Source organism: Castanea sativa, chromosome 2, assembly GCF_040712315.1.
Source record: "Castanea sativa cultivar Marrone di Chiusa Pesio chromosome 2, ASM4071231v1".
NCBI lineage: Eukaryota > Viridiplantae > Streptophyta > Magnoliopsida > Fagales > Fagaceae > Castanea > Castanea sativa.
In genome coordinates, this window is record NC_134014.1 from 41,505,453 (window position 1) to 41,577,541 (window position 72,089).

Consider the following 72,089-nt stretch of genomic DNA (forward strand, 5'->3'; position numbering starts at 1 on the left):
TTTATATTTTAAATAACTTTACACACTTTTTTATACACTTTTTTACACACACGTATTTTAAATAATTACAAAAATCTCATCTCAAACTGCTTTATCAAACCTCTTAAAATAACTTAAATTTCCAGCTGGAAACCAGAGTGCATACACCTGTCAGAATGTAATAACAAGAATTGGTGCCACTTACGGCATTCACATTAATTTGTTATTACAACCTTTCCCACCGTCCCCCCTTCGTGATTCTTATGATCTCTTTTTTAAATTTTTTTGGTTGCAAAACCCGTGAAGAGAAAAGCTGTTATATCTTCTTGGACCGGTGTGATCACTGACTGAGCACCAGAGATTGCTTTTTCTGGCATGCACAATCATAAACCATATCTGGTGTCACTTGTACTTGCTTTTGCCACTTCATTTATTAAATTTATCCATGTTTGGACTTTTTGTCATCTTTCACTTGCCATGATATAGTTTGTAATTGGATTATATGAGCGTGTATTATATACTCCCTACTATATTTAATCTAGCTATATCAAAGATATTGAAGATGAGTTTTAATTGTGATTTTCTTTTTTCGCAATAATTAATGTTCTATTATTGTTTTATTGTTATACATTTAAGCTTTATAAAGTATTGGTATTAGAACAATGTGTGTTAGTAGAATACTTTTACGATCCCATTATACATCACTTCTTTCTTTTATAAAGCAATAAAAAAAAAAATTGTTGTTAGTAGAATATTCCGATAGAACGCACTGGATTTTTATTCCTAAATAAAGTCTTTCACCTAAAATAGATATTCACTCTTATCATTTTATTGATGTAGAACCCTAACGCTAATACATTTGCAGTGTATAAAGTAATTCTAAGACCACAATTTTTTGCGACACAACTATGATATAACATGCAATGAGTAGTTGCATATTACAATTAGAAACATTAGAATTGTAACAAAGTTATGACACAAGAAGTTATGACCTTAGAATTAGACTAGTATATATGCATTACACGTGCACTAAATACCCAAAATGGTAGTAGTAGAAAGTCACAATCGCAAAACCGAGTATGGTACAAAAATCCAAACTGGGACCGCCTAATACAAGGGGAAAGAAATCAAGAGGTGCTTATAGCAATATACCAAAATAAGTCTATTACATCAAATGTTAATAAAACAAAATTAGTATATCAGTATTATACACAATATTACATCTACAAGTTAAAATTTGTTGTAATAGTAACTTAAGAGTGGTATATTATTGCATTAACAATAATCAATTGCAATAACTTATAATTATCAGTTACAATATAAGCTTTAATACCTTATGGCATTAGAGAAATTTAATGCAATAACTTAAAATGACGAAATTTTTGCAATAATTTGATACAAATTATTTATGCAATCTATTACAACAAAAATTTCAAAGTGATATTTTATTGCAACAAAGATATCATATTTGATATTAATTATTTTACAATTTATTGCAACAACAAACATGAAGCAAAGATATCATTGCAATAACTTGATATTAATTATTTTATAACCTATTGTAATGACAAACATGAAGTAATTATTTATTTTTATCAATTATTTACAATCTATTACAATAAGATTTGTAAAATTATAGCTTTTATTACAAGATATTTGAAGCATTAAATTGTTTATTGTAATAACATATATACATCATTGCATCAAAGTTGTCTTTAAAATATCTAGAATTTATTGTAACGAAATTAATAATTAATGTTCTATTACTGTTTTATTCTTAAACATTTACGCTCTATAAACCATCGGTATTAGAACAATATGAGTTAGTAGAATACTCATATGATCCCATTATACATAACTTCTTTCTTTTATAAAGTAATAGAAAACAATACTTTATTTTATAGAGTAATAGAAAACAATACTGTAGTTAGTAGAACACTCGATGGGACGCATTGGATTCTTATTCCAAAAAAAGTCTTTCACCTAAAAGAGATATTCAGTCCTATTGTTTTATTGATGTAAAACCTTCATACTAATACATTCATACTATAGAGTAATTTTAAGACTACAATCTTTTGTAACACAACTCTCTGAAGTAGCATAGAGTAAATAACTGCGTATCACAATTAATAACATTAGAGTTGTGACATAAAAGCTATGGTCTTAGAATTAGAGCATCATATATGCATTACGACACCAGTAGGAAGTCACAATTGCAGGACCTCTTTGTATGGTACAAAAATACCAGTAGGAAGTCACAATCGCAGGACCTCTTTGTATGGTACAAAAATCCAAATCAAGACCACCTAATACGAGGGGAAAGAAAACGAGAGGTGCTTATAGCGGAAAAGACGAGGAAGAAAGGGAAAAAAAAAAACCCCACTCACTCCACTTGAAAATGCAAAACCCAGCGCACAGCAAAAAACAAGTAGTCTCCCATCAAAATTTTCAATCGGATAAAAAGTAGCCGAAGGAATCCCCCAACACCACCGAGGTTCATTCACAAAAGTATCCCATTATTATATTTATTATTTTCGTTGTAGTTCTGTAAATGTATATGTTTAATTAAGGGACAAATTTACCCAGTCCCCTAAGTCAAAATCAAAAATTGTGATTCTCTCATCCACTACCTCCTTACCCTTAATTAGAAAGATATTATAAGAACCCGATAAATCAAATAGGATAAGGTAAGGTCCCTCACAGCATATCAGCATATAATCCAGGACAAATAAAACACGTCCTGGCCAAAAAGTTCCGTTGAAAAGATTTTCTACATGCACAGGATATTCCCAAAGAAAGACACATGATTTCTCATCCCCATTAGAGAACCCTTCTTTTAGATTTTTAGAATAACTAAAAGCAAAGGCTCAAAAGATATACCAACGCAACCCCACATGAAATTAAGCCTGCGTTTTGATCGAAGAGGATCTAAAAAGCCACATCCATTTACAAAAAAAAAAAAAAAAAAAAAAGCTCTTACCGTGAAGGCTAGGCATGAACCCAAAAAAAAAAAAAAAATCCTGAATATTCCCTTATTTACAACAAAAACCCATACCTTCTTCATTCTCTCTTTTTCCATCCCTTAATCCTTACCCTACAAAAAACAAACCCCCTTTTTTTTTTTGGTAGTGTTTTTGTTTTTGTTTTTTTCTCCTAGCTCACTATTTTCTGTGCTATTGGTTTTGTTTTAACTAGGATTAGATTTAGACCTCTCTGGGGTCGACAAAAATGGACAATCCAGGTGGAGATTTGGTCCAGTCACCGACAGAGCCGTCACTATAGTCCTCCCCAAGCCTCTTGATACACCATAAATCCTCATCACACGATAGCCATTTCCAGTGAGGTATTCCAGATTTTAACGGTTCACGATTCGAGACCTCCGTGGCCACCACACCACACCCAAGTTCTTTAGCCAGGTTGTGAGCGTGTGCGCACAGCACTGTCACCATTTTCCCTGCGCTTCGGCCTTCACCCCCAAGCCCATACAAAAAATGACCCCCAAACGGCCTAAACAGCTCCGGCACCGACGGTAGCTTCAAAAACGGCAACGCCCTGTCCACGATCCGTGTCGTTTTGGCAAGAGCACGCGCCGCCAGCGACGCGCCTCGTACTTCCAGCGTAAACACCTCCTTACAGTTCCAAACACTGACCACCGCCCACGACTCAGGCGGGTCGGACAGAAACCGATCCGACCCGGGCCACGTGTCCGCGCTGTAACTCCCACGTGGCACGGCCAGAAACGTACCGAGACTCAGCCTGTTGTTGAGCACCGAGTCAATGTCGCGCGGGAAAAACTCGGTGGTGGAGAATCGCTTCCGGTAGAGTGACTCGGCGTCGGAGGGACTGAGTCTCATAACGGTGACTTTGTCAGAGAGCCCGAGTCGGTGAGCGAACACAGGGTTGACGAGGATCGAAGGTGTACGGAACTTGGAGTAGCCGCATTTGTCGGTGAACAACTTAACCGAAGCTAGGTTGTCATTTTCGGTAGCCATGTACGAATATTCAGCGCCATTTTCTCCAAACCACTTCTCCATTTGACGCACCAGCTTTAACCCTATTCCCATTCTCCTAAACCACGCACAAACACAAACACAAACACAAACACAAACAAAACATAAAAACAAATCAGTTGAAATTATTTAATGAATCCCATTATTATATTCCCATAACGAAATATAAATATATTTTAACACCCAATAATTGGAGGGGCATGTTTTTTTTCTTTCAATAAAGGTGGTTATGACTTTATGATAGTAGAACTAGTGGGTCAATTTCCATGGACCCATTTTTGTAAAAATCTAAGTAGTTTTTATTTATTTATTTTTTTTTTAAGTTGAAATTTTTACCGGTGAGAGGGAGAGACTCGAAGGCCTAAGATGTAGGCAAGTTTGGTGTAAACAGGTACGGGTTTGATAAGTTCATTGGTGTTGTTGTTGGTGTTGATTTTTCCATTTCTGGAGAGCTTTTTGCCACATGTAACGGTTTTGATGCAACCTCTTATTAACCCGACTATCTCTTTCTCTTTGGCCGTCTCAGCTACCTGTTTCAAATACAAAGATAAATACTCAGTATAAAGTGATATTTATTTTCTTTCTTTCTATGTTTTCGGGTTAAGGAAAACCCGAAAAGCAACAAGCTTTTACGGTTATGTATGTTTTATATATATATATATATATATATATATATTTGTCTTCTGAAAAGTTTTTTCTTTTTTTTTTTGGAGGAGAAAAGGACAAAGAGAGTTTTGGGACATAAAGAGGAGTAAATGTGTATTTAGTATTTACCAGCATGAGGAAAGCAGGAGAGTGGCGGACCCGGGAAATAGGGTCACCATGGAGGTCGGTGAAGAGTGAGATCTTGCCACTGTTTCCCACTTCACATCTCCTTTCTAAATCTTCGACTTCTAAAAGGTCTTTCTTCAGGTCCAACTCTCTCACAACTATCACACCCTCTGCTTCCATAATATCTCTCTCTTTCTTTTTCTCTCTCTCTCTCTTTATATTTATGGAACAGTAGAAGTGGCACAACTAACTAAGCAAAGCGAAGCAAAGCAAACCCCACAAGGAAAAAGAAAGCAGAAATTTAAAGAGAGGAGAGACTGTATCGAAACCTTTGTTGTAGGGTGATTGAGCTATATGAGTAAGCAAAAAGCACGAAGAGAAGGGTAAGTTTATATAGGCGAAAGTAGGATGGGGTAAAGGAAGTTATGGGAGAAAGGGGAGGGTTAAAAATCGCAGCTTTTTCAAGGCTAACTAGCTATAATACCTTGAATTAACGTGTCTGATAAGCAAGCAAAGACAAAAATAAACGAGGCCACAGCTCATAAAAATTTTCAGTAACTCTTAAATACCTGATTTGGTTGCTCTTATACCCAAAAACATAAAAAAAAAGAACAGTATGGGGCCGTTAGAGCCTAGGTAGTGAGTATTTAGTTCATCATTGCAGAGCTACAATTGTTCTGCAACGGGTGCCTTTAAATACCTGATTTTTGGGCTTCTCTAAACACCAGAATCCTCCTCCACTTTACTTTTTCCTCACTTTTTTTTTCTCTCTTTATTTATTTCAGTGCTTTTTTGTGTCTCTATCTTTTCCTCATATCTGTCTAACTTTCCGTTTTCTCTCTCTCTCTCTCTCTCTAACAATGATAACAAATTGATAGAAAATAAATAATATAATACATATATGAAATAATCATCATAAAGAAAAGGGCAAAAAATTAAAAAAAAAAAAGAAAAAAAAAAGGGAAAGAAGAGGAAATGGCGGCTATGGCTGCGCAGACTTGTGGTGGGTGTTAGGCTCTTTGGTTTTAATCATTTTAGTTCTACGGATGAAGGCGTTGCCATCATGACCCCATTTATAATCATTACCTTTTATTACACTCTCTGCTCATCATCCCCACACATGATGACCCATTATTATGATCATCATAAACATGCATAGTGCCATGTGGCATCTTCTTCTTTTTTCCATCCATTGCCTTTTCTATCCCACGAGACGAGAATCATGTGCTTTCACTTTTTGCATAAGTATGTCATGTGGTTGAATCTATGGGCTTACATGTAAATCTTTACATGACTCACCATGCACGAAAATTACTGAGGTAAGGTTAACGGATAAAGTTAAAAAAAAAAAGTAAAAATATTCTATTATTTAGATTACCATTACCAATTCTATTTTAGAAAATGATATGTCCATAACATTTTTACAACAAATTATAAGTAGCAGGTTGTTACTAATTGTTATTATTGAGGTAAAAAAGTAATCTTAGTGTTAGGTTTAAGTTTGAACCAGTAACAACTAACCACCTATGATTTGTTGTGAAAATATTGTAAAAATATTGTAGATGTAGCACCTCTCTTCTATTTTTGCCTTAATGGAAAATAGAATAGTAACGTGGCGAAACCAAAACCATCGGTTTCTGAGAGCAATCTCCCTGAACTTTTGGCCGTTGATTTTCATTGCTGACAACTTATGTACAGCAAAAGCCGGTTTCTCACTTTAGTACAAGTATAACGCACAACATAACAACAAATTACACAAATTTTGCCATGATTTAAGCAAATTATACAAGTTATAACACTAAGTATAACAACACCACAAAAATGGTCTCCTCACATCTTTTTTCAAGTTTAGAAGCACCAGTATTAGAGGTATAAATACCCATAGTTACTATTTTAAGAAGCAACAAGCCGAAATCCAGCAACATTTGCAGGTGGGTCTCTTCTTGTTTTTTTACCAAGCTCACAAGGATGTAAAAAATATATATTATTTTAATGAGGAAAGAGAAATGGAAGAAAAAAGAGAGAAATCGAGTTTTTTATATTATTTATTGGTATAGTTTATATTTTTTTATTGAGTTAGATGTAAAAATAGAAACTGTGATGCTGTTTGTAAAATGAAATAGTAAAATAAATAAAGTAGGTTTTGAGAATATAAAATAGACACTTTTTTGCATCCCAAGTACTAGTGCTCTAAACTAATTGGACTTATCCGCTTTGGGGAGCCAGTCCCTCACGGTTTCATTTCAGGCGACATGGGAACGTACGGATCTTCACCCTCTGGGGGCTTTACACCGCAGTCCCACATCGGCAAGAAATCCCTCCCACTCATGGTCCAATTAGTAGTGGTACACTCATGGTCGCTCCAGAAGCTTATAAACCATGAGTGAGAGGGATTTCTTGCCGATGTGGGACTGCGGTGTAAAGCCCCCAGAGGGTGAAGATCCGTACGTTCCCATGTCGCCTGAAATGAAACTGTGAGGGACTGGCTCCCCAAGGCAGATAAGTCCGATTAGTGTCTTCACACTAGTGCTCTAACCCATAGTTATCAAAACCATATTGGAGGCTGACCGGCTGAAGATTTGGTTTATTGTTTAATTCATTGAATTTTAGGCTTATTAATTATATTTTTCATTATTTGTTTGGATGAAATCTATTCCTCCAGATATTTGTTCGGTTGATTTAGCTGGTTTTTCAATTGAGTAATAAAATTCTTGGATGACTTTTTATATTAAAAAAGGTAAATTAATAAATTATAACAAAAAAAAATTACATCATATGACAAAGTTAGAGAATATTATTAAAAAAAAAGCACATCATTTACATAGATCATCCAATAACCAAGTTATATAGTCCAAAAGTCTTGAAACAACATATTTCATAGAAGTTCAAAATAAATTTTTTTGCTTAATCATTAAACCTTAAAGCATAACAAAATTATTTAAATCTCCAAATACAATAGTTTACACAACGCTGCCCTACCATTCTTGATGGGCATCCTAACTAGTGGGTATCCCATATCAATGTTTTTCGAATCTATGTGCCGCCCCCATCCCCCCCCACCCCCCCCCCCCCCCCCCACAAACAAAAAAAGAAGAAGAATCTACACCCTATATAAAATAATTAACCCATATGTAGATATATTAACTCCTGCTGGTAAAAACATGACACAAATCCTTATATTTTTAGCCACTTGATGAGTGCAAAAACCTTATTGGTTGAGCATGAAACAATTATAAAAATTTTCGCAATTGATTAGTGTAAATAAATTGCTGCGCGCATTGAATCAAATAGTGCATTTGATCTCTAAGACCGAGAAAACTCCAGTGTCCTCACAGAATCATACAATAGTCATGTGATTTCAAAATTTTCAATCCTTGTCAAGGGTTCTACTTTCTAGTTGAGCCCCACAAACATTGAGATTAGAAAGGCAAAAGTGTGTGTATTTTCTTTAAGTTAACGTTAGCTGCAGTGTGAATAAGCAAATATTCTTGAATTTAGATTCGTTAAAATTATTAAGATAAAATACTATATAAAATCTTGAATCCTATTTCCTTCATTGTAAAATGATATTTTTTTTCTTAATAGATGAGTAAAATGTTAAAAATATCACATAGGATGATAGGAGTTACTTTAAAAAAACACTGAGCTCTAGTATCATACTCTAATATCATGCATGATAGAGGATCCACATCATGCATGCATGATGGCATGCCATCATAGCGTGCTGAAATTGCCACCATTAATTACTTAGCATAGCTCTGAGAGTTTTTTTTAGTCGAAGGCAAAATAGGGCTTTGATAATGATTGGAATGTCAAGGAACTGTAGACCTCACCATTAATGGGTTTTATAATAAACAATTAATTATTCAATCATTTTCTCATAAATTTTGGTATAAGTAACTGCATTAGAATATGAGTAGGGGAATAAGAACCGTTTGACATATCTTCCTATAATATTGTTTTTATGAAAATGACCTAATCTTATTGACCATATTTAAAACAAATACTGCTCCGGAAGGAAGGTGAAAAGAAAAAACAGGGCCATAAGGTGACGACCAAAAATATATATAATACTTCCTAAGTTTGGCCGGGAGAGAATATTTAATTTTTATAATATGTATGTATGACTTGATCTCCATACGCTAAAAAAGTGGCGCTTACCTAAAAACATATAAGACGTAGTGTGTAACTTCTTTATTTTTTTTTTAAAATTGTATATATATAAGAGATGAAATGAATGTGTATGTGTAACACTGAGCAAGTGTATAATCTATATTTTTACAAGTTCATTGTAGACTTTACAAATAAACAAACAAACAAATATATATATATATATATATATATATATATATATTTGATAAACAGGATAAAATTTTAACCTATGATAACGTTTGCTCCAAGATGATTGTGCGCATTGATTTGACATGTTTGTGATGATAGTGATTACTATTAAATTTATTTGCCCTCAACAACACTTTATTATTAGCATAAAAACAATTTATTAACAATGTTATTAAGGGATTTGACAAACAATTGAATAGGTTCACTTTTCAATTTAAAAAGAACAAGAAAAAAAAGCTCAGTTTTGATATAAAAAATAAAAAAACTATACCAGTTCAAAATCAAATTGGTTTTATTGTATATTCAGTTTTCCTAGATTTAACATATGTATGTGAAAACACAAAAATATAAAAATATAATTTCAAGAGTATTTGCAATTGAAAGAAATTAAATTTAAATTAGTTTTAAAAAAAAAAAAAATTTGGTCCTATACTAAAACCAATTAAAATCTGTATATTATTTTCAACTAAAAAAGTTCTAAAACATGCCAAATACTGTGGGAGACAATTTATATTAGCGGATGGTGTTCTGTTGTGTTGAGGTAAGATTATTCGAAACATAACCCTAATTCAACTCATTTAATAATCATGTCAAAACTTCTCATTCTTAACTCAACATTTATAACCACCGCGCATCCTTGGCGCGATGGTCATTCTACAAGTTTAAGTGTTTGTGGGGTGTGAAGGGTAAAAGTCAGGGTTTAAGTCTTCAAGAGAGAGTTTTACATACATATAAACTTAAATTAGGCTAGAATAAAATTTCTATCTTGTTTATATATATATATATATATAAAATAAATAAATAACTCAACTCATTTATTAAGCAGGTTGACCGATACACCTATTTCAACCCGTTTAATGGACAATCTAAGAAAAATAAAATGAATTTTTTTTATTTCTTGTTAATTTAATGTTTAGATATTTTAGAGTTTTAATTAAGAATTTATCAATATAACTATTAAAATTCTTTTAATTACTCCATTATTTTAGAATTTATATTTATATTTATATTAAATAAAAATGACATATATTTATATGAATCGTGTCATATTCACGGGTTATGTCATTCATTGCCATTCCTACCAAATACCTTTAGTATTTAGTGGTGCAAAACAACGGTGATGTTGTAAAAGGATTAAGTGGTTTACTTTCCTTCCTAATTTCTTCTTTTTCTTATTGCAATTTTATATAATTTGTAGTATTTTATTCTTCCAAAAAAACAAAGTCTTTTTCAAATTAAAAAGTGCTCATTCGCAGCACCCTAGCATAAGAAGTGGGATATTCCTTGGAGGTAAATCACTAAACTATCTCAGTCATATTATAAGTTTTCCAACAATATAATTGTTGAAAATTTTAAAAAAACTTTTTTGAAAACTACTCATCAAAAAGTTTACAACAATATCAATATGGGGATTTGTTTTTCGTAAGTAACGTAACATACCTGGTGGATACTTGGATGGGTTTAGGTTTAGGACATAAAATTACCCACCATTTTTTTTTCGTTGAACTGATTAGAAATTTATTTTAATCTATCCTAAAGTGCTAATTGTAGTGAAAACCCGAGACTCCCCCTCAGCCCCAAATTCTAAAGCTTGGGGAGGTACTATATACTTTATAAGATGATTGTGTCATATAAATTATAAAGTAAAAGTAAACGTTGTAAAAGGCAAGCGTGCCAATGTCCCAAAATTAAAGCATTATCATAGTCAGTAAAATACACGTATTATAAAATTAAATTTTTTTTTTTAGAGAAAAGATTTTTCCATTAGTTTGGACGGCTGTCAAAGCTTGAACCAAAAATATTTTAGAATTCAAAAATGAGAAATATATAATAAGATTAAGACCAAGCACATTATGAAAAATAAAACTAATATCAACTTGTGTTAATAAAAAAATATAAAATAACTGTTCCTCAGTACTTTTCAAAGAGTCTTTTGGCTAAAAATTGCAAAAAACGAAGTTTATTATTGTTATAGGTACTGTTCAAAGTTATTTGGCAAAATGAGGAGAGAGACTGAATTTCGGCAACTGCATTGCCGAAATTGCAAGAAAAAGTAGAATGTGTCAGGAGAGAGAGAAAATTGAATTTCGGTAATGACATTACCGAAATTCTTGTCCTGCCCTGCTACCCGTGAAGTGCCCAAAATACTGAAATGGAAAACCAATTGTGGCAATGGCATTGCCGAAAATGGGAGGAAAAAAAAAAAAAAAAATTGTGGCAACCAAGTTGCCGAAAATGGAGGGAAAAAAAAAAAAGATGCTATGTCCACAATATTTTTCACAATAAATTACAGGTGGTTAGTTGTTATTGGTTCAAATTTGAACCTAACACTAAGATAACTTTTTTGCTCCAATAATAACAATAAGTAACAACTTGTCATTTATGATTTGTTGTAAAAATATTGTGAAAATGTTGTGAACGTATCATTTCAAAAAAAATCGTGGAGCCGAAATAGAAGGAAAAGAAAAGAAAAAAAAAAAGTGGCAATGTGGCAATGCCATTGCTGAAATAGAGGGAAAAAAAAATTTCCCTCTATTTCGGCAATGCCATTGCCACATTGCCACTTTTTTTTTTTTTTCTTTTCCTTTTATTTCGACACCACAATTTTTTTTAGAAATGATACATTCACAACATTTTCACAATATTTTTACAACAAATCATAAATGACAAGTTGTTACTTATTGTTATTATTGGAGCAAAAAAGTTATCTTAGTGTTAGGTTCAAATTTGAACCAATAACAACTAACCACATGTAATTTGTTGTGAAAAATGTTGTGGATGTAGAATTTTTTTCCCCCTCCATTTTCGGCAACTTGGTTGCCACAAAATTTTTTTTTTTTCCTCCCATTTTCGGCAATGCCATTGCCACAATTGGTTTTTCATTTTAGCATTTTGGGCACTTCACGGGCAGGCTCGCAAGTAAGGGCAGGACAAGAATTTCGGTAATCTCATTACCGAAATTCAATTTTCCTCTCTCCCCTGACACATTCTACTTTTTCTTGCAATTTCGGCAATACCGTTGCCGAAATTCAATCTCTCTCCTCATTTTGCTAAATAACTTTGAACAGTACCTATAACAATAATAAACTCCATTTTTTACAATTTTAGCCAAAAGACTCACTTTTCAAACCTATCATTTATTTAAATAGAATTCAACATTCTTTTATATCCTTAACAAGCATTTGACGCAGTTCACAAAGGAAGTTTTTTTTTTTTGTGTGGAGAATCAACATCAATCACTTATATTAAGAAGTTGCAGAATCTAAAATAACAAGCTGCTCTATGTCAAATGGAACATGCTCCATCCATACTAATAAAGGAAAAGAAACAATAGCTCTTTTAACCAAAGCATAGGCTACACAATTACCCTACCGCCTAGTATGAGAGAAAGAATAGGTTCTAAGCGAACTCACAATAGACAAAGTGTCTTTGATAATCTGACCAATAGACGGGTGGCCCCAATCCGCTTTCTGCAATGCCCTGCACACCACCTCCGAGTTCCCCTCAAATTCAGACAAAGAAATACTCAGTTCAACAGTAAATTTCATAGCCCTTCTTGCAGCTAAGGCTTCTAATATCTCCACTTATCTCGGGTAAGTGATTTTTTCAGCAAGGGCCGCAATTACCTCCCCCTTAGTATCTCGAACTACGACTCCGATACCTGCCTTCCCCGACTCACTAAACACAGCCCCATCATAATTTGTTTTGTACAACTCACCCAAAGGAGGTCTCCATTTCACACTGCCCATGGAAGGTTTTGGTGTGGTCATCGGAAGCTTCGACTGAAATTCCAAGAGATGCAATTTCGCTGCTTGAAATATTTTTTTAGACGCCAACCCCTTCTCATTCAATCTCAACCAGTTTCGGTGATTCCAAATAAACCAAGCCACAACTGCAAACAGCTCGAGATTGCCTGTCCGCTGCCCAACCAAGCCAACTAGCTCCTGCACATCTTGGATTAGAGGGTGCTCTGTTTGAATCCAGCTGAAACAGGGGTTCCAAATATGGTAAAGCAACTCACAACTCCAAATGGCATGCAATGTATTTTCCTGTGCCGAGAGGCAAGCACTGCATTTGACATCATCTAGTATCTTCCTCCTCTTCAAATTTTTCTTAGTTGGCAAAGCATTTGAACAGGCTCGCTATAGGAATAATTTTATTTTATTTGGAATGCGTAGTTTCCAGATACGTCTCCAAAAAATATCCTGCTTCAAACTATCCGAACTTGATGCATCACTAGCATTTTCTTCCTCATAAAGAAGCTTGTAACCTGTTTTGACTGAGTACTCACCACTATTACAAGCCGGCCATATTAAACAATCATTCTGGACTGTCCAACACAATGGGATGGTGTTTATACGGTCAGCCTCAAAACTCAAGAAATGTTGTTGTAACATGTTCTAATTCCAGGTCCTTGTGTTCGAGTTGATGAGAGTAGCAACTTGGGCACCTTCCAATGCATGCACATGTGGAGATACCACTTTGGCAGAACCCCTCCCACGCAGCCAATTTTCATTATAAATATTTATGCTTTTACCATCCCCTATCCTCCATCTCATACCCATCAAAATCACCTTCCTGGCTTTGAAGACACTTTGCCAGGCATATGACCCTCCCGCTACTTGAGCTTCAAAAATCGACCCCCTTGGAAAATATTTGGCTTTGAAAACCTGGGAAAATAGGGAATTTTGGTCCCTTAGAAGTCTCCAAACATGTTTTGCCAACATTGCATCGTTAAATTTTCCCAAGTCTTTGAAACTCATCCCACCTTTGGACTTAGGCTTGCATAGAACCTCCCATTTTTTCCAATGAATTTTCCTTTGCTCCCCCTTTTGGCCCCAAAAGAATTTCCGGATTAACGCTTCAATTTCACCACAAAGGATATTAGGTAATTTGAAACAACTCATTGCAAAAGTGGGAATTGCTTGCACCACCACTTTGAGCAAAATCTCTCTACCCGCTTGGGACAAAAGCTTCTCTTTCCACCCTTGGAGTTTGCTCCATACTCTTTCTTTTATATAGTTGAGGCCTTCTTTCTTTTTCCTTCCCACCACTGCTGGTAAGCCAAGGTATTTTTCATATTCTTTTACCTCAGGTACCTCCAAATAATTGGAAATTTGGGTCTTAGAGTCTTCTCTTACAGCTTTACTGAAGAAAATGGTTGTCTTCTTCCAGTTTAGCTTTTGACCTGATGCTTTCTCATACAATGATAGAATATTTTGAATAACCTGTAAGTCTGACAAGGTGGCCTTGCAAAACAACAGGTTATCATCTGCAAAAAATAAATGTGAGATTTTTGGCCCCCTCTTACATAAAGAAAAGCCCTTTATACAATCATCAGCAGCTGCCTTTTGAAGCATCCTATTCAACCCCTTTGAACATAACAGAAAAAGATATGGAGACAAAGGGTCCCCCTGCCTTAGACCTCTCGAAGATCTAATATCTCCCCTTGGTTCTCCATTCACCAAAATTGAGTATGACACAGTGCTAATACACTCCAATACAAGAGACACCCACTTCTCACAAAGAAAGGTTGATGAATAAAAAGAAAAACATACATGTAACATTGATTGGTGAAAGTAACATTTTTTTACTTGGTCTATTTTTATTAGAATGCAAGGTTTTATTTAATAAAGATTCCTTTGATTGTTCTTACAAATTTTTGTTTATTTATTTTTGCTACATTGAATTAAAAAAAAATCGAATTCATTCCTTATTAAAATATTATAAATCTATTTGATTCATTTGGTTATTAAAAAGTTTCTGTTTTCTCAATGTTAGACCAAGTATGTGTCAAAATTTCAAAAAGGAACCAAAGATTCGAATAAAATATTTATTTAAATTAGCTATATTTATAATTTCTGAATATGGACTGAAATGAATACTACATAAACTCTTAAAATTTTAGTACATTTTGACTATGCATTTGAGCCCAACCTATTGGGTTATGCACTGGCACAGAAACTAATTTCTTCTAAGGTTATATCATGGCATGCTTTTGAGTCTAGTCATGGAAATATAGTATAATCATAGTTATAAAAATTGTTAAGAATATGAAAGCCGGATTGGATATGTGAATAGTTTCAAGTCTAGTGAAATTTCTGATACTTTCGATATATTTTTTTAACTCATTATAAATCATAATTTCGTTTGTTTTTGAAATTCATGGTAGACTCTATATATATATATATATATATATATATATATATATATATATATATATATATATATATTTTTTTTTTTTTTTTTTTTTTCTGAACTCATTGTAAGTTATAATTTTTTATACTGTTTTGGAACTTATTGCAAACTATAATTTTTTTTTTAAATTCATTATATTTTTCCAATTGAACTAAGATATAGTTTCAATATCTGTGAGTTTACTTCTATTTATTTTAGTTTAGAGCTTTTGCCGAGGTAGTGCACATAAGAGTAGCTTAGGAATTTTAAAAATAAGACCGGACTTCTAGGACATAGTATTTTTGCTGTTAGTATTTTATGCACTTGATGTTTTGATTTTTTTTTTCATTGATATTTTGGAGATTTTTGAAAATTGAATTATTGATGATGGTTTTGAATTTTATTTGATGTAATTTTTTTTGGATAGTTATTATTCTATAAAAAATCCGCATACTCTTATAAGGTAAAACTTTATAACTGTGTGACAATTTTCATGTGCCTAGCTTATTCGTTAAGTTGGGAGCATGACAAATAGATGATATCAGAGCTCTAAGGTTGATTTATATATTCATTACGTGTTTTGATATACATTTTATGAACTTCAGATTTTTTTAATATTCTAGAGATTAAGGTTTTCAAGTTTCCCATTATGGATCAATATTAGCCCATAACATAAATTAATTGTAATCCTTATTTTTCTTATTGTATCACCTATAATTGAACTGAGATTTTTGGTCATACAGATACTTTGATTTTAGTTGATATGAGCTTAAGGATTGAATATTTCAATAGGAGATAAATTGTACAAAATGCAATGGCTCTTTTTTTTTTTAATTAATCTAATTAATCATATTTTAATAAGATTTTGATCCTTAGTTTTATTTTTGAGAATCATTTTGATCCTTAGTTTGAGTGTGGATTTGGGTGGCAAGAGACTTTATTTTGATAGCCAATTATAATTTGAAATTAAGACTATGATTAAGTGAAGTTAGTTTTGTGGGTATGAAAGGACCTTAGAAATTTTTGAATAAGATTGGACTTCTAGTGTTTAGTATTTTTTGTTGCTAGTATTTTATGCTCTTGAGGTTTGGATTTTTGTTTTCATTGATACTCTGGAGATTTTTAGCAAATAAATAATTGAAGTTAGTTTTGGATTTTTTTTTTTTTTTTTTGAGAAAGAGTTTTGGATTTATTTGTTTTGATATTCTTTAATTAAGGTGGTTGGTTACTGGTATATAAGAATGCCTTGCACGCTTGTAATGAACAAGCATGTGTAAACATTTAAAATACATTTTAGTATATATGCCTAAAAAATTACAAAGTTTAATAAAGAATAAGAAGAAAAAAATAATATTAACTCATAAAGAAAAATGAAAAGCAAATTGTCACAATATAGCAAAGTTAGTTGTTATCATCTCGTTCAATTGCCCTCTAATTTCTTTTACAACTTGAAAAGGCACACATTAGGCTAAATATTCTGATTGTAAAATTTTGCAATTTAGAACAATTATCTTCTTATGAATCTCACCACTAAGTTGATACATTTATGAATTACAAAATTTAACAAATAATGCATAGTCTTAGTCAAAAGATTACAACTTACAATACAATTTACAACTTAATTATAAAAATAAATTTTCAAAAAAAAAAAAATCTTTGTTCTAACACAAACTGCTGGAATCGTTCTTTGGGGCAAGTGTATAGTCCTAATTTAATTTCTAAATCCAGTTTAAAATCAAGACCATATTGAAAACAAGGGTTCAAGTAGTATGTTGCAGCATGCAAAGGCCCATGGAGTCGAAAATCCCATCTTTCATCAATATATATATATATATATATTTATATGCAAATGCAATTTTCACCGAATGGTACCTGAGTTCCCCCCCCCCCCCCCCCCTCTCAAAATCCTCAAAATTCAAATTCAAGCAATGGGCAATGCAAGGACTCCAACAATGAGTTACCCTTCTACATCAACATTTTTTAGCTAATTTGAAGATGGCATAATTAAATTCTTACATGTATGGATATTGATGAATATAATTAAAGTATAGAGTTGTGAGAAATGTATGATAGCATTTAATTTTCGTGGACCACCATTAAAATTTTTTATAAAATCGCCTCAAGGTCAAAAACTGATTTTTACTTATTGTCCCCCCAGCCCCAAGCCATCACATGCGAGTTAATTCTAACGTAAACTACTGAAGTATCAATTACATTTTGTCTGTACAGTATACCATATACTTCATGCCAATGAAGGAAAATATAGCTCTGACTCTGTTGTATGGACTATAGAGTGATGAATGTTGAAAATATGAAAATATGATAATATGATATAATGAAGAAAACGATGTCGACTGACAAGGACAATAATGACGAAATATTGGAGACAAACAATGAAAGCGACGATGATGTGTTTGACGTATAATCAATTTAAATTTTTAGATTGATGCTTACTAAACAAAGGCAATGTGAGGAAAAATATTCCAATCATTGTAAATTTGGTGAAGTAGTTTACACGTAGTGTATCCTTTTCTTTCAAAAAGCTTTGAAATATATATATATAATGACTGACATCTCTTGGGCTTCAAAACTTTATTTGGATTGATTGGTAGCAAAAATATTTGGAGGGATATTACATATATATACTCCATTCTTGATAAAAGTTTGAGATTAGAATAAAGTTAGCTCTCTCTCTCTCTCTCTCTCTCTTGTGGATTAGAATAAAGTGACGATGAACTAAGCCCATGATAATGTTCTAGATCATTATTAAGATAACCCATTCTTTTCGCCTAACAGTGGTCCAAAAAACCCACCTACTGTTTACTGACCATAATATTCTTTTCCTATAGATGACCCTTTGTGACTTCATTGAATTTGGAATCGAGGGAGATAATAATTTGAGGTGCTTTTTATCCTAGTTAGCAGTGATAATCCTTGATTTTAAACAAGTAGAGTTGGGAATAATTCGGTGGAAACAAAAAATATTGTCTCATTAAAGATTTGGTTAGCACTACTTAGCAACCCAATTCCTTTTCCCTTCTCTCTATTATCTTAACCATGGTAAGTTACAGTCAATGCCTACTCCACACTAGCTACTATATATTAGACCAACAAACTATGGCTTAAGGTCTTATATATTGTCACCTAATTATTAGGCAAAGATAACATCAACTTAACGTAATAAAACTTTGACCGAATCAAATAAATCTTTGTGATGGCGAAAGAGTTGACAAGCACTATATATGATCGTAATTGAACACGAGTCATGCGAACTTTTGGGATTCTGTTCCATTTTCATGCTCCAATTTGATTATTTATCAAGGCTTTAGAATTATGATGGTTGATTAGGTCGATGATGGATCAAAAAGACTAGTGTTTAGTTCAATAAGAGTTATCCTCAGAGAGAGAGAGAGAGAGAGAGAAGGATAGGCAGGACCACAACCTCGTTCGAATAGAAATGCTCATACAAATGACACAAAATCACCCATGATATCATGTTGTTAATAAAAAATGCTCTCAGTCAAAAGGTGGAACATGAATCCTCGACACGTATTGTGTTCAAATGTTTCACCTGGATGAAAAAATAAAGAGAGAAAGAGAACAATTAGAGACAAATACGAAGACAATTGCCTCGGAATTGTCGTGGTAGGGATCTTCTTGCCTTTTTGTGTAATCTAGTATAGGCTTTGTGTGTGCCTTTTTACCTCATCATCGTGTACTAAATGACTAATGGTTGCGAGGCACAACCAACATTGTAGGGCCGGTGCGAAACAACTAGTCCTCACATTAGGCGGCTATGTCTCATCTCGAACATTACATTAGAAAAAAAAAATATTAAGAGTAGGAGGGAGCAAGTGCGTGTCAAAAAATGAATCCCCTCGATAATTTAATTTGTGGTGAGAATAGTTTAAAAAAACCAACAACTAGGCAACATGTTCACAATGATTTTGCCAAATTGTCTTGCTCAATGGGAACGATCATATAACAAGGTTGTTAATGGAGGTGTTTTAAAAATAATAAAGACAGTTGGAAAGTAGAATTCGAGCAAGTTGACCTCTAAGATTGGAGAAAATGAGTGGATAGAGTGGCTCGAGGAATGATAAAAAGAGATTTGTTAAGTCATAAGTGCCACTTTTCAGATCGATCTCTTGGTTCTATATATTATTAATTTATTAATTATATATTCTTTGTGCTTGTCTAAGAAAAAAAAAAAAAAAAGTTGGCCGAACACTAGTCCATGACTTAGTCAGAGGCTCCACTCCACGTAGGTTCCCTCTCTTTGGCATCGAGACCCGAATTTGACCCCTGTGGCAAAATTGAAATTCATGGTCCAAATAGGTGTGGAAAAATTCAAGTATTGTATACCTAATAAATTCCACCTTAAACAGACCCTTGTTCCCTTCTCGTCACATGCTTTTAGGGTCGGTGAGGACGTGAGGTAGACTGACTTGACCATCTCAATTATGATCTACATATGAACCGAACTATTAAAATTTAAAACTTAAGACTCGCATTTTTTAGTGTAAAAGTCATTATATAAGTATAAAATTTTTGTGAAATGTGAAAAGTAAAGGTCGAGGTTCAAGTTTCGAGTTTTTAGAAGGAAATTTCACACACATATACACTTAGATTATTCTAGAGCAGAATTTCTATTTTATATAAAAATAAAAAATAAAAAATAAACTTAAAACTCAAATGTATTATTTAGATTTTGTTAATGATGCCCTAAGGAAATTTTTTAATAAACTATTTAAAGAAATATTTTATGTAAAAAAAAGAAAAAATAATTTTTTGAAAACTTTTTTTATTTCTTAAAAAAAAGATATCAAGCTCTTTTATAATAATTCATTAATAAATATCCTAAAAATATCTATTTACTGAACCCATATAATTTTAACTATAATATTAAATAATTTTTTAGTGGTAAATACTATATCATTGATCAATTCGTACATATGGGTTTGTCTGTCTCTTTTACTATCTTTTAATTAACTTAAAATATCTCCTTAAAACAAAGTTTTTTTAGTGCCACATAAAGTGACACAACAAATATCACAACTCGCTTATGTGGCGAGTTGTGGTTGGTAGAGGGGTGATGGTGAGTTTATATAGAGACATTCTTCTACCAATCACAACTCATTACATAGACGAGTTGTGGCATTTATTGTTCCATTTCATGCAGCACCAGACTTATTCCCTTAGAGCATCCCGTGAGTGCTAAATTGACAAAAAAAAGTCAATTTAACAACCAATTCTCCGAAACTGTGGCTGCAACAAAACAGCTCAAGTTAAAAAAAAAATAATTTTGAGCTACAGTGGGTAATATAGATAGCAGCCACTGTTTAACTCAAAATTTAAAACAAAAAATAATATTTTAATATAGAGTATTAAAAAAGTATTTTAATGTGTTGATAATTATAGTAGTTAATTTTTGTGTTAAATATATTATTTGATTATGTTATTTATATTATTTTAATGTATTAAATGTTAATATAAAATAAAATGTATTATAAAATAAATTGTTAAAATAAATAACACGGTGTTTTAAGTAGTTAAAAGCACAATATTTTAGTGAATACTGTTATCTCCAAAATTTGCTTGTCATGTCAATTTGGTTAGATGGGGTACAGCTTAGACTGTTGGGACGACATGGCAGAAGAGGGGACAAAGGCAGAGATAGGGTGGATTTGGTGTACTTGCAGGCGGGTTTGAGATGGGGGGGACGTATTTGAAAATTGAAGCCAGTACTGCTGTCTAGCTCACAATATTTTCAGTTTTTTACGACAAATTTTAAATTTTAAATAATAAGTTATTAACCTTTATAATTTAAGTTTGGTTTTACTAATGCGAGGCATATGTTATCAAATTATTTTAAGAAATTTTTGTAAAAAAATTAATTATTTATTTTGACACTTTTTTTTAATTTTTCATAAAATTTTTTCTAAAATAAATAATTAAAGCATACATTAACGGGGCTTATTTAAGTTGATTATTGACAAGTTAATAATTTATCATTTAAAATTTATTATAAAAATATTAAAAAATAACATTAGTAATTTAAAAAGTAAAATAAGTTTAAATTAATATCAATTAAATTTAAAATATTTTGAATCTAATTAATTTGGTCTTTGTCATCGTGTAACAAAGAAAGGAAAAAAAAAAAGCAACAATTTAGAGATGAAATTATTTTGAAATGCAGTAGACCTATTTCACATTAACCTTTTTAAAAGTGTGTCGACTGGATTTGACCCTAATTTGAAACGTCTGAGGAGCTGTCATTTCTCACGTTTGGATTTTTGTAAGTTTGCAAGGCAAGAGTCCGACACTAGGGTGCGGCCCTGGCTCGGCCATGTCTATTCCTCAATCCTTATTCAGAGACGTGCTCTTGATCAGGACCCATCCCTCTTCACCTCTTATCAAGTCTTCAATCGATTGTTGATTGAAATGACCTCTCATAATCATTTTAAACACCAGTACTCTTGTACTCATGCATCAAGACACGTGGACAAAACATATTTGACTCAAAAGTGAGCTACGACTTTTGCTACACTTGTACTGACATTGGTATTTATTCTTCAGCGAAAAAAAACAAACTGACTATTCTTTTATTAAATTGGGAAAAAAAGAAAAATAGATCCTCCTTTTATTTTACTGCTTTACTGTATTTTTCTCTGCGTTTGAGACCGTTTCTGGGGTTCGAATGAGTAGTATAAGTTATGTTATTTGAGTATTTTTGATATAGATATAGGTAAAAAAATATGTGTAATATTGTTTAAAATATGTTGAAATGTGTTAAAATAATGGTGTCAAACATGTCCTTTAAATTTTGTGTAATCTGTAGTAGCTTATTTGAGATACTTTTACTACATTAAATTGATATAAAATCGGTTTCAACAATATTTATAAAATAAAAATAGAGTTTATAAGAAGTTGTGCTCCAATAATTAATGTTTTTTTTTAAAAAAAGTTAAAAATGTTAACATTTCCTTAACCGACATTTCTTATTGTATCTTTAACTAGCTTATATTTTGGTAGTTTAGTTATTTCCTAAGATGAGGAAGAAAAAAAAAATAGTTTCAAGCAAATGAGTTTGTTTTAAACCATTTTTCATCACACGTTCAAGCAAATAAGCTACTAAAAACAAAAATGTTATCAAGGCATTTTTAAATCTCGATGGAAAAATGTTTTGGTACTTTCTAAACTTTAAGGTAGCAACGAAGACACCCCTTAAAATTTTATTTTGATCCAATTTATTCTATAACCATTATACAGCTGCCAAATCAAGACTTTTGTTCGTTATCCGTTAATAAACTAATGAAAAACTCATATGAGAGGGCACGTCGAGACAAAGAACTTTGGTGTTAGTGGTTCTCTCTCTCTCCTTAAATTGTATTTCTAATTTGAAACTTTATTTATTTATAAATTTTAATTAGTTTTTTTCAGGATTTTAATTAGCAAAGGCAATACTTTTGGAGTATCTCAAAGTAGAAGTTTGCACTATTAACTAAAATGTTAAATTATTAATTTGGTTTTCATATTAAACACCATTCTTTGAGGGGTGAGAAGGTACTTGGTGATATATATACATACATACATACATATATATATATAGGGACATTGGGTCCAGTAATTTACAAAGGATGGCCCAACAAAGTCTCTTGGGCTAAAAACTCAATTCGAGAACATCAAATGATCTAAGAGTACATGAATGTACCTCATAAAGAAAATGCTAGGTAAAGATGTGATAATGAGTGAACAATTTTGTCCGAGGAAGAGATTTGTCCTCGGATATTAAAGCCGAAGTCATAAGAAGAGAGGTTTAACATCCCCAGGTTATGTTATAAAAAATCCTATGGTCACGGGAAGACACGGTACACGTGGAGGACAATAGAAAGAATGGTGGAATATCTAAGGTAAAGTTGCTACCACCGTCCACACATTAAAAACTCTACAATTGATATACTGACTGTATTAATGGAGAAATAGGACCTGAGCATGAGGTTTGGGACTTGGTCCCTGACTCTAAAGGACTTCGGGAAAATTTGATGGGACAAGTATCTAAAGCCAGCGTTACAACCATGAGGTGGAAAATGATAAGGAGAAGAGGAAGAAGTATAAATAAGATAAAAGACCTTTGGAAGAAGAGAGGCTTTTTTCTTGAGAAAGAAGAAAGAATAACATATGATAATCTAACGATCTATAATTGTAATCAACCTTGAGAAGCAATACTATAAACTATCCTCGGATTGTGTCCGAGAAAGAGCTTTCATTCACATTCTTATAGTTAACTCTTTATTTGTGCCATTGGGCCCGAGACCCGTTCTTTCTTTGTTGTTTAAACCACCCTCAAAATCTAGATTTCAAGCCCACTCTCTACAAATTTATTGTAAAAGGTCTTTCAAGCCCACTTTCTACAAATTTATTGTAAAATGTCTTTCAAGCCCATTCCCTTTTAATTGTGGATTGAAGGTTCGACTTGTGTCCTTACAATATATATTAAAAGTAAAAATTAAGAAAAAAATTCAATTAGATTTTAATTGGATTCTCAATTTTGTGCCATGTGTCCCATTTAATTTTTAATTTTTGTACTAAGTGAATTATTGAGTGTAAAAATTGAAGAATCCAAATCCAATTAGATTCTAAATTGGATTTCAATTGAAGTCTAATTTTGCGTCATGTGTCTATCTAATTTTTAATTTTTGTGGAAAGTGAATTATTCGGTGTGAAAACCGAAGAGTCTAAATCCAATTTAATTCTAAATCATATATATATATATATATATATATATATATATATGTATGTATAAATAATGAGAAACCATTATATATTTTAGAAATTTATGATTTAAAAAAAAAGTATAAGTTAATACCATGTATAATTTTAACTTCTTCTCAAAATAAGGTATAATTTGAACCGTATAATTGTAATTGTTTTTAATTGTATGTGTGCATATGCACGGGTTACACACTAGTGTTATATTAAAGTAAGGATCCAAATTAGATTCTAAATGAATTTTAATTTTGTGTCAAGTTTCCCTTTTAATTTCTCATTAATTTGATCCAAGTGTCTCTATATTTTAAATGGAATTCAATTTGTGCCAAGTGTCATTCAATAATCTCTCATTTGTGTCAAATGTCTTTACATGTAGATTCATGAATTTAAACTTAAAAAATTTAAAAGACTCATATTAAAAATTTAGGACAAAATTTAGCTACAAAATTGGTTGTAGCCTCATGAATTTAAACTTAAATGACTCATATTAAAAATTTAGGACAAAATTTAGCTACAACCTTACTCAATATCTTTTATTGGAGGGGAATTTTGACAAATCTACCATTGGATTACATTTTCTTCTTATATCCTTTATACTTCAAAATTTTGAGAAAATTAAAAATCAATAGTTATGTCATCAATAAATTTTTTTAAATTGTAAGGTTTTTGTAGTTAAAAATTATGCATAAAATATAATATGATCTATGTAAGTGCACAATTGTACCCGGACCCAAAAACAAGTAATGGGCTCAGGCCCAATGAGCCTTATACAATGAAATTTGTAGAGTATGGGTTTGAAACCTAGGTTTGGGATGTTGGAAGTTGATTAACAGGCTAAAGTGCCACAATCTATGCAAATGATAAGTAAATATGATAAAGAAACCTTATCGGACGTAAGCCGAGGACGAGTTGTATAGTACTTCTCTTTCTATGCCAAAGATTACAATTCTTAGTTCTTTTTTAGCTCAGAAGCAAGTCCCCCCTTCTTTCCTCTCTCGTCTTCTTATATACTTCTTCTTCTTCCCTTTTTCATCCACGTGTCATACAAACCTTCCCCTTAGATACTTGTCTCATCAACTACCTTCTTGAAGTCTTCAAATAATAGCAGGAAGGCTGAATTCTACTGTTCAGAGGTCATTTTTCCATTAATGCGGCCAGGGAGGTAGATGCAGGGCCTTTAATGTGGTGGTAGCAGCTTTTTCCTCAGATATTTCTCACACGTTCTTGCTTCTAAAGGGTGCTTGGATCACACTTTTACCCACCAGTTCTTCCAGAATTCTGCCTCCAATCCGTCTAGCAAGTCTCAGGGCCATTGCTGGGCCTGTCCGAGGATATACTCCTCCTCGGACAACTCCTCGGACCACTTTAGTGCGGACTGACTTGTGGGCCTATGGACCCTAACCAAACAGACTTGTACTAACCAATCAGGGCCAAAGCCCAAACGTTTGTTCAAACATTTTTACCCCCCACAATCTATATTAATATAGATCATATAATAAATAATATCCGATTGATACAAAATTTGACATGTGTATTAAGAGTGTAAAGAACATGCAATCCAACAGTTAAATTTTTGAAATATGTAATAATGGTAATTATATTGAGTAAAGTTGTAATTTTAAGTTACAACTAATTTTGTAACTAAATTTTGTCCAAAAATTTATTATGCCTCTATGTAAACTTTAAATGTGTAATACTTCCAACCTATATAAAAATTTTATGTCCAAATAAAACTACTTCCTAACCCATTTTATTTAGATCCTATTTCTAATTTATTTAAAACTAATTAGAATTTTCTTACAAAAAACTTATGATTAGTTGAAATATAAATTTCAATGGAAAAGTATCCAATTTTCCAAAAAAAATTTGTTCATATCTTATTTAAAAAATGCACACAAGAAATAAATTTATTACATCACAACAACAAAACTAAGTTAAGAAGTAACAAAATATTTTGTTTTATATTTTTTAAAATAAAATAAAATGAATGAATAATATGTGTTCTATATTGGATTTTTAGGGTTGACAAAATATAATGACGATTAATAATATTTAACTTGTGTAGAAATTTTAATATGCATCTAATAATATTTGTAGGGACACGATTTTCAGACCAAGCCCAAAATATAAGAGATCTTGGCCTAGTGAACCCAGTACAATAAATTTGTAAAGAGTGAGTCAAAGAACTAGGTTTTAGTGCATGGATAACAGTTAATATGGTTTTGGATGATGAGCCAACAAGAATTAAACTCGGTTTGTGCAAGAAAGTTTGTCCTCGGCACAGTCTAAGGAGCTCTGTTCTAATATATATTGGATGACAATGGTTATAGGAGTTGTTGAGATTGCTACAATGCTTTCTCTTCTCCTTTTTTCATCCCCTTTTCATGAAGGGCCTCTTCCATTATATAGTTCCTTTTGGATGATCTTAATCCTACACTTGTTGATCCTTTGAGCCACCACTTGAGTGCTTGTCCCATCAGACACCCTTTCTGGCCTCTGTGAGTTGTGGTTGCCGAGGTAGCACTGTTCAGGGGTCTTTTCCACATAAATGCGGTCAGAAAGTTAGCTGCAGGGCATTCAATGCGGTGTAGCAGCTTTCCCTTAGATATTTTTGAGTCCTTATCCCTTTTGTATGTTCATGATGCTCGTCCCTATTATTAGAACTTCTTGGAAGGTCACTTTGATCATTAAGATCTATATCTGATCTGCGTTTAGCTTATCCGAAGAGATATTCCTCTTCGGACTCGGACTACTCACGATCTCGGCCAAAGCCCCATGCTCTCGGCCGAAGCCCAAGACCCCACAATAGCCTCTCAAAACTCCGGTTTTTTTTCTCATCCGAGAAAAAAAGTTGGGTTTTGAAGTCTTAAGAGTTAATTATGCTTTGATCCTTTGATTTACACCCGGGGGAGTGTCGTTACATGCGCCCCATATTTGTACTGTAAATTGCTCCTTTCAGAGCTATCAATCTAAGGATTTGGTTATAATCTTGGGTCTGTCTTGACACTTAGTGAGAAACAAATAGATATCATGGAATGTTAATTCCCCAAAGTATGTGGTCCAAGGAGCCATGCATAGCTAAAGCTTCGTTTGAACACTTTGAAAGTTGTCATGGAGTGTTAACTTTCTCATATCATCTGGTCCGAGGACCGAGGCATAATTGAGTTATAGTTTAAACACTTGAAAAGAGATGTCATGGAGTGTTAACTTTTTCACATCATCTGGTCCGAGGACCGAGGCATGATTGAGTTATAGTTTAAACACTTGAAAAGAGATGTCATAGAGTGTTAACTTTCCCACATCATCTCGTCCGAGGATCGATGCATGATTGAGTTATAGTTTAAACACTTGAAGAGAGATGTCATGGAGTGTTAACTTTTTCACATCATCTGGTCCGAGGACCGAGGCATGATTGAGTTATAGTTTAAACACTTGAAAAGAGATGTCATGGAGTGTTAACTTTCCCACATCACCTGGTCCAAGGACCGAGGCATGATTGAGTTATAGTTTAAACACTTGAAGAGAGATGTCATGGAGTGTTAACTTTCCCACGTCATCTCGTCCGAAGACCGATGCATGATTGAGTTATAGTTTAAACACTTGAAGAGAGATGTCATGGAGTGTTAACTTTCCCATATCATCTCATCTGAGGACCGATGCATGATTGACTTATAGTTTAAACACTTGAAGAGAGATGTCATGGAGTGTTAACTTTCCCACAATATCTCGTCCGAGGATCAATGCATGATTGAGTTATAGTTTAAACACTTAAAGAGATATGTCATGGAGTGTTAACTTCCCCAAAGCAGGAGGTCCGAGGACCCGCATAGCTAAGGTTCTATTTAACCACTTCTAAAGATGCCAATGTGTGTTAATTTCCCCAAAGCAGGAGGTCTGAGGACCCGACATAGCTAAGGTTTTTTTTAACCACTTCCAAAGATGTGTTAATTTCCCTAAAGCAGGAGGTCTGAGGACCCGGCATAGCTAAGGTTCTGTTTAACCACTTCTAAAGATGCCAGTATGTGTTAATTTTCCCAAAGCAGGAGGTCCGAGGACCCGACATAGCTAAGGTTCTGTTTAACCACTTCTAAAGATGTCAGTGTGTGTTAATTTCTCCAAAGCAGGAGGTCCGAGGACCTGACATAGCTAAGGTTCCGTTTAACCACTTCTAAATTGCCAGTGTGTGTTAATTTCCCCAAAGCAGGAGGTTTGAAGACCTGACATAGCTAAAGTTTTGTTTAACCACTTCCAAAGATGTGTTAATTTCCCCAAAGCAGGAGGTCTGAGGAGCCGGCATAGCTAAGGTTCTGTTTAACCACTTCTAAAGATGCCAATATGCGTTAATTTCCCCAAAGCAGGAGGTCTGAGGACCCGGCATAGCTAAGGTTCTGTTTAACCACTTCTAAAGATGCCAGTATGCGTTAATTTCCCCAAAGCAGGAGGTCCAAGGACCCGGCATAGCTAAGGTTCTGTTTAACCACTTCTAAAGATGCCAGTGTGTGTTAATTTTTCCAAAGCAGGAGGTCCGAGGACCCAACATAGCTAAGGTTTTGTTTAACCACTTCCAAAGATGTGACAATTTTCCCAAAGCAGGAGGTCTGAGGACCCGGCATAGCTAAGGTTCTATTTAACCACTTCTAAAGATGCCAATGTGCGTTAATTTCTCCAAAGCAGGAGGTCCGAGGACCCGGCATAGCTAAGGTTCTGTTTAACCACTACTAAAGATACCAGTGTGTGTTAATTTTCCCAAAGCAGGAGGTCCGAGGACCCGGCATAGCTAAGGTTTTGTTTAACCACTTCCAAAGATGTGTTAATTTCCCCAAAACAGGAAGTCTAAGGACCCGGCATAGCTAAGGTTCTGTTTAACTACTTCAATAGATTAGAAGATATCAATATATACCGTCAAGAACTAGCCCTGCCGCAAAGCCCTTTTGAATTGCTCATGTGTTGCTGCCACTTCCTCTAATGGAGGTTTAGCGAACTCGGCCACCAGATTCGCGAGGACCTGGCCCTTGACAGAGGTACGAGGCATGTACTTGATGTCAGAAGCCCTAGAACTGTGCCCCATTCAGCAATCCTCCCCGTATAATTAGCACTTCATAGTATAGACCTGAGCGGAAGCTAAGTTAGGACAACAACTGTGTGTGCCTCATATAGTGAATTGCTCACATAGTAAACTGGCCACCATAATGGCTTTCCCCAGGGACTCTTGCTAATGGGGGCCTTATCCTACCATATTTAACCGTTGCACTCACTATCACACAAGCTCTTCCCACAGACGGCGCCAATCGTAGGGACACGATTTTCAGACCAAGCCCAAAATATAAGGGATCTTAACCTAGTGAACCCAGTACAATAAATTTGTAAAGAGTGAGTCAAAGAGCTAGGCTTTAGTGCATGGATAACAGTTAATATGGTTTTGGATAATGAGCCAACAAGAATTAAACCCGGCTTGTGCAAGAAAGTTTGTCATCGGCACAGTCCGAGGAGCTCTGTTCTAATATATATTGGATGACAATGGTTATAGGAGTTGTTGAGATTGCTACAGTGCTTTCTCTTCTCCCTTTTTCATCCCCTTTTCATGAAGGGCCTCTTCCATTATATAGTTCATTTTGGATGATCTTAATCCTATACTTGTTGATCCTTTGAGTCACCACTTGAGTGCTTGTCCCATCAGACACCCTTTCTGACCTTCTGTGAGTTGTGGTTGGCGAGGTAGCACTGATCAGGGGTCTTTTCCACATAAATGCGATCAGAAAGTTAGCTACAGGGCATTCAATGCGGTGTAGCAGCTTTCCCTTAGATATTTTTGAGTCATTATCCCTCTTGTATGTTCATGATGCTCGTCCCTATCATTAAAACTTCTTGTAATGTCACTTTGATCATTAGGATCTATATCTGATCTGCGTTTAGCTTATCCAAGGAGATATTCCTCCTCGGACTCGGACTACTCACGATCTCGGCCAAAGCCCCATGCTCTCGGCCGAAGCCCAAGACCCCACAATATTTATTTTTAAATGTGTTTATGCACTAGTGATTGCATTGGTGCCCATCTCCTAGGTATGTAGAGGTCTCTCGTCCCCTACTAAGGCCGGTAGGCCCCTACATATTCTCTTTCCTATGATATATATATATATATATTCCTGAGCAATCCTTATGCATCATGAAATAAGTCCCTGCATTTTGTTTTCGTTGTCGAAGTATGCCCATCAAATTAGATGAGCAGTGCCCTAGTGCAAGATAAGATTTAATTGGCAATTACTTCCATCTATATTAATGGCAAGAGAAGATATTCTTTAAAAACTCATTTTATGTGGGTTTCAATTAGCTCAACTGATAAAATTTTCGATGGTTAAGAATCTAGTGTTTAATTTCCGTCTTACACTAAAAATCAATTGGTGTCTTGATCTGATAATAAAGAACTATCATTAAAAGAAAATATCATAAATTAAAACTCTCTATAAAAATAAAAACTCATTTTACATTAAATATTTTATTCAATATTTATAAAGAGAAAAGTTAATTGATGGACATATTTTAAGAGGCAAAAGAGCAATGGCCACCTTTAAAACATGAACAGTGATAGAATATAAGCACTAATAACAATTCCGGAACTCAAACTTTAAAGTGTCGGTTACATAGTGCAAGTTACGTTATCTTATATCACAATTCACAGGTAATTACAACCTTCACAACGTCACTTCTTTTGGCTTTTCCATTTCTTTTTCTTCTTTAATCGAAGGCAAGGTCATTTCATTTTTATTACAATTTACAACATTTTCAAAAAGTTGGATGTTTTTTTCCGTAAAACAATCACAGACAAAACAACTCTTTTTTGTTGTCTTGTTCCCACTTCCCACTTCCCACTTCATTAACAAGAATATCATTATTCAAATTGGATTATGTAACTATCTTTACTTTTCCTTAGATGTCGGTCCAATCACTTATGTTGCAGCTAGACAAAAGGATGAGAACTAAAACTTTACCAACAAAGTGACAGGTTCGCAAGCCAAGTTGTGATCAACAGTGAGTAGATTAACATTGATTAAACCATTTCCAGCATTATCCCTATCTAAACCATGCATACCTTGTTAGAGATATATTAGACATATTAACACTATATATGTCATCAAAATTTATAATATTATGTGAATTTTAGCTAACTCAACTGGTAAAAGTTCTCAATTTTCGTTTACACCTAAAATTCAATTTTCACTTACACCAAAAATTAATTGGTACGTATCTTGATTTGATGATCAAAAACTTTTCATTAGAGACTCAATAGATCATCGATATTATATCATTATCACTCTATTAATTAGGATGGGATTACCCTTCCAAAAGTTCAAGGAAGTTCGGATTTCGAAAAGTTCTAGCATGGGTGATTAGAGAGTAAACCCTAATACTTTTCAAAACAAGTGTTAAAACGTGAACATTTTCCTCCATATCGAGTGAAATACAGATGATAGTATTTTCAACATAATTGAATCTGAAAGCACACTAGCAGAGTCATGATCATAGCTAGGTTGTTAATTTTCAGGGCCTTTAAATGACATGACAAGTAGGATATATACAGGGATGTGATATAGACTCTAGCTATCCTCCTGCTTTTTCTACACTTGTTTTGAATTTGCATGGAACCATGCTAACCTTCCTATGGAGATTGGAGAGTACTGGTACCTCTGCACGTTTATTATGAGGCAAAACAAACGTGCCAACCTTCTGGAATATAAGAGAATATCAGGGCCGGCCCTAGGCCACTTATAGGCCATAGCCTAGGGCCTCAACTAGAGAAAAGGCACCCAAATTTTGGGGTAAAATTTGATCTATTTTTTTAAGAAAAAATATTGTTCGGAGACATTAAAAAAAAAATTATTTTACATTTTTTCTTTATTTTTAAGAAATCTCAAAAAATTGAGTGATGATAAAGATAAAACAATTTTAAATATATAGATCTTACAAATATATATATATCACTAATTACAAGTCTTAATTCATATACTATAAATTTTACTTTACAACTTTTATAAATAAATGTAATAATTAATATGATTTTTGAACTTCAACAACTTATTAAATGCTTTTTAAAATTATTTTTTGTGATTGATGATGTATCTTTGGAAGGCTTATGATATAATATTTACAATATTTCTAGCATTATCCATTCTAATACTTATTTATTATTTTCTTAAAGTGTCGCTAATTACATTTGTTGCTACATCCTATGTAACTTTTTTGTAGTCAAATTTATTATATCTTTAGCATTTTTTTCAAAAATAAAAAGAATGGATTTTTATTTTTAATAAAATTATTATATTAAATACTAATTAAATATTATTTAAGTTAACAATCAATTTGAATATATCACCTTAGCCCTTTAAATCTATTGAGCCGAGAATATGAATATCTCAAATGGACATATTAGTAGAATTTTTATTACAGGCGTCCTTTCTATGGGACTTAAGGGGTATGCCTCTAAGTTGATGTGTATTTAACCTCCCTTAACAATGATGATTAGAGAGCTAACATTATAAGTAACATGCCACAGATGTATAGCTTTTTCTATGAACATTAATACAAATTTGATAGGTAAATTTTGGGTACAATTTTAATCTACAAACCAATTTGTTCAAACAAACAGATGAGGGCATCAATACAAACTAAGAAACAAATATCTTATGATACTCAAGAAACTACCTCTAGACCATCAGCAACCACGCAAGGGAAACACCAAATCCAATAGAGATAGCCCACCCCTGTTATGAAAACACAGGAGCATGGTAACCAAGAGGAGGAACCCACCCGGTGCAAGAGCTTTAACCTTAAGATCCAACAAAATAGAGCACAAGGTTCTTAGATCTAGACTAGTAACAGAAATATGGATCAATACCGCCCCCAAGAGCTTACTATTGAGGGCAACTTAATCGCCACCAATAAGAGAGACACAATCTATTTAGGTCTACTCGAAACCCATGAAAAAGACTTCGAAAAACACTACTAAAGATGACAAAAAGTCCATGAGAGGGTTGTAATATATATTACTTGCTTAAATTCAATCATGTTATTACATTCATTAATACAACACAAAACATATACTTTTAATGACAATTAAATTCAACTACTAATATAACTCAACAATTTAATTTAGTTAGAGTTACATGCATTACCTAAGAACTGTTTTGATGTTTTTTTTTTTTTGGGTTAATTTTCTGATAGGAATGATTTAGCTTTTCAATCAAACTGTATTGGATACATCATAGCTCATAGGCCACAGCACTAGCAATAAAACTAGGGAGACTCTTGTTCGAGTTTTTGGCAAGTAAAAATGAGCCAGGGACTCGGTCACAAACTTTTACCATGTCTGTGTTTTATGTTCGTCAGCGGAGGTAGGATAAGACAAAAGGTCCTGAAATGGAAAGCATGGGACAATGGGACACATCTAATAAGGTAACGAGGATAAGAACAAATTCGAAAGCCTTGCCATGTCATCAATCATGCGGGCCCCATCTGAATCAGAATAATCAAGTAAAAATGATCATGTGTTGAATATCATGATGGCTATCCATCACGGATGGATGCCATGATCGATGTGCTAGACACAGTGATGGGAAGGCAGACCCATGCATCAAAAGCCCCATACAAGGATAGCGTCCACGGTTCTGATCATCCGAAACCATTCACATATTATGCGACATATACATATCAATGAAATCAAATGACACAACATTTCCTATCAAAAAAAAAAAAAAATGACGCAACATTTTTTTTCCTTTAACTGTTGAGCAGGTAAATTATAACTTATAATTTTTTTTGGTACTTTATAAAAATAAAAAACGTTGAAAGAGAAAGGGTGGTATCTTCTAGTTGGGTGGGTTTCCTCACATGTAAGCTAGACACAAGAGTGTTTTAAATCTTGTACTTATGCTTATTCATCTCACTTATTGGTGAGACTTGATCTCAAATGTTTAAAGAGGATGATGTTACACTAATTATAATCTATTACCTTAATAAATTATGAAGAATAAAATAAAATATATTTTATGCATGTATAGTGTATAAAGGTTCATATTCAAAACAAAAGAAAAAAAAATGGTAATATCTCTTATCGTAGAGTGGGAGATTTGGAGTTTGAATTCCACCTACATTAAATACCGATAATGTCTTGAAATGATAATAAAAAGCAATTATCATAGATAGATTGAAATTCTATCGCATCTTTACAAAGGAAAAAAAAATCTAAAGATTTTCGATTCCATGAGATATAATCCTTACATTCTCTCTCTCTATTTTTGGGATTTTGGTCTGAATTTGCTTACTAGGACTCGGGCATTTTTTTTATGTTCTTTTGCAATATCCATCCCAATGTTTAAGTTAGTGTAAAAATCAACAATTTAATATTCAACTATCCACCATAAATTATGTAAACATAATATTATAAACTATGAGAGTATTAGGAATGTACACCCATAACATGCGTATTTACGATATACATCACTAAATTAGACCATGATTTGAGTGGATAGGTATCACAAATATTTTAAAAATAAGTCTAATGGTGGGTTCTAGTTGCTTTTAAGAAATTATCAAGAATTTCATTCTACTCGTTTTCACTGAAAATGAAAACATTGGAAGTGTGTATTTATTTTTTGTATTTAAATCCAAATTTTAGAATATTAAAAATAAAAACTGAGTACAAATCTTCAAATTAAACTAGCTTTTTTATAGTGACTCCCACAAAAAACTGAAAATAAGTTGAATTTGAAGATAAAACACCAACTGTTCAAATGATCTAACTAAAAGCTAGTTATTTTCAAATGATCATTGGGGTCCTCTAAATGATCTAACTAAATTGAACTTATTTGTAGAAAATTAATATCTTATTCAAGATAAAACCAAAGATGACCTAGAAAGTTCAAGCGTGGCACTGTCTCTAATAATATTTTGAAAATTTGTTTTGTAGTGCTGTATCGTAATCTTCTACATATATAGCCAATCGTTGAATTTATCATTATACGAAGACAGATGGGATATTATAAAATTCATATAGATTCTACAGTGTATGAGAGGAGAGGGTGGATGGATGGTCCCTCTGTTTGTAGGGCCCATATGCCGGTCCCCGGTATCGGATTATATGCCAAATGTCTCATAAGCAACGTAAGCTTGAGATTCCTATGTCGCTAATTATTGTCTTTGCATTCTTTCCATACTCTCAATAATGGTGCGTGCTTCAATTCCTGACCAAATTCTCAAGGGTTTAATTCTTTAAATTGAAGCCACGCGCTTTAGGAACTTGGGTTTACTATTCTGTTAATACTTAATAGGAAAACACATCCCTTAATCTTGTGGATTTGTGGGAGCTCTAGAATTAGAGGACCCCAAAGCAGTAAAAATCTAAGAATAAGTTGCAGAAATAAACGACTGTTTGGTAACCCATCTTAAACTTACATTTTTATATTTTACATAATATTACACACTTTTTTATACGCTTTTTCACCCACACGTATTTCAAAAAATTACAAAAATCTCATCTCAAACTACTCTAACAAACACCCCCAAAATGATCCAGTAAAGTATTTCTTTATAAAATATTTTAAGCACAACCTTTATGAGAAATATAAAAACCGTAAGAAAAAAAATTAATTGGTTTTTTTTTTCTTAAAAATTTTAAGATTATATAAAATACCATAATTTTGATTGCAACTGTCCATGTAGTAGATTGTGAGTGAAAGAAAAAGTGATTGATATATATAAAAGTGACTTGTGGTCAATTATAATTTGTCACATAAGATAGTTATGACAAAAGTTATAAAGTTTTATGTGGTATTAAAATTATTCTTCTTTTTCCATAAAAATTTTTTAAAAACATTTTCTTAACGAATACTTTTAAGATATTTGTTAACAAAATCCAATAAAAAAGGGGTTTTGGGGGGGGGGGGGGGGGGGGGGGAATAAGAGTTTGTTAATCCGGCAATTAGTTAATTATTAGTACTTATTAGTGAGGAATTCTAGGCAAGGCAAAAGATGTGAATTAGAACCCATCAACTAAAAAAAGCCTAGGACTTTTTCTCTAAACTAAATTTGTCTTAATCACTTTCAATAATTCTGGAGTAAGTGGGGGGATTTTTGTCTTTCAAGGGTCAACCCCATCTCCCTCTTTTATTACTCACTGTTGCTAATTTGACATCAAACTTTTCAGAAATATATTCTTCTCCTTTTTCTTGTTGTTGAGATCAAAAATACACTTAAAAATTTGACTACGCATATCGCTTATTCTAAGTTCCAAAGGTAGGAAATCTCTAAAAGAAGCTGGATATGGCTTTTGGTTGGGTGGATAGGAATAATGGGGATGATAAAAAAATTGGAAGTGTGGAGAAGATCTCACTTTTTAAACATATGATAATTAGTTTCATCATGGAAAAAAAAAAAAAAGTATAGGCAGATTGAATGCTCTCTTCCGTATCCCTAATAAGACTATTAAAATTGTGAGTCATTAGAATTCATTCCAATTGAAAACTCAAGTTATTTAAATAAACTTTACTGTGAATATGTTAAATCATCAATAATGACCAATTTCTACCAATATCTTGAGATCTTGAGACTTCAACTTTTGTAACTCGATATCCCACATTGTCATATACCAAACATTCTCTTTATCAACCACTCAATACAAAAATTAAAATTGGAAGTAAGATTCTATTATTCTAATCTTTAAAATTTATTTTATTTGTATCATATTATAATTTTATATTGTATATAGTTTTATTATATTGTAAATATTTTTTTAATTTTAATTTTGAATGTCTATTAAAAAAATATCAATTTGGATATGAAAAACTTAAAATATATGAAGAATAAAAATTTTTAATTGAATCTCAAATAGCATCTCTTGATTATTTTTATACTGGCAATATAAAAAAAATACAAAAAAAAAAGATAAAAAATCTCACAAATCAATAAAAAAAAATTCATCAAAAAGAGTTGGAATATAATGAAATAACACAAAAAAGAAGAAGATAACACTAGAAAGAATTATAATGATATTCAAATATGTAACATAACTATGAATATTGATTATATTATATATGTAGTATTTAAAAAAAAATACATATATCACTCACAAAACTTTATTGGCAATAGTAGAATTTTTTTTTTTTTTTTCAATATTACAATTGATAAAATCCAACTTTGGATCAATTGGATTAGTCATTTGATTAATTAAAAAATAAGATGTTAGCAAAATGTAAATAGAAAAGCTTAATTAGTAAATTTGCATTTCAAGAAGAATGAAGCATTTAAATATTGTATTGATATAAAAATTTATTAATTAAAAATAAAAATTAACGCAATTAAAGTTTTCGTCTCATGCCTTAAATTATATTGAACTGACTCTTACCTTCAATAAAAAAAATATATACCACCGCACACCCTTGGTGCGATGGTCACTCTACAAGTATAAGTGCTTGTGGGGTGTGGGGGGTAAGGGCCGGAGTTCAAGTCTCCAGGAGGGAGCTTCACACACATATACACTTAGATTAGGCTAGAGTAGAATTCTATCTTGTATCAAAAAATAAAAAAAATATATAATTAATAATTATATTTTTCTCATGAAAGTTAAGGACTAAAGAAAAAGTTTCCAACCCTTTATATAAGACTATAAATTTATTTTATTGCCATTTTTAAAAATATTTTAAATAAAATAAATTGGTAGTTTATTTTTATTTTTATTTTATAGCACTTATAGTTTATTTTTATTTTTATTTTTATTGGTATTTTGAAAATAAGTTTAATGAATTTGGAATTTGGAATAGAACTTAACAATGTTGGATCGGTATAAAAAAAATATTCCAACTGAGTCATGCTGTCATGCACACCCCTAGATGCCTCCATTAATAACTTGATCTACTATTTTCTAGTTTTTTTTTTTTTTTTTTTATTTTATTCTTTCAGGTTAGGGTATGTTCAGAATAGAAGGAGATGAGGAGAGAGAAGAGCAGATAAGAGGGAAGGCGGTTGGAATACACACTTTTCATCTCCGTCCATCCAAACGTATTGTTAATTTGTATATTAATATTAGGGTTCATTTTAACGCATTTCCTTTAAATCTCTTCTTCTGATTCCTAGTCTTCCTCCATCCAAACAAATGTTTTTTTTTTCTTGGTGCTAAATTCCAAAAGGTTAAGCAAAAGAATACATAAAAAAAAAAGGCAGTGGTGAGAGGATTAGTGGGGGAAAGTGTCTCATGCGTTAAAGCCCAACCCGATTGTACAAATGTGGTTCATATTTAAGAGGTGTTTGGTTCACCATGATGTTGCATTACGCTATAATATTATGTTATTGTCATTTTACATTAATCTAATTTCAATACAAGAATACAATATTACATTGTTTAGAAAGGTGATGAAATTAAGACGATGTAATATGTTTTTAATTTTAAATTATGGTAATGATAGAAAAAATAAAATAAACTAAAAACCTTAATGGCACATCATTATAATGTACATCATATTACATTAAAGGCATATCACAGCGAACCAATCGTCTCCTTAGACACTGGCACATTAAACATATGGACTGCTGCACAACCCAAAGCTTCTTGATTTTGGCTTGTCAAAAATATAAAGGTCCTGTGAGGAATTGATGGTACTTTGTCAAAAATAGAAAGATCAACAATGTTATAAATAATTTTAATTAATAATTGCTTCATAATACAAATAAATAGAATACCTTTATAGTAACTGATAATATATACTGAAAATATCTCTAAAAGAAATTAAAAATTTTTCAAGTGAGCTATCTTATATTTGCTCATATCTTATATCAATTCATAACTGATTATATCTCAAAAATGATTAAAATAGTTTAGTAGAGATAAAATTCTATTACAAAAACATTAAGTGGCTTATAAAGTTGAGTTCTAAAAGCGTGACCGTGACTATGGGTGTACAGGCACCGCGTGACAGAACCGACTAGAGTTGAACTAATTTGCCACCTTGAGCCTCCACCACAGGTGTTAGGCACAGTGATTGGCAGCAATTTTCAAGCACCGAAGTTGGCCGGTACAATTGTCAACGAAGGTTTTTGGATTCCGACAAACACCAAACTAAATCGAACCAATTTGGTTATATAAAGGGTTGATTTCTACCCCCTTTATGTCTGATCTAAAATTTCCAACCCCATCCACAACATAAAACCCACCACCATTTCAGCTTCCGATCTTCAAGCCACCTCTATTTTTACCAGCACCCAAGTTAGATCTATAAGTTCTTGACTCTGCCTCCATCATTTGGTGGTTGATTGGACATCACGGGTGAGTCAATTGAAGGTCAATCTCAAGAATCTTTACCTTGTTTGGGTTTCAATATTTAGAGGGTTTGCAGTTAGTTTTGAATCTTTCGATATTTAGATTTGATCCTAAGTTTTGATTTGTGGTTTGAATCCTTGGGGAGTTTTTTGGGTTTGATTGTGGTTTCAGATCTCTCTCTCTCTCTCTCTCTCTCTCTCTCTGATAGACAAGTGGCAACCGACCACCGTGCCGACTGGAACTGCCATCAATATTACCAAAGAACCATTCCTCAGGCATGGCAGTGGCTTGGGTTTTTAGGAAACCAAAGGATCCAGTGCAGTGCAAAAACAGCTTCACAAACTAACCGCACCACATCATGTACAGCCCTAACCGTAACTGTGCCAAACAGCTATCTTCTCCCTAGACACTCATTAATAGTTAAATTATGATCGTTCTGTTTTTCTTTTTTCTTTTTTTTGAAACTCTAGTATAAAATATCAAGTGTCTCATTTATTTTTTAATTTTTTAAGTTAAAAGAGGGCATTTTATACACATCTTTAAGATAAATTTACAATGTATGAGCCATTTTCGACTAAACAACTCAGAAATGGAAGACATTCATTCATCCAAATATATCATTCTTAGTAGAAGCAAACTGAGTAAAGCAATCACTGCTTTGTTAGCCCCTGAAATACAGTCTAGCCTTCCAGTTTCTGCATACTTTGGGTAAAACATAATCCAAGTCTGAAGAAATTTAAAAAAAAGACTTGATATAAGAACTAAACACAGTCTAGCCTTCCAGTTACACGCTGCTCTGCTTGTAACAATGACTCGATATATGTATATAATACTATCATGTGTCCCATCAATTATTAAGATAGTTAATTACTCAACGCATCACTCGGATGTATAACTAGTTTTGACTGATTTTTTACGTATAGAATTCTAACGCACAACCTAGACCAGACTAGCTACCTATTGTTGGTTGGACACGTTATTAGTCCAGCCAGTTTTAAAAATTGATCGAAACGACTAGAAGAATCACTAATCATCAATCTGAGTAAACATCATCGATCTGGATTCATCAATAACCCTCCTTTTTAAGGAATATCGTTTGATCCATTTCCCAATGCGTTAAAACAGTTCAGGGTAAACATGTGAATGTTAACAGGAAAAAAAAGAAAAAGGCAGACAATCCTGCCTGAAATTGGGTCAATATTACATTCACAACTTTAGAGAGCACACCAAGTACAGGAACCTAATTGGCCAAAAAATAAATTATAATCAAATAAACTGACGGTTCAATGATAACTAAAACATTGCATAGCATCCTAATTGCAAACTCACCGACCATATTGAGATTACAGAGCAAGATCCTGACCAAGAAAAAGAAGAAAACGTATCTTGGCAAGCATCTGGAATCAATCTACTGGCTACGAGTTCTGCTGCTTTCTGCATTTCTTACCGGGTAAAAATAGGGATGGGCCTGCAAGAAATCAACTACACTTAACATTCTACATGCAAATGAAACAGATAAAACATAACAGACAGGGTCTACTAAAGTGGAACTAGCATTAAAAATGAACAAGACCATGCTAGGTACACATTGTCAGTCCAAATATCCTCAAAGGAAAATGACTGAAAAGCCCATATTCAGATGTACACAAGGTCTACTTCATTATACCAGACAACCTAACACACACGAGGTAAATGGACAGCATAGAAAAGGCACACCATTCTTTCTTGGTAACGGCAAAATCATCCAAGTATAGTTACTACAGAGTGACAGAAATGACCAAGTAATGGAAACAATATAGACTGATAGCCAAAGACAGCAATATATGCGTGTGTGTGTGTGTGTGTGTGCGCGCGTGAGAGAGAGAGAGAGAGAGAGAGTTTGTGTATGGAAGTTGAGTGTATTTGCTGGGTACTTGAGGACTAGGCTTTACCATTGCTTCTTTCGCAGTAGGCCTCTCTTGGTGGTCATACCGTAGCAACTTGTCTACAAAGTCAACAGCCTTCAAAAAGTAGAAAGTGAACGTATTAAAAATAACATTCAAAACTTGGCGAAAAAATCACTAGTGATAAAATCTACCTCAGGAAGAGCCAAATGTTGATTATCAACATTAATGAACTTTGACCACGGTTTCCGGCTATGCCTATATTTCAATTCAAGAACAAAGAATTTTCTTGGTTAAAACTAATGCTGCCTGGTAACAATGACAACATCAGCAACAAGAAAAAATAAAAAGGATAAAACCATGAGATTGATCCCAACCTGCCAACAAGGGCTGCAAGATGAGGGTCTAACTCTATACGGTATTTGCTCAGATAAGTGTTTAATTCATCTGTCCCAAGGACCTATTGTAGAAGAAAATGCAAACTTGGAATTAGAATTTCCTTTCTTTCTGTTGTTTCTAAAACCCAGTTGTAAATATTTTATTGTAATGTTTCACAGACACATTACAGTAGATTATATAAAAAAAATTCCTATAAATATCCATCAATCAACTAAGACTTGGTTCATATAACAGAAGGCAAATTTTGCAAAAATAATATTATTATAATAATAATATTTAAATTAGTACCGTTTTAAAGTTATTTGGGAATCTAGCCTCTTTTTAAAAATTGTAATTTCAAAACTCAATCTCAGCTGATTTGGATGAATTGTAAGTGAAATCATGTTATAAACAAGATTATAGGAAAAAGGCTAGATACCCAAATAATTTCAAAACAATGCCAATTAAATAATTAATCTTAAAAATATATTATTTTACAAATTTTCCCCCATAAAAGAACCAATGTTCAAACTTCTAATAAAAACTAGACATACCTTGGCTATTTTGACCAGCTGATCGTAATTATCATGCCCATAGAAAAACGGTTCCTTACGGAATATCTGTACAGCACAAGCCTCAATAATAAGCATCACCAGAGAGAGCATACCATGAAAAAGTATCAAACTCTTAACCCCCCTGCCATCTGCCACCCATGTGGTACTGTCATAAACAGAGGGACAGCTAGAGTATAACTTGCTATTGAATACCGATGAGTATGCAAGCAGATCAAGGCCCACGACATCACCCTCTATCCCATCTATCCATTATTATGGGAGGAGGAAGAGCCAGTTCAGCTATAGCCTATAGCTTATTGGCCTAAAATATAAAGTACCATGGTACAACACACTAAAGCCTACTTACAATATGTAGATATCTTCCCTTATAGTTGTCAAAACGCAAATCTTATTGTGATTATTTTTTTTTTTTTGTATATCATAGGATACACAAACGCTTTGTAAACTTTATTAAAAAAAAATAGATATACATATATAACAAGTATATTTATTATAAAGTTGGAACATATTCAACTCATGACTAATTTAATCATCACTTATATAATAACTTTTAACAAAGCTAATTAAATAAATCAAATTAAAATATATTATATAACATTCAGATTTAAATTGGTCAAACTCAAAAAGTTTAATACGTGATGTATAAGCTTAAATAATAATTTCTTTCTCGTTTTAAAAATTGTTTTAAAAATCATCTTGCCTAATCAACTTCATTTCCATAGTCCAAGTCAATGTTATCATCATTTTCGTCATCTTGCAAAATCATTTCTCTATTGACATCTTCTACTTCATCATCTCCAACATCTACTATCTCTTATTGTTCCGATATTTCAATAACTTTTTCTTCATATTTCTTCTTGGCATTCAAGTTTCTTGGATTTATAACAATTATGACAATATATATATATATATATATAATTAAGGAAGTAACAAAGAATATAACTTTAGATAGAATAGAATGGGGAAAAGTAGAATACATTTGACCAATGCTAACTAATTGTTAAGAATCCATAGCCAACACCAAAATTTTGGGACTAAGTTTTTGTTGTTGTATAACAATAATAAAAATAACTATATGGTCATGTAAGTATAATACTTTATTCATGAAATAGAAAAGAAATCTACAAATATGAAAGAAAAGTGTCAAGTGTGGTCTAAATTTCTAGGGGAGAGAGAGAGAGAGATAGAAAAAATAAATAAATAAAACTCATGGACAAGTTATTTTATTGGGTTCACCCAAGTAACCCAATACTTTTGTGTTAAAAACAAGTCCAACAATTAGTTGAACTCAAGTCAATTCACAAATTTTAACCCCAAAAAAAAAAAACACTCAATTTAAACCCACATGTCTAGGTATCATCCAATACATACAATATCATACCATTCAAATAATATGTATCTATGTATCATACTATTCATGAGCATGGAACGGTTTTTTTTTTTCTTTTCTCAATTCGCGTACAACACTAACAACTATGTCTGGCCTAATGAATTTTAACAATGTAGGCAGGAAAATGCTCACCATTCCAGCAAACATACAACCAAGGCTCCACAAGTCTAAAGAGTAATCATAGTCTTGCAAATCAACAAGGAGCTCAGGACCTTTAAAATATCTGCCAAAAAAAAGTTTAAAAGCAATGGATAAGAATGACGACTCTTAGTTTCAAGAAGAAAATCATATGAACATAATAGAAAAATCCCTTAAAGTGTAAGTAAAACCAAAATTTCTCTTTCTATACCATAAAATTTCAACAAAGTAAACATTACTCTATCAAACACTACTTGATACATAAATTTTTCCCTAAAAGAGTGAAATTTACATAAAGCCAATTCATCTGATGATTTCCAAATGATAAATATATACATTGATAAGTAACTTTCAGTTGATAAATACAATCTGAACAGAACCCGTTACGCTCCTAAAGACTAAACTTTAATTATTGGCAATTGGAGCCAATTAACCTGTTGGATATTTTGTACTCCAACATCCCAAACAAAGAGGGCCTTGATCATATGAGGATGAGTTTGAATAGCGACAGGAGGTTCAAATTTCAATCACACTCTGACAACTTGAGAGGTTTTGATGACATAGCTTTCCCCTGGAAAAGTACTTGGTGTGATTAGACTTCAAAAAGAGCTGCATTTTTGTGTAGACAACAACATGGGGAAGATTCCAACATGCAATAATCTCATAGAGAAATTACTTTGGTAGATTGGTGTGGTATGTGCAGAGTAATGATAAGACTGGATCATTTGTTGTCAGATTGTGACATTATGCAAGAATTATGGACTCATTTATCTTCTCTGTATTTGGGGTTCATTGGGTAATGCCTAAGAGCATTGTTAATCCATTGTGGGGATGGAGGAATTGGTTTGGTAAGTATTTCTCCTTAGTTTGGAATCTAACCCCTTTCTACCTATTGTGGACATTATGGAGAGAGAGGAATCATTGGACATTAGAACGTGTGGAAGTTTCAGTTATTAAACTGAAGTCATCCCTAATGAGATCATTGTTTTAATGGTCCCATGTTCTGGGTCCTAGCGAGATTCATTCTTGATTTTATTGATTCACTTTCTTTCCAATTGTGACTTCATTCTTCGTAATTTTTTAGGACTCTCCAAATACACACCGTGTACATGATGCAGTTCCTTTTAGTCAATAAATTATCTATCTATATCTATATCTATATCCTATATCTATATATATACACACACATCTATAAAAGACTAGCATCTGTTAACTTTAAAAAGTATTACTTCTCTCATTATAAAATTATTTAATTCAGTTTCTGTGATCCCTCCCAATAGAATTCAAATTAATCTTGAGATTCAGTTTAATTTGAATTCTATTCAGAATACAGAAACAGAATTAAAGAATTTCATATGAGATCCAGTTTTGTTCTAATGTCATATATTTTCTGACTATTAAGTTACCTTGCCATCCATTTCATTCACCTTACTCTAGTTCAGAGTGTCATTCATTGTCAAACTCCTTTCTGTATGAGACAAGACAACTTATAGATTGTGAGGACCCAAAAGGCCAAAAGACCTCTTGGGTGAGGTGAGGGCGAACCAAATCTTGACTAAGTTTCACATTGCCTAGGTAAGGGAAGGTCCTACATTGTCCTATAGCTCATGAGTTGTGGCCTGGTTTTTTCTGTGTTTGGTTTGCCCTGGATTATGCCAAATTGGGTAAAGGATCTGCTAGTGTCTTGGTAGGGCAGTTTTGGCGAGCATCAGGAAGTCGTAATTTGGAAGACGGTTCCTCACTGCGTGACAGGGTGCATTTGGAGGGAGAGGGATGCTAGAAGTTTTGAGGCATGCGAGCAGTCTAGCACCGAGATTAAATCCTTTTTCCTTCACTCCTTGAAGGATTCGACTAGAGCTTTACATTTATTTTCTAGTTTTTCCTTGTTAGACTTGCTTGAGCTTTGTAATTTGAGAGGCTAATGCTGTTGCTTTCTTTGTATACCCCCTGTATACTTAGAAGTTTTTGTTAATAAAGATTTGTTACTTATCAAAAAAACAAGGGGAGGTCCTAAGCCTTATATGGAGGGCCTTGCTCTAATTGGTAAAAGACCCTTTAAAACCTTGAGGGAGATGCTTTGTGTCACTCCCCAATGGGACAATGTCTTGCCAATGAAGAGTTGGGTATGACATAGATAATCAAACTTTTTTTTTTAATTCCATTGTTACAACAAATGGGGAGAGGGGACTCGAACCCTGATTCTACTCATAAGGGAGACCAGACAATGCCAATGAGCTACAAGTGACATAGGACAAGGGGGAACAACAAATACCTGATTTAGAACACCTGGGGCAGATCTGGTATAATTGCGGTTTTGAAGAATTGGGGTTTGGTGGAAAATAGGCTAGAAAATAATGGGGATTATAGGGTTTCCAAAGGGACAAGGATTAATAGGGTTTGGGGATGAAACAAACGAAAACAATCAAGGTTTAGGTGGCTGTTCCTATGCTGTGAACAGTGATCCGTGAACAGTAACCGTAAATAGTAAAATTAAAGAAAATAGATAAATTCTAGGAATAACACCTAAACTTCCTAAGCATCACACCTAGGGTTTCTTGGCATCACACCTTGGAGAAGGTTGCATCACACAAATCATAAAAGAAAGCTTCATAGCTCTTAATTTCTGAAAATATTCATTAATAATCAACTCAATGGAGAGTACTACGACTCTTTAATGCTAGTTGAACTAGGATTTCTTAAAACCGTAATAAGACTTGGACTTTGGACTCCTTAGGCTTTTACTACTAAGCCCAAGTAAATAAACAAACTTAAAATAAAGCCCAAAAGAAGATCTAATGGACTATTAGCATAGCACATTCTAGAATATTATGAAATTACAAAATTGCCCTTGATACATAAAATCAAATAAAATATAATAAATCTGTCTTCCCATTGCCTCCTGCATCAACAAGTCTCTTAACAACTTAGAAATCATACTTTGCTATCTTTATTTCATATAATCTAGATATTGATTCTTTCATAACTCTTTACCATCTCCTATCCATAACCCTATGAACACTCACTAAATTGTACAATCTGCTTATTTTACTCAATATTAAGTCCCTATAAAATTAGTTGCCCAAAAGAGAGAAATGATCTCCTTTGTCACCCCAAGTAATATGGAGTACAATAGGTATTTTGTGGCAGGAAATCATGATCTAAAATTTCCCTAGACTAAGAATATTCAAAGTTGCCACTAATTCACTAGTTTCCCACAAAAAAGTAAAAGAAAATTCCTTTCTCATCCCAAGTGATAAGAACTCCTCTCCATACTAACACTCTGTTTATTTCAGAGTAAAATATTTTACGCATTTTACCATGTTTGTTTTGTTGTAAAATCTGGTCAACTGTAAAATATTCAAACTGTAAAATTAAGGCAAGTAAAATGCTTTACAGTTAAAACAAGTGTAAAACATTTTACATCTCTCACACACACTCTCAGTTGCTTCTCCCCCTCCCCAACTTCTCATCAGCCACGTCAACCACTCTGGCCGACCTTGCATCGCCGCTTGCAGCGTCTCACCATCACCATCACGGTGGTGGCTTCCTTCATCTGCATGACCCTCTCTCTCTCGGCAAAGCTTCCATAATCAAGCTCCTCCAAACCCCAAACGTTGTCACGTGCCACTGCCACCAGAGGCGGTGGGCTCCTCTCATCTCACCCTTTTTCGATCTTACTGCCACTAGAGGTTCTCAATTGGTTTGTGGGTTTTGAATATGGGTTTGTAAGTTACTTTTTTGGATTTCTTTTGGGTGGGTTGGTCAGATTTGTGCCGATTTGGTGGTTTAATGTCATATTTGTGGGTTGCTGGTGGTTTAATGCTCAGATTTTTGGGTGGTAGCCGGTTGTGGCTAGTAGGTTGCGATTGGTCATGGTAGTGGCTGTCTTTTTTCCCCCTATCTGATCTGGTTTTTGAGTGTTTTGTGTTTGCATTTGGGGGTGGCTAGTGGTGGCTTGCTTTTTCAAGTGTTTAGGTCATACCAAACACTTGAAAATGTTTTAAATGGAAAATGTTCTACAGTAAAAAACTTTACCTTTAAAATATTTTACTTTAAAACAAACCCATGAGAAGCAATTTTCACTTTTTCGGGTAATTTCTTGATCCGAGAAAACAAAGGCATATCAGAATAAAGCAGTTCTGACAAAGAACCAAAAGAAAGGGAGGGGGCACAACAACAGGAAACTAAATCACCATCTTTCCAAAAAAGAGAAGAAAGAAAACAACCTTGAAGCAACACGGACATTATATTCTTTCCCTGGATGATAGAACTCTGCAAGACCCCAATCAATAAGACGAAGTTTGCGTTGTTCATGATCAATCATTACATTATGGGGCTTCACATCTCGATGCATAATACCTTGTGAATGGCAATAATCCAATGCCTACAAATACATCAGTAAAAATGTAAGATTCTCCCCAGTTTTAAAAATCAGGGTGCAAATTTTAATTAGATTAATTTGAGAAAAAATATAACATTTAAGCAAAATAAATAAAGATCAACATATTTAGAGAGAACAAGATATAAACTAGCATGTAATTTATCAGCCCATCAGGACATTCAGACCCCCCACCCCACACACACACACAAAAAAAGAAGAAGAGAAAGGAACCAAAAATATTAAAAAACGGTTTCCCTCTACTCATAATTTTGATCAAGGGGTTATTACATCCAACCAGTTCATGGACAGAAGAAGCAACTATCAAATATAAGTTCCATTGCAGACAAAAAAGTGTACCCTGAACATAAAAAATACATTTGCATCGAGACCCTCTAAAAATTCAACAAGTACAAAAAGTGTGTATTTTTGGATGAGTAATAAATTTTATTAGAAAAAATTCAACCAGTACACTGGGAGTATACTAGCTGAAAATTCAATCCCTATATTTCAACCATTCTTGGCTTTTAAAGCTTAAGCTAATCTAGAAATCCTTTCTTCTTCAATCCCAATCCCTACAATTATAATTTTTTTGTAACTTTTTTTTTGATAAGTAATAAAGAAATTTATTGAAAAAAGAGAGTCACCCAAGTACACAGGAAGTATACAAGGGAGAACAAATCAAGGACGAACATTACAAAAATCAAGAAAATCCAAAATAGAAAGAAAAGGAAGGCTTCTCCACACGGAGAACCAATCTAGTAAGGTTCGGAAAAAAAGAGACTTAAGAACAGGCATAGAACTCTTGATGTCTTCAAAACATCTACTATTTCTCTCCTTCCAAATACACCACAACAAGCAATGAGGAACGGCCTTCCAAATATCTCAATTACGATGGCGACCAAAACGACCTTGCCAGCAAGCCAAAAGCCCCACAACAGACCTTGGCATAACCCAGTAAACTCCAAATAAACCGAAGACCATGTCCCACAATTCAATGTCAACCGTGCAGTGAAGAAAGAGATGGTCAACACTTTCACAATTGCACTTGCACATATAACACCAATCCAGGATGCAAATCTTTCTTTTTCTTAAATTGTCTACAGTCAGACATTTCCTCAAAGCTGCGGTCCAAACAAGGAAAGCTACTCTAGAGGGGATCTTCTGCTTCCAAATGCTTTTCCAAGGGAAAATTTGCTCCTTATGGCCAACAAGAAGATGGTAGTAAGAACTAACCGTGAACCCCTTACTCTTACAGGGCAGCCAACAAGACTTGTCCTCCCCAATCCCCCTTACGGGAGTGCTATAAATGGAATTGATGAAGCTCCTGAAAGCTTCCAATTCACGATTATGCACATCCCTACAAAACTGAAACTCCCAATGGAGGACTCCATTGGTGTACCTCAAAAGATCCGCTTACACAGTAGCCTCTTTTCTACGACAAATCCTAAATAATTCCGGATAGCGAACGGCAAGAGAAGAAGAACCACACCAATGATCTAGCCAGAATAGGACCTTTGATCCATCTCCAATATCAAACATAATAAAACGAGATAAGGAGTGCCACCCCCGTCTAATGTTTTTCCACAAACTGACACCATAAGGACCAGAGAAAGAGGTAGAACACCAGCCACCCCAATCACAACCATACTTCACCTCAATCACTTGACGCCAAAGAGCATCCCTTTCTTGCCCAAATCTCCATAACCACTTCCCTAATAAGGCAATATTGAAGGTTCTCAGATTCCTGATCCCCAACCCACCTGAAGAGAGAGGAGAACACACCAAAGACCAATCAACCAGATGAAATTTGGGCTCATCTCCTAGACCACCCCAAAGAAAGTCACGTTGAAGTCTAGCAATTCGGTTGGCCACAGAAGCAGGAATAGGGAATAAGGAAAGAAAATAAGTAGGAAGATTGGAGAGAGTGCTTTTAATTAAAGTGACTCTACCTCCCTTGGATAAATATAATTTTTTCCAACCTGCTAATTTTCTTTCCATCCTTTCAAGAATAGGAATCCAAATTGACTTGTCCTTAAATTTTGCCCCCAAAGGAAGACCCAAGTATTTCATAGGGAGGGACCCATGATTGCAACCTAAGACAGCCACTAAAAGATCCATATCTTGCACTGACCCCACTGCCACCAGCTCAGACTTACCCAAATTAACCTTCAGACCCGACACAACTTCAAACCAAATGAGCACCATACGGAGAGTCAGCAGCTGATCAATGTTAGCATCACAAAAAATAAGAGTATCATCAGCGAAAAGGAGATGGGAAACCATCAAAGGTCTACCACCAGAAACACCAACTCTAACGCCAGATAATTGGCTTTCAAGGGCAGCCTTATCCAACATTCTACTAATGGCTTCCATAACCAAAACAAATAACAAGGGGGACAAAGGATCACCTTGCCGCAACCCCCTTGAGCTTCCAAAAAACCCATGAGGAGTATCATTAATAAGGATAGAGAAACGAACCGTTGATACACAGAAGGAAATCCAACGTCTCCACTTATCTGAAAAACCGCAACGCTCAAGCAAGTAATTAAGGAATCTCCAATTCACATGATCGAAGGCTTTTTCTATGTCCAGTTTACATAACAACCCTGGCTGACTAGACTTTAATCTACTATCAAGACATTCATTGGCAATAAGAACAGAATCAAGGATCTGCCTATTTAGAACAAAGGCATTCTGAGGAGCTGAGATGATCTCTCCTAAAACCATGCGAAGACGATTAGCCAAAGCTTTGGCAAGAATTTTATAAATCCCCCCAACAAGGCTAATAGGATCTAAGTCCTTTACTTCCACTGCCGACTTTTTTAGGAATGAGAGCAATGAAAGTTGCATTCAAGCTTTTTTCAAATTGGCTAGTATCATGGAAGTGGTGGAACACCGCCATGATGTCCGATTTGAGAATCCCCCAAAGAAGATTGAAAGAAAGCCATCGAAAAACCGTCGTCTGAGATTTATCCCCATTAAACTCCATGATGACATCAAAAATCTCAAGAAATCCTCGAAAGGTCTCTCTAACCAATCCACATTATCCCTAGAAATCCTAGGAAAATCCAAAACATCCGGGAAAGGGTGCTGCTCTTGTCGCTCCGAGTAAAGGTTCAAATAGAATTGTTCAATATGGTCAGCAATTCTATCCTGGTTGGAAGACAAAACCCCATCGATGTTAAGGTTTTCAATACAATTACTTCTTCTATTAGAATTCGCCATCCTATGAAAAAACCTCGTATTGGAATCTCCCTCCTTTAAAAACAACACTATGGACTTTTGCCTCCAGCTAATCTCCTCTAACAAGGCTGCCTTCTCAAGATCGACACGAAGGGAAGCTTTTTCCAACATTTCTTGATCTGAAAGAGGTTGAGTGTCCGCTTTGACATCAAGAGCATTCAACTTGCTCCATAGCAACTCGTTTCTTAACCGAGATATTGCCAAAATCTGATTCATTCCACTCGTTAAGGTCAGATTTTAGGGCAATTTCTTGGCAAGAATGAAACTAGGGGTCCCTTGAAAATGGTAATTATCCCACCAAGACTGCACCTTATCGAGAAACCCTTCCGCCTTCAACCACATATTCTCAAAACGAAAGGGGGTTCGCCCTCTACGAAGATTCCCACTCTCCAAAAGAACAGGAAAATGATCGGATAACACTCTAGGAAGCCTTTTTTGAGAGAAATGAGAGAAGTGATCTGCCCAAGCCGGAGAAAAGAGGAACCGATCAATTCTAGAGGCCGAGGTAGAGTTAGACCATGTGAAAAGGCCTCCCTCCAAAGGGTTATCCATTAGCCCATGAAGAGAAATAAAATCTGAAAAATCATTCATGCAGCGGGTGAATCTTCCCGCCCCTAACCTCTCCGAAGGAAAGCGGGTGACATTGAAATCCCCTCCCAAACACCAAGGTAAATTCCACCAACTAATCAAGCCTGCCAATTCCTCCCACAAATATTGACGCTCTCTATAAAAATTAGGGCCATAGGTACCTGTGAAGGCCCACTCAAAGTGGTCACTAACGTTTTTAAACCTACACGAAATTGAGAAACACCCCACTGCTTCTTCAATTTTTTCAACCACCCTTCTATCCCACAAGAGTAGAATACCACCAGAAGCTCCCTCAGAACCCAAGTAAAGCCAATCTATGAAAGGTGGTGTCGTTTAATCAAGCTTTATTAGGGAAGTGGTTGTGGAGATATGGCCTCGAAGATACCCACCTGTGGCGTCGTGTTATTTCTTCAAAATATGGCGAGGGTCAAGGGGGGTGGAGGTCTAGGGCTTGCAGGAGGTCACATGGGTGCGGCCTTTGGAGAAGCATTAACGAAGGTTGGGAGAACTTTTCTAAGCATCTTTCATTTGTAGTGGGGGAAGGTACTCGTATCCGATTTTGGCATGACAGGTGGATTGGAGACGCTACTCTAAAAGTTCTCTATCCTGAGCTTTGGCGAGTGTTCGACGGTCAAGGATGCCCTCGGATCTCGCAGGTTTTGTGGATTCCAGAAGGGGGTACTGTTAGAGTGTGGAATTTAACGTTTTATAGAGCTTTTGAGGATTGGGAGTTGGCGGCTTCGTATTCTCTTTTTCGGCTTATCCAAGCTCGTATTCCTCAGGGTAGTAGGAGAGATACCCTTTACTGGAGGCTTAAAGGGGATGGTATGTTTGATGCTCGGTCTTATTACCTCGCGATCCGGGGTATTTCGAATTCTTGGCTTCCTTGGAAGGGGGTTTGGAAACCTAAGATCCCTAAGCGGGTGGCGTTCTTCGTGGTCTGCTGCTCATGGCCGGATTCTCACCTTGGATAACCTCATGCTTAAGGGTCGGACTTTGGTTAATAGGTGTTGTTTGTGTTGCAAGGATGGGGAGTCGGATAACCACCTTCTCCTGCATTGTCCTGTTACATACGCCCTATGGTCTTGTATGCTTCAGGCCTTTGGGATTTCTTAGGTTATGCCAGGATCGGTGGCGGATATGATCTGTTGTTGGTATCAGTGGCATGGAAAGGATAAGTCGGACATATGGAACTTGGTTCCAGGGTGCTTAATGTGGATTGTGTGGTTGGAGCGGAATCGTCGTTCCTTTGAGGACAAAGAGAAGACCTTGATTGAGCTAAATCTTTTATGCTAGCGTAGTCTCTTAGAGTGGTCTCGTTGTTGGGGGTTTACTAATTGTTCTTCTCTCTCTGTGTTTTTGTCCTCTCTTAGCTTATCTCTCTAGTAGCTTTTCTCTTGTTGTTCATCATCATGAACTTCTTGTATGACTTACTTTCTTTCATTTATAAAAGCTTTCTGATTACTTATCAAAAAAAAATGAAAGGACAACTCCAGATACTTCTAACAAGGCCTCTTGTAATCCATTCCAGTTTTGTCTCTTGCAAACAAACTATATCAGCCTTCCAAGAGCGTAAAAGATTACGAACCTTGAGTCGTTTTTCCTTGCCATTCAGACCTCTGACATTCCAAGATATAATCTTCAGATTCATTGAGAAATAAAAAGAGCCCTGTCCTTACCATTATCACTGCGCCTATAAGAGGCTGGACCATAATTGACAGAGCTAAACGAACCCCTCAATTCCCTAATCCCTTTCCTCCCTGAGCTCTTCAATGCTTTATCAGAATGAACCTTAAAATCCCTTTGCTGTAACTCAGCTTCAACAGCCAACAGGAATTTGGTAGCTGGCTCTTCCAAACCTTTGAGGGATGTCCCAAGAAAATCATCAAAGCCACTGAATTCTTCCTGAAACCACACTGAGTACTTGTCCTTTCCCAGCAAATTATCCACCAAAGTTGTTGACCCTTCAGGAAAATCCCTGACACCCGTAGGTAAGGAGACGGCCAGGGGTTCAACATTGAGAGGAGCTGAAAAATCAGAGAACTGGGAAACATCCTCTGAACCAATATCTGATACCCAATCCTCCACACTAACCTCAACCCCTTTATCCAGATCAGAATTAATCTCCCTAGGTTCCGATGACTCCTCTGGAACCAACACCAACTGGTTCGACTCATTCGTTCCAACAACCGCAGCATCCGGAGGCAAAGAAATAAGAATCGGGACAGCCACTCTCTTCCCGTCTCGTAATTCAAGAACCCACTGCTCAACAGATGTGCAATAATTTAGATAGGACTCCAAATCTACTCTATACATTTTTTTTCCATCCAGACAACAAACTAAATGATGGTTCTAACATGGACTTTTTAGTACCACACAGAGACCACAGGACTAAATCAAGATCATGAATCCTTCAAATACAAGAATATATATAAAAATAACGATTACATCTTTCTAATTTCCACTCTTCTGGTTATGGTCTACTAAATCTTCATTTGGGCAACAATACCTACGATCCTCTTGAAGCAGCAAAAATTATTCGACTTACCACAACGTTCTTCATTCTAGACACATTTTGTAACGACCACACCCCAACTGTGTAGATATTGTCCGTATTGGGGCCCATACCCCTCATGGTTTTGTTCTCCCCCTCCCCAATGCACACAGCAGTGGGAGAAAAAGCCTTTACACATTGAAGAGAGATAATTCATTATAAGCACATCTCCATGTGCTTCCTCTGGCAATGTGGGACTTTAGGATTGCTTCTCCCACTAGTCCTTCACAATCCACCCCTTTACAGGCACACACGTCCTCATTTGTGGGGCCCACACTTCTAGTTGGGGCATGACTCTGATACTATTTGTAACGACCCCACCCCAACTATGTTGATATTGTCTGCATAGGGGCCCATACCCCTCATGGTTTTGTTCTTCCCCCAAAGCACAAAGCAATAGAAGAAAAAGCCTCTACACATTGGAAGGAGATAACACCTTATAAGTCCATCTCCATGTGCTTCCCCAAGTGATGTGAAGGCCCTATGGGCGAAGTAATCCTAGAGAGTGGAGTCCCACATCGGCTGGGGAAGCACATGGGGATTTACTTATTAGGATTGATCTCCCTCCATGTAGAAGCATTTTCTCCCACTGCGGTGTAGGTATTGTCTACTTCGGAGCCCATACCTGATGTAGGAGAAAAAGCCTCCATTGGGTCCTTTGTACCCTTGAAAGTAGGAAGCTCAAGCTTCCTATACTTCTCTAGAGCACTAGTCGGATTGGTGGCTCTACTTAATGTTGCACTACATTGGTTAAGCCACCAATAGCTCGAATAATAGCCTAAAGATCAGCGGTTCCCCAGCATTCGATTGACCACACCATGAGTTCTTCCTTGGTGGAGCCATGTCTCTAAGCAATACAACAAGATATGATGAGTAAAATTGCAAATATCCCCAAAGGACAAAACCAAGCACACAGACAATACAACCATTCTATAAGCTCTAGAAAAACACTACGTAGGTCAAATAATTCTAACATTAAAATTCCCCATGAATACACTCTTGTTCCAAAATTCTCAAGATTATACCTATAAGTCTACAAAATCTTATACCTATGCTCTAATAACGACCCCATCCCAACTATGTAGATATTGTTCGCTTTGGGTTGGGGACAGAACCCCTCATGGTTTTGTTCTTCTCCCGTGTGCAGTGGGAGAAAGGGCATCTACACAATGGACAGAAATCACTCCTTATAAGCACATCCCATGTGCTTCCCCAAGCGATGTGGGGCTCCAAGATTGCTTCTCCCACTGGTCCTTCACAATCCACCCCCTTTACAAGCACACGCGTCCTCACATGTGAGGCCCACACTTCCGATTGGAACCTAGCTCTGATACCATATGTAACGATCTCATTCCAACTGTGTAGATATTGCCTGCTTTGGGGCTCATACCTCTCACGGTTTTGTTCTCCCCCCAAAGCACACGGCAGTGGAAGAAAATGCCTCTACCCATTGAACGGGGGGAGATCCCTCTATCCATTGAAGATGGGGAGATCCCACTACCCATTGAAGGGAGGAAGATCACTCCTTATAAGCACATACCTATGTGCTTCCCTAGGCGATTTGGGACTCCAGGATTGCTTCTCCCACTGGTGGTCCTTCAGACATTTGCATATCAACTTTTCTTTTGATCATAGTGCATGAACTTTCAAGATAAAAATATGGAACATTTAGGACAGATCATGAATTAAACAAATACACTGCCAAACCAAAATCCAAGAGACCGCATGGTCTGCCTCTCAGTCTCTTTCTAAACAAGACCAAAAAATATATATTTTTATCCATTCCCCCCTTTTTTCAATATAATTTCTTTATCTGACAAAAAATAAATCATCCTCTAGATAATATATAAGCACAGAGATGATTGAATTTTTGTTTGTAAATCCAAAAATGTGTTTGTGATTGTTCCAAAAGAATACACACACACACACATACACAAAATACAGTAGAGCTAGTCAGTTATTGATATTTATCATATAAATATGTAACTCTCTTTTGGCAGCAGAAGAAAGCCTATAATTTCTGTGAAGAATAATTCATCTAGCCAAATTTATTAGCGGAGAACTAGAGATGCACAAATGTCTTCTTGTTCCTTTTCTTTCTTTCTTTTCTGTCTTTAAACTGTTGAAAAACTAAATCAGTCAGCCAGGTCTATCCCCAAGGCCACATGAACTAACTTGCATCACATTAGTTCTCCTTGGGAGCAACATTAGGAACTAGCCTTAATTTCCCCTTATCCATGTTGACCCAAAAGTTTAGTCCACCACTTTTCATCTCCCCTACAAGATTGTCATTTTAGCCAACATAAACTGAAGTAATTATAAAGATGACAATGCTTTATAATATTGAAGTATCTATCCCCAAAATCCAAGCACCAAATGATAAAAGGAAAGGAAAAAAAAAAAAGAAGAAGAAGAAGGAAATTTTGTACAAAATAGAAAGATTATTAAGTTACAATTTGGCAATGTATTTTAACACAAAACATCTATAAGCTTCCACACAAGTAAAAATGAACATATGGTGACAGGATTTACGAATGTGAATATTAATGATAATTTAAACATGCTCATCTTATCAATTGAAGAGAAGAGAGAAAAGTAAGCTTGCCTTCAGAAGCTCATAGATGTAATATCGAATATCATAGTCAGAGAGTGTTGGATAAAGCACTTTAAAATCTGTATTATTCACATATTCAAATATAAGGCTGGGGGTCTTCGATTGCTGGTCTCTAACAATATCAAGCAGCTTCACAATATTCGGCCCACCACAAAGATTCTGCAGTATCTTTATCTCCCTCTTAATCTGCAATTTTTTTTGGTGGGGAGAGGGTGGGGAGAGTGAAAAAGAGAAGAAAAAATAAGTCATGCTACAGTGATTTCATAGAATAAGTTATATTACAGGGAAAAATTGGCAATGCCACAAGCATCATGGGCACAACTCATTTACACCTTTAATTTAACCATTAAAAGGGTTACTTGTGCTAGAAGCAAAAGTAAAAGTAGAGTCAAAATCCAGCCAAAGTGCCATCCACTGTTCATATAAAACTCAAATTAAAAAAAAAAAAATCCACTAGTACAAAAGCAATAGATTGTAAGTAGAATAACTTGGAGAGATTGCATGTGAATAATTCATATTCAATTGTTAAACACAAAGACAGTGATACAAAATTGAGATGGAAACTTAAATAGAGAATTAAAATACCACAATGGCATATTGATGTAGAAGCATCAGTGTCTATATGAGAATTTATGGCAGCCTGATGAAGCGGACAATATAGAGTTCTAAAGAAAAACAAGATTAAATACCAAAAGATTCAATATTTGTAGTCTACCTTTGATGTGGGACTATCTTGGTGCCTTGCATAGGTTACTCTAGTTATTACTGAGTCTAAATATTAAGTTTTTCTAAGGTTAGAAAGCTGTTGGATCAAATTTAATTAAGTTTACTAGAATAAGGACAATTTGATAATTTTAGATTTTCTAATGAGCTGTCCTTGGCTGTAACAAAGACCCACAAGTCTTATTTTGCATTTTGAGTCCTTTCTCTATTTGGCTTAGAAGTTTTTAAGTTTTTTTTTTTTTTTCTTTGTTACTTATAAGAACAAAAAAAAGTATTTTTTTTTCTTTGCTATTAGTCTTTTTTTTATGCAAGTGCGTTCTACTTCATGAACCATTGTTAGAAAGCAATTCGTGCAAAGGAACGCAGTTTACAAACAACTACAACAAATCAAGCACGATTACAATTGCATTAGCTTTGAAATAGGATAAACTGATGAAAGTCAGGATAACATAAACTATAAGCATTGAGATTATGGAAACTCCTACAACAAGAGGCATGCTTTCACAAGCATGAACCATAAATTAGAAGCCAATGACGATGCAGAGACTCACCTTCTTCTTTTTCACCGGTTTGAGAATCTTAATTACGCATTTCTCGTTATCGGTGCAGTGAACACCCTCGAATACCTCACTGTATTTCCCTCTCCCAACCTTCCTCACCACCTCATAATCATCCTGCTCCCTGTACCATCAATCACACCCGCATAAACACCTAAAAATAAACCCTAGCTGCTTGTTAATTCAGCAATTTAAACCTAATAGAAATTCCAAATTCCTATTTTGCATTTCCATAATTTAGATATACAAATTCCACCTCGTAACGCTGTTACAACAAATTTTCATCCAAACAGAGCAGAACGCAACGCAACGCAACGCAACGCAACGCAACGCAACGCAAATACACACATATACACGCAAAAAATAGAAAGATAGGAAACTTGAAGATGAAGAGGAGGAGCAAGAGTACCCCCATTGGACGGTGAGGGACTCGTAGTCCCAGTAGTCTTTGGGGCGAATCACGTTGATATCGGCATAAACCCTAGCCTTGGAAGGGGCGCCAGGGCGGCGGATGGATTTGCCGATTTTCTGCGCCAGGGTTTCCGGTGTAGGCAACGGTCGCAAGCTGCGGGGCGAAGTTAGTTGATGTTGATGTTGATGTTGGCGGTTGTGGTGGTGGTGTTTCTGAGGGCGAGAGATCGGTGTCGCTGAGGAGGCGATGCGGCGGACGATGGGGAAGGGGGAGGACGGGGGAGATTGATGAGAGAAAGGTGGCGGTGATGAGAGGAAGAGTGAGAATAGGTTTCTGGCAGAAGGAAGAGGCAGGCGGTGGTGATGGTGGGAGAGTGTGAATTGAAGGGGCCTTATGGCCATCAAATCTTTGCGAATACAAAAAAGGACCCTCTCATGCGATACCCTCCCTTCTTTTCTTTTCCTTCTTTTCCTTTTTCTTTTTTTTTTTTTTTTTAATGCTTTTATTTTATTTTTATTTTCTATTATTTTCTTCTTTCCTGTTTTTTCTTTTGTGTCTAGCTGTAATAAATCATAGTTGTTATTTATAGTTTTTATGTTTTCCAATTTCTTTTTCCTTGATAAGCATGAAATTGGAATAAATAGAGAAATGATACGTCACTGACTATTTTACAAAATATTTATAATTTGTTGACGTGGATAACTTTTACTAACACCACTAATATCATTTTTTTTACTTATCAATAACTATTCACTAGGTCATCAACTTGTAAAAAATGTTGTAAAATCATTTTTACAACAAATCTTATGTGGTAAGTTATTATTCGACAGCAAAAATAGTAATTCCACGGCGCACACCAATGCAAAATTCAGGTAAGATGAGATGGGATTTTTCCCCCCTTTTTGCACAAGGATTCCTTTACTAAATTGTGGGTAACAAAATTAGTTTCCATAAAAGTCCAATAGTCCAATAAGTGCAGGAATTTAAAATCAACTTACGCTCTGTTTGTTTCGAAGTAAAATATTTTCAAGAAAATATTTTCACATTTTACGGAGTTTATTTTGCAGTAAAATATTTAGTCAAAAGTAAAATATTTTCAGTCAACAAAAATAAGCAAGGCAAATTTGTGTAAAATATTTTACGCTTGAAATATTGGTAAAACATTTTACATTTTGTTCTCTCTTAGCTCAATTCTCCACCTATCTCTCTCACTCTCACACTATCAGTATTTTCTCCAAAACTCAGTCCACCATGGTCCTTCTCTCCCACCTATCACCGACTTCACCTTAGGCACCACCCATTATCGGCTCCTCCCTTCACCGGCGCTACCCATCACCAGCTTCACTTAAGTTTTTTTTATATTTTATTTTATTTTTATTTTTATTTTTAATCTTCTTCTTCTTCTTCTTCTGTAATCCTCCATTGTTGTTGTCAGCTCCACCATTTCTTGGCCACCTCCACTGTCATCAACTCATCCACAGGTTCTTAGTTTTAATTTTTTTCCCTTTACTGCCGAGTGGGTTACCGATCTGGGTTTTTGCTTAGTTTGGGTCTAGCGTGGCTACTTTTGTGGGCTACCATGGATGGTTGGGACAGATTGTGGGTCATGGTGGTGGTTCGTGGTGGCGGAGGGTGGGTAGCTAAGATGGTTTGTGGGTTGCTATGGTGACTGTGTTGTGGTGGTGGTTGACTGTGAGAAATATGCCAACAATGATTTTTGTGATAACTCTGTTGAGAATTTTGCACTTTCTTTTCTTTTGCAATCATCCACGATTCTATACTTGCATTTAAAAAAAATTTAAAACACTCAGATTCTTTATTACAATTTTCGGAATTCTGCATTGTTGCAGAGGAAAAAAAAAAAAAGAAGGCATTTTAAACAACAAAAAGAAGCCTCAAAGCCTTTCTTTTCAAAGTTCTCCCCTGTTGGTGTGGGTGTGAGTTTCTGTTAAGTGATTGGGGTGTTTATGTTTCATTTTGATTAGAGATTTCGGGAATTCTTGGCATATTTGTTTTGTTTTATTTATTTATTTTTTCTTCTTCCATTGTTGAACTTGATTTTCAAGATTCACGGTAGTACTTTTTGTAGTCCTTGTAAACCAAAACTGTTTTGTCCTCAATCACAATGGTTATAAGATAGTCTTTTTTTTGTAGTCCTTGTAGACTTTGATGCTCCCTACGTCTCTATGTATTTTTTGGAAGTTAATAAAAAAAATTTAATTTTTTAATAATTTTTTCTGTCCATTTTACGTTGTGCTAAGTACTAAAATATTTTACACAATATTTTCATGTACATAGTCAAACACGGTAAAATGAAAATATTTTCCTGCAAATATTTTACATGTAAAATATTTTACTTTTGTAAATATTTTACTTCGAAACAAACAGAGCGTTAGTTTCATCAAACAATTGTCTATGGTGAAATGAGGATCATAGCATGATTTGTAAAGTGAAGGAGAACAACTTTTTAATTTCAGGGCTTCTGCCTTTTGCAAATAACATTTTTGTACCTCAACTCTGATGACTTTGCTACCATTAAGCGGGCCAACTTATTTTTTACTTTTAGAGAGTCTTGATCCTATATCAATTATGCCAAGCAAAGAATATCTCTTTTTTTATGACTTCTGCCCACCATTGTTAAGCATGCTCCTTATTGATGGCTTCGTTGAAGTTTTACTTTCAAAAGATGTAAGTTGACATTAGGGCTATCAAGAGGTTGGAGCTAATAGACAGTGGTAGCCCCCCCCCCCCCCCACAGAAGGCCTGGCTACCTTAGATTAGCAAGATATTTTGTTCTTTTCTTCTATTCTGATCAGCTATGGTGGTTTCCGTAGTTTTTTCATTTAATTCAAATTTTTTCATTTGGTAATAGAAGAAGGGGGACATTATTTTTGGTTACGGATTTTTTAGCAGGGCAAATATTTTATGAAATCAGTTTTTATGGGTAAGAGTGTGGCACAATGGCTGATGAAGAATATTGAACACGTTGTCATTGGGATTAGTTCCAAACAGTTCTTCACAATCAGGGATGGTGATGTTGCTTACACTCTCCAACTGAGCGCCAACTCTTTTGGCCATTTTTTATTGCTAACTGAATTCAAAATTGGTGGGTCTAGAAGGTCAATCCTTATCTCTAGAGGCAGAGCAAAAATTGGTTTGAGGACTTTCGGACTTGAATTAAGAAAGATGTTGGATCCGAGTCAATATGTTGTGGGTTATTCAGTCCATTTAAAATTTGTTGCTTAGCCATAAAGGTGTAATTCAGAGATTCAAATCTCTAGATCTTTTGCTAAAACGGTGCAAGGCCATCACATACAAGTTAAGGCTACAGAGCATCCAGAGTAGTTGAGTATTAAAGACAAGGGGAAGACACAGTTAGGTGTGGAAAGGATAGTGGTGCTGAATCCAAAACATGCAAAGGTGGCGGTGAATGGTGTACTGGTGGACAAGCCATGCCCGATAGCAGCAGGTGGAGGATTTGTGAAATCTCGGAGCATTAATGCAATTATTAATTTAGGAAAGACAATACCGGTGGGAAATATTAAAAGATTTCCTTTAAGATTTGATTCATATTCAAAAAAAATCTGATTATGGTATTGGGAGTGATTTTAGGAATGCATGCTGGACAGGAAAAAGTTTGACTGTGGTGGTGGGTGAGAAAGGAAAAAAAGGAGGGTTTCATGGGACTATAATAAAGGTGGACCTAAGTGTTTCAAATGGGTTCCACATATGACTAGGGATGGCAATTTAGATCCGGCCCGCGGATACCCGGCCCGGCTCGACCTTAATGGGCCAGATTTTACCCGGTCCGATAAAGAATAGGGTCGGGTATGGGTTTTTTTTTTTAAAACCCGAAGCGGGTCCGGGTTTTATAAAAAAATCCGAAACCCGACCCGAAACCCGCCCCGGATAAAAACCCGGTTATGGAGGATAAGACATTTTGTAAGAATTTCTTAGTCTTTTTCATTTGTTAGTTGGAGGATAAGACATTTTGTAATTTCTTAGACTTGTATGGATTTATTTTGTAGCTTTTTAAGTGATTTGTTGATTTAAAATCTTAGTTGTGATTTATTGATTTATAATTAACTTATAATTTGGTTTGATTTGGTTGCCCTATAATGTGGCCTAAATGCCAAATTTTGGCATTTGGGCCATGTTAAATGGCTTGAATAGGCTTGAATCTAGGGAAAAAATTTAATGGGCTTAAAAAAAAAAATTGTTGGGCTAGATTTGGGCCCAAGAAGATAAACGGGGCCCGCGGGCCGGGTATGGGCCCCGGGAAAAAAACCCGATTAATAATCGGGCCAGGTCCGGGTTCCGGGTCTTGGTCCGCGGGTCGGGTCCGGGTATGTAAAAACCCGGCCCGAACCCGACCCGTTGCCATTCCTACATATGACAAGTCAAAATAACTATAACAAGCCTAATGTGGGCATGGGCCCAAAACCCACGGTGACCCAACGCTTGGACTTTACTCAAATGCCTAACTTGATGGTCCCAAGACCAAACCAGCCTTGTTTAAGCTTTACCAATCCATCCAAGACAAGTTTCTCTGGCCTAAGTACATACGAAGTGCGTGAAAATTCTTCTAAGGGCAGCTCGAGCCCTCGGACGTTCTCCTCGGCGACAACGATGACCTTTCTAGCTTCACCGATACACTCGTTGGAGGTAGCGGTGCTGTTTCAGCAAAGGAAGACTCCGACAGAGGAAAATTCTGATGGGCTTAACTCTGATAGGTCTGCAATGGCTCCTAAGATAGCTTGACAAGGTAATTTTACACATTTCCAAAAGCCTGCATGCAAAGGATGCCACCAAGCCAGCCAAGGACAACCAAAAGTCTAGGGACAATGTTCCCAGAAGTTTATCCCAGTAATCTTTATTTTTTTTTAGAAAAGTTTTATTTATTTTATTTTGTTGGGAATGCCCGTTGTTTTGGGCTTTGTTTTAAATCCATTTAAGTACAATTTCTTCGTCTAAGGTTATGGATGTACAATAGATACAATAGCTTTCATTGACTTAAATAACATAAGAGTTTTTGGGCGATGGTCGTCTACGCTTCTTTAAATTTTTATGAATGAATATCTATTTTCATCTTCATTCTTTATTTACTATTGAACATATTGTTTTTTGTGCATGAACGAATTTCCTTTGTTTACATCGTCCATATTATATCCCATGGTTTTAAGTGCGGTTCGTCCACTTATGAAGGCACCTAGCTCATCCATGTTAGGACAACTTTCTCATGTTCAACATTCTACCATTCATTGTATGTTACAAGTGTGACTCATCTATGAATGAAATTTCCTTTGCCAGTTTTTCATCCATAGATTTGACTTATAGCTTGCATTAATCTTCATCCATAGGATGGACGGCCCTTTATTAGTCTTTGGTCAAGACGTTTCCAGCACTTACTCATCCAAATATTGGATTGTTTATCTGGTCACATTTATCCATGGATTTTGAATATTCTTGCATGCATACTTTACCTTGTCTATTATTTAGATGAATATACCTTAGGTTTATTTTGCTTTTACCTTATTTAAGGAAAGCTTATAGACGTTACATCCTTGCGTCTAGAGATTTTACTCGTCTTAAGCCTTTAGCCTTTAGCCTTCTTGTGGATTAGTTTTAATGAGAACTTCAACAACATGAAAATTGAAAATTCATACAACATTATATACATTGGAAATCCAAACCATATTTACATAACATACACATCGTCCACAAGTCATGGCACATGCTTAGAAGCTGGTGCCTTCAGGGAATTGAAAATACTTATGTACAAACGGACTAAGTTTATGACTTCATCTACCATGACTACGTTCATAGACAACGCACAAGCTGGAAGCTAGTGCACTTTTATGGAATTAAATACTAAAAAACATGCAGTGCTGGCAACAAACACAAATAAAACATAAGGACAATAACACATAACTCAAACTTTGTCCATGATGATGCTTGTCTAGGACGATGCTCGTTCAGGTTGATGCTCGTCCAAGCTGACACTTCACTGATAATATCTTCTTAAATGCTCAACATTCTAGGGGTGCTCTAGCTTTCGTCCATCCAGGGCTTCCAAGTAGTATGATCCCTGCCTTTTGCAATTGATAACCATGTAGGGTCCTTCCCAATTAGGCCCTAGTTTTCCATGGGCTGGATTTTTAGTTGCTAAGGAGACCTTTTTAGGAGGAGGTCCCCAATGTCGAATCGCTTGGGTTTCACCATTGCATCATATTGCCTAGCCATGAGGTTTTTATACCTCGTTGTTCTCTGTTTTGCATCCATACTTACCTCGTCTATCAGATCAAGGTTAAGACAAAGTTGTTCCTTATTTTCCTCATCCTGATACTTCATCACCCTATGATTAGCCATGTGTACTTCTGCAGGTAAAACTGCTTTACTTCCGTAGGCTAGTTTGAAAGGAGTTTCCCATGTGAGGGTCCTCACAATCTTCCTATAAGCCCATAGAACACCTGATAACTCATCTGGCCATACTCCTTTTGCCTCTTCAAGCCGAGTCTTGATGATCTTTAACAAGGATTAGTTTGCAACTTTAGCTTGTCCATTTTCTTGTGGGTCGGAGGGTGAAGAATAATGATTCTTTATCCCAAGTTGCTCACAGAAACCTCTGAAGGGTAAGTTACCAAACTGCCTTCCATTATCTGACACCAACATCCTAGGAACCCCAAATCAGTAGATGATATTCTTCTAGACGAAATTCTTAACTTTTGATGTGTAATCATTGTTAAGAGTTCAACTTCCACCCATTTAGTGAAGTAATTGATCCCTACCACTAAAAACTTCATTTGCCTGATACCTCGTTGTTCTCTGTTCTGCATCCATACTTACCTCGTTTATCAGATCAAGGTTAAGATGAAGTTGTTCCTTATTTTCCTTGTCCTGATACTTCATCATCCTATGATTAGCCATGTGTACTTCTGTAGGTATAACTGCTTTACTTCCGTATGCTAGTTTGAAAGGAGTTTCCCATGTAGGGGTCCTCATAGTCGTCCTATAAGCCCATAGAACACCTGATAGCTCATCTGGCCATACTCTCTTTGCCCCCTCAAGCCAAGTCTTGATGATCTTCAACAAGGATTGGTTTGCAATTTCAACTTGTGTATTTGCTTGTGGGTGGGAAGGTAAGGAATAATGATTCTTTATCCCAAGTTGCTCACAAAAACCTTTGAAGGATGTGTTACCAAAATGCCTTCCATTATCTGACACCAGCATCCTAAGAACCCCAAATTGGCATATGATATTCTTCTAGACGAAATTCTTAACATTCTGCTATGTAATCTTTGTTAAGGGTTCAGCTTCCACCCATTTAGTGAAGTAATCGATCTTTACCACTAAAAAATTTATTTGCTTGATTCCTATTGGAAAGGGACCCAAAATATCCAATCCTCATTATGCAAAGTGCTATGGGGCCATCATCGGGGTGAGGTACTCCGATGGTTGTTTAGGAATATTGTTGAAGCGTTGACACTGATCACACACCTTAACATAAGCCTTAGCATCTGCTTGAATGGTAGGCCAGTAGTAACCTGCACGGATGACTTTATGGATGAGTAGGGGTGTGCACGAGTCGGATTGGGCAGGTAAAGGCCAATATTTCTATCCAATCCGCCACTAGCGGGTTGGAAAAATTCCAATCCGCCACCAACCCACCAAAGTCTAAATCCGGCCGATTGGTTACAAATTTTGACGGTTTCAACTCAAAGGGTTAGATGGGTTGGCATTAACAATGTTTTTTTTAAAAAAAAAATTATCACAAAATACAATTTGTTATTGAATAATCTCAAAATATAACTAATGCACACAAAAAACTAAAGGTAGATTTCATTGAATAATCTCAATTCCAACACAAACATAAGGTCAATGAAAAAGAGATATATCATCTCTAACAATAGTAGGCTCTGCCTTACAACTTAGGAAAAAAAAAATAGTAGAATTAAATCAACAAACTCAAAGTCTTAGCATTCCCAAAGTCACATCAAGGATTCAAAATAATAACATACCAACATAACAAATAAACTTCAAAATGGTATGCACGGTCTCAAAAGCCATAATGTAATCAAATCAAACCCACTGAAAATAAACTCAATTCTAACAAAAGTTCTTAACAAAATAGACTTCATCAATCAACTTCAAGCTTGGTACCACTCCAAAAATTAAGTTGAACTCCTCCAAAGCAAGTAGCAACCAAATTAATCATCCATAACATAAGATAAAATTAGGAATGTTACTATTATCTATATAAGATAATGAAAATTGCACATAATCCTAAGTTGCCTTAAGTACAACAATGGAAAATATAATGATGCAATGGTAAATCCCAGATATAAGCTACACTAGCAACAAGCATTTGAACACTTGATTGCATAAAATAATAAGGTAAGGCTGAATTGTGAAACATCGTATGAAAACTTGGATCACTACCAAGCCAAATCCCAACGACCAGGCTTCGACCATGTATGCACTAAGGGCTAGAATGAGGCTCTCATTTTCTCTTTTTTATTTTAACAACAACACCCAGCTTGAATTACAAACACACAAGAGGCCCAAATAATGTTATAATCCCTCTAGAAAAACTCCTAGAGGGTTTGGTTTACATGCTTGATAACTTAGGATTATGTGCAATTTTCATTATTATATGCTTAGATGATTTCACGTTGTTTGATTTTGCTCTGTTATTATATTGTTCATGTTATCATTTATAATGTAATCAATCTAAACAAGTTTAAGCAAATGAAGATAAAGAATGGATGTTACCTGCCTAAGCCAAGTTCCTCAAAATCAACTAAATCAATTCTCCACATCTTTTATATTTAAAGCAGCAAATTCTGAAATAAAAATATTACATATAATAAACATGTTACTGCAATTAATCAAAGCTATCTAAATTAAAGTATCCATGAACCAACTTCAACAAATAATTAAAAAAAAAAATGTTACCTGACTCAATTTCTTCATATTTTTCTATGTCATCCATAACCTCTCGAAGGTTGATTGGAATTGGTGAAGACCACAACCAATTTTGTGCACAAATAAGAGGTTCCACCATCTTTGGAGTTAAAGAACTTCGAAATTGATCGAGTACACGTCCACCAGTACTAAAAGCTGACTCAGAGGCCACTGTGGAAACTAGAATAGCCAAGACATCTCGTGCTATTTGAGAGAGAATTTGATACTTGTGGTTTGTTAAGCTTCCACCATGCCAAAATATCAAATTCAGCATTGCCTAGACCCTCACAATTTTCTGTCAGAAACTTATCCACTTCAGATTTATTCTCCAAACTTTCTGCCTCCTCCAAGTGTTTCTTATATTGAAGGGCAAATGACTTGTTATCATCTTCCTCCTCATCATCAACATCCATCTCTTCAAAAGTTTGACTTACACTAGGTTTTGCAACATTAGCACTAGTATCCTTTTGAAGATAGTGCTTATATAATTTTGTTAATGTTGCCTTCACCATTGTTGTTAGTTCTTCTGCCTTGGAGTTCTCATAAACTTGTTTAAAGGAAAACATGATATATCTCAATTTATAATGAGGGTCTAGCACAACAACAACATACAACAAAAAATTGATATTTTGAATATTCGCCCAATATTTGTCATATTTCTTTCTCATGCTATCAACCATATTCTTTAACATATTATCCTCACTTCTACTTAAAGTCAACAATTTAGATTGCACTAACACAAGTTCATGGAAAAATGCATTAGATGTGACATATAAAGAGCCTGAAAATCGCAAAGTCACCTTATAAAAAAGTTTTAGAAATTGCACAAAGATTCTAGCCTTTCCCCAATCAAGCACATTAGGAGGCCCAATATTCTTTCTCTCCCTCCCTTTTCCTCTCCCATTATCATCCTCAACCCCAACCTCATTCTCATCATTATCATCATTGAAATATGAGTCAAATTGTGAGTCTTCCTCTTGTAGCCGCTCAAAAGCATTTTGGAACTTCACAGCTGCCTCCAACATCATATAGGTTGAATTCCACCTAGTTGGAAGATCTAGGCATACTAGACTTTTACTAGGAATTTTTTCACGCTCTACACAATTCTTGAAAGTTTGTAGCCTAGATGGAGAAGCCCTAACATATCTCATTGCATTTCTAATCTTAACAACTGATTCATTTTGATCTTTTAAGCCCTCACACATAATAAGATTAACAATATGTGCACAACACCTCATATGCAAAAACTCATTATCCAAAATGGTGGTCTTCCAATCCTTAGTTTTTCTTTTCAGATATTTTATGGTAATATCATTTGAACTTGCATTATCAAGTGTGATTGTAAATATCCTATCTATCCCCCACTCTTGCAAGCACTTCTCAATATGCTTACCAATTGTGACACCCTTGTGATTAGGAACAATACAGAAATTTAAGATTCTTTTATGCAAGTTCCAATCATTATCAATCCGATGAGCAGTAAGACACATATAGTTAAGATTTTGAATTGATGTCCAAGTGTCAGTGGTTAGGCATACTCGGTTCTTTTGAAATGCTTTTTTCAATTTTTTCTTCTCTTCATAATAAAGATTTATATAATCACGAGCAACAGTGGTGCGACAAGGGATAGTGAACCTAGGTTCCAAAACCTCAACAAAAAACTTAAAGCCTTCGTTCTCTACATGCCTAAAAGGTAACTCATTAACAATTATCATCTTTGCTAGGGCATTCTTAGCAATTTTTTTCACTAAACCCCACAGCTTTAAGAGTAGATTGCCCTTCTTCTTTTTTAAGAAAACAAAGTTTCTTTTGTTTTTTGTCTACGACCTTATAAGGGGACGTGGGGCATTGATTATAAAGATGATTCCATAAATTACTAGTCCCATCCCTTTTCCCATGACATCTATAATCTTTACCACAGTAATTACATGATGCTCTAGGGTTATTAGGATCACAATCACCCATCATTGAAAAGTGATCCCAAACTTCAGATTTTTTCTTTTTAGGACACTTAGGAAGAAGTGCATTGGTATTACCTGTGGTTGGAGACTTGGTTTTGTCGTTGGGTTTGTCATTGTGGGCACTAGATGCTTCACCCTCCATCACCTATTAAAAAAATTAGACAAAGACAAAGAATAAGATGAATTGTAAAAATATGTAATATATAACGATATAACATATTAACTTGAATATACAATGAACAATAGATACTTGAATATACAATGAATTTCCTCTGCCATAAATAGAATGGCTTTACATGTAATATATTAACACTTTTTATATTCTATAAATGAATCAATGACAAAAACTGAAATAAAAAAGACAAACAAAAACTAAACAATACAACTATACAAGACAAGAAAGCAAATAAGCAATTACCTTTGTGGCTGTCCTGTCGATGAAGAATTGAAAGGGTATAAAATAGGTTTCAAAAAGGTTAAAGAAGAAAAAGGGGAAAACATCGGCTGAAGGTGTAGGCAGTGAGAAGAAAAAGTGAGATTTAGAGCATATAAATACAATGTATATACGGTTGAAGTAGGTAAGAGTGTTTAGGGTTTCAATATTGACTTTTTAGATTTTTTTTAAGGAATTTTTTTGAAGGCCGAATCTGTTTAGGAAATTAATGACTGATTAGCTGTAAAAATTTATTAGGTGAATTAATATATCTTTTTATGTATGTAAAATTATTAATTAAGTGGGCGAATCAGGTCGGGTCGGGTCGGGTTGGGTTGTAGCGGGTTGGCAATTTTTCAATCCGTAACCCAATCCAATCCGTAATTTTGGGGGTCTAACCTGCCCAACCCAAACCGCCTAACTTAATGACTCGCACAGAGCAGGTGGGTCGATTGTGAGTTGGTTGGGTCAGCGAGTTAAGCGGATATTTTGCACACCCCTATGGATGAGTGCTCCTGCTTCTGAATGGTTTCCATATAATCCTTCATGAACTTCCCTCAATACATAGTTTGATTCATCTAGAGCTAAACACCTTAGGTAAGGCTGTGAGAAACGTCTTTTATATAACACCTCATCTATTAGTACATACTTAGCTGATCTAATCCTTAGCTTTCTTGCTTCGTCTCTTTCTTCTAGAAGCCTTCCCTACCTGAGGTAGGCCACTATTGGGGTCATCCAGTTTTCTTCTACTTGTATCTATTGTACCTCTGGAAGATTTATGTTTGGCATGTAAGGGACTTCATCAAGCTTGTCCATAGACCTATCTACCAACGCTGCTTTTGCTAAGACATCTACTTCCATGTTGTCCTCTCTGGAAACTTGAAGAAAACTAGTTTCCTTAAATTTCTTAATAAGTCACTTCACCTTATTGAGGTACTTCTTCACCCGTTCTTCCTTAGTTTTACATGTTCCATTTACTTGACTTATGATCAATTGAGAGTCTCCTTGGACGACTATTGACTTTGCCCCTAAGGACTTAGCCAATTCCAGCTCTTTAAGGAGGGCTTTATATTCAATTTCGTTGTTGGTTGTCTGGTACTATAGACGAGCTGCATATTTCAACTTGTCCTCCTCCGAGGATTTCAGTATAACTCCTATACCTCCTGCATATAGTGTGGACAAACTATCTACATAGACGACCCATTTATTAACTTCATTCCCCTCGTATAGATCACCATGGTTTGGAGTAAATTTCACAATGAAATTTGCCAAAACTTGAGCCTTATTGCACTTCTTGGTTGATACCTGATATCAAACTCACTAAGCACAATAGCCCATTGGATCAGTAGTCCTCCGGCTTTCGGCTTTCGGCTTCTGGCTTGTTCATTGCCTTCTTGAGTGGATGATTCGTCAAAACATTGATTACATGAGCCTGGAAGTAATGTCTTAGCTTCCTGAAAATTGTTATTAGTGCAAAGGCTAGCTTTTTATCATAGGATATCATCCCTCTGCTCCCTTTAGCGCTCGACTTGTCTAATAAACAGGTTTCTGTATCCTCCCTTCTTCTCTGATTAATACCGAACTCACTGCATGTGAGGACACTACTAAGTATAAATACAATTCCTCACCTGGTATAAACGGGCTCAGCAGAGGAGCCGTTGTAAGATAGGCCTTAAGATCTTGGAAGGCCTTCTGACACTCGTCCATCCATTCAAATGCCTTCTTGAGAACTTTGAAAAATGGTAAACATTTGTTAGTAGCTTTCGAAACAAATCTGTTAAGAGCTGTAACTGGTCTAGTGAGAGACTGAACTTCTTTGATGTTTTTTGGTGGCTCCATGTCTAGTATTGCTTGGATCTTATCAGGATTTGCATTCCTCTATATGAAACCATAAATCCTAGGAACTTCCCTGACGAAACCCCAATGGCATACTTACTTAAATTC

General features: G+C 35.0%; 2 protein-coding genes across 4 annotated transcripts; both read right to left on the reverse strand.

The window, feature by feature from the left end:
• Positions 1–2,854: 2,854 nt before the first annotated feature.
• On the reverse strand, positions 2,855–5,422 carry LOC142623943 (putative N-acetyltransferase HLS1). The gene is made up of 3 exons (XM_075797430.1): positions 4,764–5,422; positions 4,326–4,519; positions 2,855–4,047 (listed from the first exon to the last, which is right to left on the reverse strand). Exons 1-3 carry the CDS (start codon positions 4,938–4,940, stop codon positions 3,183–3,185), a joined length of 1,236 nt encoding a protein of 411 aa, XP_075653545.1. The 5' UTR covers positions 4,941–5,422; the 3' UTR covers positions 2,855–3,182.
• A 33,012-nt stretch (positions 5,423–38,434) lies between these two features.
• Positions 38,435–59,248, reverse strand: LOC142624338 (casein kinase II subunit alpha-like). Of its 3 annotated transcripts, none has more exons than XR_012842315.1 (11): positions 58,785–59,248; positions 58,370–58,499; positions 57,087–57,281; positions 47,942–48,099; positions 43,710–43,800; positions 42,167–42,232; positions 41,612–41,694; positions 41,429–41,492; positions 41,283–41,351; positions 40,681–40,819; positions 38,435–38,674 (listed from the first exon to the last, which is right to left on the reverse strand). XR_012842315.1 is itself a non-coding variant. In XM_075797873.1 (10 exons), exons 1-10 carry the CDS (start codon positions 59,186–59,188, stop codon positions 40,760–40,762), a joined length of 1,320 nt encoding a protein of 439 aa, XP_075653988.1. In that variant the 5' UTR covers positions 59,189–59,248; the 3' UTR covers positions 40,431–40,759. The 3 variants fall into 3 exon arrangements, 1 of the variants encoding a protein (XP_075653988.1); XR_012842314.1 differs by lacking the exon at positions 38,435–38,674 and adding an exon at positions 40,431–40,591; XM_075797873.1 differs by lacking the exon at positions 38,435–38,674 and having other exon boundaries at positions 40,431–40,819.
• Positions 59,249–72,089: the final 12,841 nt, after the last annotated feature.

Excerpts from the sequence above, each read along its gene's own strand:
- LOC142623943 (XM_075797430.1), bottom strand. The coding sequence starts at position 4,940 with ATGGAAGCAGAGGGTGTGATAGTTGTGAGAGAGTTGGACCTGAAGAAA. Across the intron at positions 4,520-4,763 it reads CTCCTGCTTTCCTCATGCTG|GTAGCTGAGACGGCCAAAGA; the intron begins GTAAATACTAAA and ends TATTTGAAACAG. Across the intron at positions 4,048-4,325 it reads CGAGTCTCTCCCTCTCACCG|GAGAATGGGAATAGGGTTAA; the intron begins GTAAAAATTTCA and ends TGCGTGGTTTAG.
- LOC142624338 (XM_075797873.1), bottom strand. The coding sequence starts at position 59,188 with ATGGCCATAAGGCCCCTTCAATTCACACTCTCCCACCATCACCACCGC. Across the intron at positions 58,500-58,784 it reads TCCCTCACCGTCCAATGGGG|GGAGCAGGATGATTATGAGG; the intron begins GTACTCTTGCTC and ends TTGATGGTACAG. Across the intron at positions 42,233-43,709 it reads GTTGTATGTTTGCTGGAATG|ATATTCCGTAAGGAACCGTT; the intron begins GTGAGCATTTTC and ends TGTGCTGTACAG.